The sequence below is a fragment of the Dermacentor variabilis genome, chromosome 11, assembly GCF_050947875.1.
Source record: "Dermacentor variabilis isolate Ectoservices chromosome 11, ASM5094787v1, whole genome shotgun sequence".
NCBI classification, from domain to species: domain Eukaryota; kingdom Metazoa; phylum Arthropoda; class Arachnida; order Ixodida; family Ixodidae; genus Dermacentor; species Dermacentor variabilis.
Window position 1 is genome coordinate 32,474,799 of NC_134578.1, and position 72,089 is coordinate 32,546,887.

Sequence of the window (72,089 nt, forward strand, 5' to 3'; positions counted from 1 at the left end):
GTATGCATTTACATATATATTAGGCAAATTACTCTTGAAAAAAGAAAAGCTTATTTCGGCGTTTCGAAGCAAAGGCAACAGTTTGACGTAATAGTTCTGCCGAAACCGGCAAGGGGGAGAGAAGTAATTAATGAAGGGTTGTTTTTTAATGAAGGGAGTAGTTTGTTGGCTTTGTGGCGAATGAACGTGCTTTTCGAATTCATAAGTTTTTGTGCATGCTTTGAGCTTGCTCCTGTTCTTCATTTGCGGATTTTTTTAGTATTTAAATAGTAATTGGGTGGTTTTATTTTTTTGTTTCTCGTATTTCGTGTGCGCGGGTGTGTTTCGTGTACATTTGGTTTTGCAGGATGGTTAGAGCGTCCTTTCGCGCCACGTGCTTCAACATGTGCAGCCGGGTGGGACGTTGAGTGTTTGTAGCCTTTAAGTGGTAGCTTGGAGGTGGCAAGAGTCCAGAGACTGGTAGCTATTAGTGTTTTACTGCGTGTTTGGGTAGGAAAGTGAGCGTGGCCGCGTGGTGTAGTGCGTGCGAGAAGGTGTCATACGTGGGTCTCCGCGGCAGTGACTGATTTTGAAACAGTGGTGAGAGTTGTTTTGCGCCATTTTGAGGATTTGGATCCTGTGCGTATCGGTTTTTGCTAAAAGGCACGTGCTCTGCATTATTATGTTATTATAGTATTTGCATTAGAAAAAGCTGGGCAATACATTGCAAGAAAGCCGGGAAAGAAGGCAGTGCGCGGGGGGTCCCTCAAGGCAGATGAAGGGACGGATGAGAAGGGAGAGGGAACCGAGTCTATCGGCACACACTGTGATGTCGGTGCTAGGCTGGAGAAAATGGAAGCTTATAAGGAAGAGCTTTTTAAACAGGCTGAAGTGCTCAAAAATGAGCTAAATCGAGAGCGTGATGCACGGAAGGTAGTGGAAAAAAGACGAAGCAGCCGAGTCAAAGGTGAAAAGGGCCACCTTTGTGAACGGGAATCGTCGTGACAATAGAACGCAGTCCGCGGACGTGACAGGAGAGGGAGTGCCAGCATAGTACGTAGAATGCATGCAATGTGGTGAGGGGTTAGCTGGAAAGAGCGGAACCTACCTTGAGGCTGCCACGCGGAAAAAGCAGGAGCGCATGGGTCAGTGCCCCTTGTCAAGTCTGAACCATGCTGAAATAGACAAAAGGAAGCAGGGAGAGGTAGGGAAGAGTGAAATGGTGATTATCGCCGGCGATTCAAACCTGGCTGGCTGCTCACAAGCAATTGTGGAGAGGATGAAAGGCGATAAAAGAGTAGCGGTAGGGGCATGTCCAGGGCGAAAGCTGGGTTCTGTCATGGAGCAATAAAAAAAAACAGCGGAAAACACCCACGTGCGCAACCTTGTCATAGTAGCAGGTGGGCTAAATGACGTCCTAAGCAGGCAAGGGACAGGACTAGCCCAGCGCTTGGCGAAGGGGTGGGAGACATTCGCGAGCTGTCCCCTCAGGCGCAGAGCGTGGTGTGCACGGTGCCGGAGGTGCCTGTACGTGACAGCCACATACAAAGGGCCGTAGTGGCTGCTAATGAGGCGATATGGAAAATGAGCTGAGAGGGAGGCTTCGAGGTTGTCGAGCAGGGAAGTCAGAAGGTGTGGTGGTTTTCAACGAGACGGGATCCACTTTAATTACAGGCTTGCACGATAAGCGGGCTGGCCACTTGCTGGTCACGCTGCTGCTTCTTTAGGGGGCCCACGGGCGCTCAGGACGCCAGAGTAGGTAGTAATGAAGAATGTCCCCTAAGGGAACCTCAGTATATAATGGCTCCAAATAACAGAAAATGGCGGAAAGCAAGAAAAAGAGCTTTCCATGCAATTGGCTACATAAACATGCAGGGTGGCAGAAGAAAGGAAAAGTAGGCCGAGATTGAGGAGCAGTTAAAAAGAGAACAAATAGGGGTGCGCGCGCTAACAGAAACGCACCTTAGAGACTCGGAAAAGCCGCCAGTGATTGAAAATTATGTTTGGGAAGGGTGGAACAGAACAAAGTCGGAAAGAAAGGGAGGGGGACTCGGAATGCTGATCCATAAAGGAGCCAAATGAAAAACAGTAAATTCAATATTTCAAGAGTATCTTTGGCTATCAGGTACAATTATGGGAAAAAAACTTGGCTGCGCGTTACGTATTTGTGAACCAGAAATAATTGCACAGAGAAAAATAAAGAGTTTGTGGAACGCATAAGCGTTGATATTAAGGGTTCCGGGAATGGTGCTGAAATCATCCTATTAGGTGACATGAATGCCCACATACAGGATTTAGATGGCAATAGCGACAACAACGGGAAGTCAACGATAGACTTTTGTGAGCATTATAACCTCGTTATCGTGAATACAGCGCCTAAGTGTGAAGGGCAGATCACATGGGAAGTGGGAAACCGGCAATCAACCATTGATTACTGTCTGATGACAGAAGGAATTCATGATAAGTTGAGAGAAATTGTCATTGATGAGGAAGGGTATAGCAGCACAGGCAGTGACCATAAACGCATGATATTGAAAATGGGATATGTATTTGGGAAAGAGAGTAAGGATGCAAAATGGCCACACCGTATTTGAACGCTGAACAAATAGCAAATATAGTCACTAGAGTCGAGGAAGAACTTGGCAAATGGCCAAATAAAGAGTAGGAATATAGTGAGCTTCTAAGTGTAATAACGACAGAAATACGGAAAGACAAACAACATATTCGTTGGAAAGGAAAAAAGAAACCGAAAGGCTGGTGGAACAGGGAGATACGAGAAGCGATCGCCGAACGACAGAAAGCATCGCGAGAGCACAGGCAGGCAAAGAAGGCGCAGTTGTTGCAGGATGAAGTAACCAGTAAATAGGAAATATACCGGGAGAAAAAGTCTATGGTTCAAATACTAGTGCAAGCAAAATTAAAAGGTGAAAGTGAACGCTGGTTGTCAGAAATACGTGAAAGAAAGAATGCCACACGTAGAATATTTTGTAACCACATAAAATTATTAGGCAGCAAATCAATCACAATACAACAACATATCCTAGACGAAGATGCAAACAGACTGGAAGGAGAAGGGGCCATAAATTACACCCAAAAAATAACAGCCGAATCTTTCCAAGGCAATGCTGAGGTTGTACTTGAAGAAAATAAGAATGAAAGTGAACCAGATGGAAAGGGAGCTGGTGCTGACAAATTACAACTGGAAGAATGCTGAAGAGAAAAATCCTAACAGCGCAGCCACAGGGCTAGACGAGGTTCCCGTTAGGCTGAATAAAGAGCTAGGACCAAAAAGTAAGGGAGCTCTGGTGAAAGCAGCAGAAGAAATTTTAAAGGGTAGACGAATACCAGACAGTTGGCGACAAAGGAGAATGAATTTAGTTCATAAAGGTAAGGGGAAGAAAGTTAGAATTCGCTCGTATAGATCGTTGACCACTACATCTGCAATATACAGGCTGGCAATGCAGGCAATCAAATTAAAGCTTCAAGCATGAGCACAGAATATTGGCATTTTGGGAGAACTTCAAGATTTCTTCAGGATAGGTAAGCGTTTAGATGATAACTTATTTGTTCTAACTGCATTGAAATATCAAAACTAGAAAGCAGACCGTTATATGTGGCCTTTTTAGATATTACTGGTGCCTATGACAACGTAGACCGCCACATATTGTGAGATATTCTGGAAGGGGAAGGCTTAGGCGACGATTGGCTACGGCTTTTGAGAGAGATTTACATAGAAAATACCTTTTGCATTGAATGGGAACGAATGAGGAGCGAGGAGGAAGTTCATATCCACAAGGGACTGAGGCAGGGATGCCCTTTATCCCCACTGCTGTTTATGATGTACATGGTGAGGATAGAAAGGGTTCTACAAGGAAGTTATATAGGCTTTAATCTCTCATACAGAAAGACGGGTGCCGTAGTAGAGCAGCAGCTTCCATATTTATTTTATTCGGACGACATTGTGCTGCTAGCTAACAAGCAAAGTGATTTGCAACGTCTGGCTAATATCTGTGGACAGGAAGGCAACAATTTAGGTATAAAGTTTAGTGTTAGAAAATCAGGTGTTATGGTATTCAATGAAAACAGTGAACAGACAGTGGTGATACAGGTCCAGGAAATACCTCGGGTAAGAGAATTTAAATACCTTGGTATATGGATAAATGAGGGCAATAGATGTATGGAAACAGGAAAAAACAACAACAGTGAAGCGGAACAGAAATGCAGCCACAATGAAGCACAGAGCGCCATGGGGATACAATAGGTACGAGGTCCTCCGAGGTATGTGGAAAGGTGTAACGGTTCCAGGACTTGCTTTTGGAAATGCGGTTTTTTGTTTTAAATCAGGGGTACAACCAGGACTCGATGGGAGCAAAAGGTGAGTGGGACGCCTCGCTTTGGGCGCTCACGGGAAGACTACAAATGAAGCTGTGCAGGGCCATATGGGCTGGACTAGTTTTGAAGAGAGGGAAGCTGGCAGTAAAATTGAGTATGAAGAACGATTGAGGAATATGGAAGAATTGAATTGGCTGGGAGAGTGTTGAGGTACCGGCACAGGAAAAACGCTGATTCACAGTGAAGCAAAAGATCTTGGAAGCTTACCAGCATGTATGCGGCCTGTATGGTGGGCAACACAGCAACAACGAACGTCAAGCAGAAAGTCAGAGAGGCTGAAATAATCTCATTGGTGGTGCCAAGAAACCTGCCATCAGTAACTACTTAAGACAAAAAAAACGAAATCAGGAAAGAAACAATTTATGATAACTCAAAGGGAGGCTCATTAATTTTCGAAGCGAGACATAAGAAGGAAGAAGCGTGTGCTTGATGTGGTAAAGCTAGGGAAACTATGCAGCATGTTTTATTACAATGTGAAGACGTCTGCCCAGCGGTCGATTTAGGCACAGGTTCGCAATAGGGATTAGTAAAAGGCGATTGAAGAATCGGTGGAAGAAAAGTAGAGAAACGACAAAAAACGGAGACGTATAAAAGCACAGTTCGCCATAGGGGATCAGAAAATTTGGTTGTGGGAGTTCATAGTTGTTTTCTTTTCTTGTTTAACCTAGGTAGGACATTAGGCACTATAATAACAAGAGCTTGGTGGCGCAACCCACCACCCCTTTACAAAGGGGACACTCATAACGTCCGTCCGTCCGTCCGTCCGTCCGTCCATCCATCCATCCATCCATCCATCCGTCCATCCGTCCGTCCGTCCATCCGCCCGTCCGTCCGTCCGTCCGTCCGTCCGTCCGTCCGTCTGTCCGTCCGTCCGTCCGTCCGTCTGTCCACCCATCCGTCCGTCCGTCCGTCCGTCCATCCGTCCATCCGTCCACCCATCCATCCATCCATCCGTCCGTCCGTCCGTCCGTCCGTCCGTCCGTCCGTCCGTCCGTCCATCCATCCATCCATCCATCCATCCATCCATCCATCCATCCCCCCGCAGGGGCGTCTGCGTCAGCAGGCGTTTGGTGTGTTGCGACACCACGTACCCGAGCACACGAGGGTTGGACCCTCCCGCGTGTAGCCGTGCGCGGCTTAGCCGTGTCTGGGGAAAGGGGGATCCTGGGGGTTGAGCTGATGCTGGGTGTTTGGACCTTTAAGGCCCCCCGGCGGAGGCAACACACCCCTTTGGCCTCTGCTTCGCATAGACGGCACCCCCGGACTGACCCACCCGGGGGAAATCGGTAGTTGCCTTTTCCTGTCTCTCTCTCCCTACAATCTTCGTCTTTTCCTTACTTTCCACCTTTCCTGTCTCCTTCTCATTTCTTTATTACTTCCGACCTTCCTGGCAGCAAGGGTTAACCTTGTGTGAGTAGCGAACCTTGGTTATATAATATTTGGTTATAGCGGTAGCGTACAGCTGGCGGTTGTAGGCCCTGTTTTACAGGCCGTGCAGCGTCCCCTTTTTGGGCTCCATGGTGGGTGGCTGGCGCTACTGCCGAAAAATACACTCCCACTTATGGCTAGTTCTTTCCCTCCACTATCTGATCGCTCCCTGAAAAGGGGGTGCACCGAAGAAATCTTTGAATTTTTTGGACGTCAAAAAGAAGCTTTCCCGCGATTCCTTGTAATCCATTCTGAAAAACAAGGAAAACAAGCATGAACAATCTCACCTTTTGTTGTGTCAAAAACTCTAACTCAGGCATTTGGACTAGGATATAAAGCATCAAACATGGCTAGCGGTGATCTCCTTTTGGAGCTCCGCGACAAAAAACAACACGAGAAACTGCCTAACCTTCTATCATTTGGAGATGTCCCAGTCACAGTTACCCCGCACCGCACGACGAACACCACCCGTGGTGTAGTTTCGGATGATGACCTGATGGAACTTACGGACGCTGAACTATTAGAAGGCTGGAGCGATCAAAACGTAATCAATGTTAAGAGAATTCTGCTAAGGCGCGATGGAAAAGAGATCAAAACAAAACATCTAATTCTCACGTTTGGTTCAACTGTGTTCCCTGAGAGTATTGAGACAGGATATGTGAAGCTCCGGGTCAGACCATATGTCCCAAACCCTCTGAGATGTTTTAAATGCCAGCGATTTGGTCACAGCTCATCGAACTGCCGCGGCCGCCAAACCTGTGCAAAATGCAGTGGTCATGAGCACTCCGCTGAATCGTGTGAAAACACTCTCCACTGTGTGAACTGTGATGGGGAGCACGCCGCGTACTCGCGGTCGTGCCCATCTTGGAAAAAAGAGAAAGAGATTGTAACGATCAAAGTAAAAGAAAACATAAGTTTCAAAGAAGCACGCAGGCGGGTATCCTTCCCGCCAAAGCACATCTTTGCCGATGTGGCGCGTCAGGGGGCAGCGCCACAACGAGGCGCTGCCCCCTGACGTCGTTTCCGAATACAACAGACGTCGGGCCCAAAAAGTTGTGTAAGTGGCGCTGAGTCGAGCCACTTCGCGCGATGGCCTCGACATCAGGTCTGCTCACGACGATGTCAGGTTTTGCCGCGCCGCCGTAATGCCAGAGCTGCTCTTCCCGTATTTCATAGGCTTAAACAACATCCTCTTAGATAGTCATGCAACGTTGCTTTGCACGGCTCTTTCAGCTTCATCGATTTGCCATCTCTTGCTATCCGCTACGCCACACATGTATAACTCTGCATTGTTATATTTATGTTGAAACACTACTTGTATTTTCTGCACTTTTTTTCCCTAGTTTCTGATCCAGTGAATTTTCTACGATGTTTTGGCATATTCATGGATTTTCTTTATGCAAATATTTGCCTGTTGTTTGGATTGTTTTTGTGTTTCTGGTAGTTTTTGAATTTCCTGTAAGTTGATTTTCTTCTCTGCTTTTTGTATGGAATTGGTGCCACTGTACGCCATGATATGGTGCACGGACCCAGTCAAGCCTTTTCAGGCTTTTTCTCGGTGCTCTAAACATCTCACAGATATTGAATAAAGCTAAATTCAATTGAATCGGCTCTCACAACGTGCTTGCTCTGGCTGCACACAAGCCTGACGTCATGCCCGATTGCATTTTTCATTATCATTTATTCATTTTTGTTGTATGTTAATGAGGGACAGTGCGCGTAGCCGGTGTCGTAGATAAAGGGAGCGGTGCGGAAAAGACAACTTAACATCCAGAGCGAATGGGTGGTCGCATGAAGCCGATCACAAAGAAGTGATGCGCGTGATATCTGACGCGCCGTCAAAACAAAATATAGGTCTGGTCTCGCTATGTCTCCTCCGTGTTCTTTGTGCAGTGCACCTGAAATTATCGAACATTATTTTCTCTCGTGCCGCCGCTTTATAAGACAAAGAAAACTATACTCATTTAGCAAACTTGGTCTATCGCTAACCTCGCCAAGCATTCTTTCTTTCGGGGCTACTTCACTGGGATCCAGCCACTGGGATGATTTTATTGCAGTTTACAATTTTATTAGAGAGTCAAAAAGAGTACTTTGCTGAATTTCTAAAATTGTCCATAGTTTCTATTATTTCATTTCTTTACGTTAACTTATTTTATCAAAATTCTTAACAATATTTGCATTACACTTCTAAACTACAGTTCTATCGTCCCACGCTCCACTATTCATATCTAGTTTCTCTCTACTTCTAACCATACGGAAAACTGCCTGCTTCTTGGCCGATGCACCATAGTGATTACGCGCCACTGTTGAGGACGCAAGACAAGGCAAGACGAAGAAGAAAGGAACCATTGAGGGACGTACACGATGGTTGACGCAGAAGAAAATGATGGAACAAGAGATGAGGTAGGGACCTTAGAACGGCATGGTGGTGTTCGGACGCAAGTGGGCGCCGAAGGAGTCAGCGTCCGCCGGGAGCGGGAGTGAGCCGTCGGGCCGTGGGCCCGAACTTCCAGACTCCAACCGGCAGAACCTGGACGTCCTAGCCTCCGGAGCTAGGACAAGGTCGCACCGCGTGACTGTAGTGAGCTGTCGGGCCACGGGCTCGAGCTTCCAGATTGTCACATGCAGAACCAGGACTGCCTAACCTCCTGAGCCAGTACAAGGTCCCATCGCGTAACAACTTGGAGGTCGCTCAAGGAGCGACCAGTGCCTTTCGTCGACGACGGCTCGGCGCTCTTCACGTATGCGCCGAGGTGCCAGAACTGTTGTTGAGCCGCACGCCGTTCTCAGTCTACTGTCATTGTGTATTCGGACACACCTATCAACTATAGGATTAGAATAGCAGTGACTTTGATTAATGAGAACTGCGTTTGTTATAAGCAGCGTAGAGTGCTCTTTATACTTTTGTTTTTTGTATCTTTGTTTATGTGTGGTTTCTTTCCGATTTCAGTATGTAAATATACATTCTTTCACTTCTGAAATCAAACAGTCACATCCTTCATTTGAGTAGAAAACATGGAGAGCCATATTATTTTAACTCGCTTTCCATAAACGATCCATGACAATTTTGTCTACTTTCCTTATACAATAATGCAAAAGATCCAGGGCAAAAGGTGCTTCCTTGTAGCTGACTGGGTCGGAGGAATGCGAGTGTTATTACTCTCTTTCTGCGAGACCTGGCGTCGTCCACATGACGTCATCGGCTACAAGTCTCTCGTGTCAGCAAACAGAAATGCGCGCGGGGCCTTGGGTGGAGCAATATACGAAACAGGAAACGAGTGCCTGCTATGCAAACTCTTAGGAACACCGGACATAGACTTTGCCGATGTGTGCACAGAGTGTAACTCCGAGCGTACTTTGCTTGACTCACTGTACGTGTCGCCATGTGGTCAGCATGGAAGCATGGAGGACTTATTGGCACATACCTTCGCTCCCTAACACGATCTGCCCTTAATTTTTACGGTCTATTTCAACGTAAACACGACGGATGCCCCCAATTCCTGGCTCACACAGTGTGTGCAAGAAGACATCAGCATGGAATCTGTGTCAAACACACAATTATTGTTGCGACTTTGTATTTACAGACCTGAAAATAGCTTTGCTGGCCTGTTACATGTTCTTCTCGACCAAATTTTGTGCCCATATAAGCACACCTGAGTGGGTTTCAATAAACGTATGTAAATACACACAGGACTTTCAATATTTTTACTACTTGCCGTTAACCGTGTTCAATATGCTTACGGCGGTCTCCTATGGATACGCTCCTCCAGCTTGCACTGTGGGTGTCCTGCGTGTGCCGCGCAGGCTTGTGGCATTTCTATGATAACTATGAAAGCTACAGCGCGCAGATCGAAACGTGCGGCCTCCAAAGCCTAAGCACCGTTACGATAATCTTATAATAAGTATGCTCTATCCTCCCGGGTAGCTCAGCGACTATGGCGTTCCGCTGCTGAACTCGATGTCACGGGTTCGACTCGGGCAGCCGCGGCCACATCGCAATGGGGACAAGATGCAATAGCGCTCGTTTCAGTTTTAAGTTTTAAGCGCACGTTCAAGAACCGCAGGTGATCAAAATTAATCTGCAGGCCAGCACTTACCGCGCGATTCATTATTAGTTTATCAGTTTGGCAGGTGGAAGTCGAGAATTGATGACTTCAATATGTTATATTCACTTTTGTAACGCTGTTTCACCAGACTTGGCTTGCGTAAATAGATTTTTTGACAGCTATAGGAACTAGGTTACGGTTGTAATATTTTACCAAACCAGAGGGGGACAGCTCTAAATCTAGCATTCGTACTACCCGCAGCCCAAAGCCCCGTCCCTCGCTCCACTTGCAGAGAATATAAAATCCAGCCATAATTAATTCTTCGGTAAAAACAGACGTTTGCGCGAGATGGTGAGCCATATTTGAAACAGAACAGCGCGGTTTTGACGGGGATAAGGAGGGAGACATGACACGGACGAGCGCTGACTTGCAACTGAAGTTTATTGCTAGGAATGAAGAATATATAACAGCTGCAACCAACAGGAGAAAAAAAACGTAGAACATAGCTTCCCTCATTATCTATTACGTCCAAAGAACTGATATTTTTAGAGGGGTGGATATGATGATTACAGTTATCTCCCTTGTTCAGTGCGGCATGTATGATTGACTGTGAATATACGTATGTTGTTTAGTTTTCTCCTGTTGGTTGGAGCTGTTATATATTCTTCGTTCCAAGAAATAAACTTCAGTTGCAAGTCAGCGCTTGTCCGTGTTGTGCCTCCCTCCTTGTCACCGTCAAAACCATGCTGTTCTGTTTCAAATAATTTTTCGGGCTTTCTTTTTCAATGTGTATTGGATTGGCGTCTCGTTGTACCTAAGCGAGCGCTTTGCTTGAGCACAATGATACCTTTCCAGAGAAATGCCGGTTGCCAGCTTTCTAAACATTATTCTTCTTGCGTCATTCAGTCGGTGTATGTTCTGTGCTCTAAAACGCATTGGCGTAGCCAGGGGGGCGGGTCGGCCCCCTCCCCCGAAACATTTTCACGAAAACCCATCCTTACCCATTTCCCAAGGAAGAGAAAGTTTCAGGAGGTGGACTCCGAAAGAGCGGCATAGATGAAAGGGAAAGCTTGATTGTCAAAGCGAGGAGAGAGCTATTGGCGATCCATGGGAGCCATGGTTGCCCTGGGAGCGATCCCCTCTCCCATGCACAGAACATTGCTTATGGCGCGCCTCTACCTCATTCCCTATCGCGTTAACCATAACTGCTGAGGGGGAATTAGCGCTAAACATGGGACACACAGATTGAGATGGGACCAGCGCGTGCATCAAACTTGGGAGCATTGTTGCTCCCCACCAGGCCTTCCTATCGTTGGAGAGCTTCTCATTTCTGATACCTGACTGAATCCTCGACTAGCCTGCGCGGAAGAAAAGTATTCCGAAAATATTGCGTCTTGCTTGTCTAGGAACCGGACAAGTAACCTCCGCCCCGTTTCTTTACTCTTTTCTTTTCCCCTTGTCTCTAACTTTGATTATGTTAACAACCATGAGAAGAGCTTGCTTTTAGTCTAGATTGCAAACGCTGTTAAGAATGAAAGCAGAGCAAGAAAAAAAAAAGAAAACGTATACGGATCCCACGTACTATGGGAACCAATGTAAGCGAAGTTTTCTGTGCTGTTTGCTTTGACTGAAGGTAATTAGCGCTGAAATTGACGGCGAATGGTTAGTCAAACACGAGAGTGGTGAGTTGATTTACAACGTCACCTTGTGTGCGTCACTGCTGTTTGCGTAGTACACAGAATACACAGGGAGAGGTGGTTGCTTGAAGCATTGTTTCGTGCCATATTTTATAACCTTTGAGGCGTTTGAGCATATTAATTGCCTCACATGGCCCATCGAATTGTGCCAGAAGTAATGAAATAATTGAATTATGGTGCTGTACGTGCCAAATCCACAATCGGATCAGAAGGCACGGCATTCTGGCGGGCTCCGGATTAATTTTGACACCATGGTCTTCTTTTATTTATTTTTTAATTTTTTTATTTCACGTACTTTCAAGGCCCGAAGGCGTTAACGAAAGGAGCGGAGTCAAAACAAGAAGTAATGCAGTAAAAATACAAAACAAAAATTCTAACAGAAGCATTCTGAACAGCGGTTGGTAGAGTCAGTGATGAGTGCGACTGATGCGGGAAGGCGATTCCAGTCCGTGCTTGTCCTGGGGATGAATGAGTCACTGTACCGGTTTGTACGGCACAATGGCACCCCGATTTTAAGTCTGTAATCAGTGCGGGCCGAAATATAAGACGGAGGGGCAAGAAGAATTTCTTTTAAAAGGGGTTTCAAGTGAAAAACTTTGTTAAGAAAACTTGGCATAGGACCGCGCAGGATGTATGCACTGAAAGATAAGTAGGGCAGCTAAGCTTCATCAGATATTTCGATAATATAGCATGAGCAACGGAAGAATTATATGCCGAACCGTACATTACAACGAGCAGCCACACAACCTTCACGGGAAGTAGTGATGAACAGCATACAAAGGATCCTTCTATATATAACTAGCCATGAAGCGATGATATGCCCTGGGGGAAAGCAGCGTGATAATGTGGAATAATAGTTCACCTAATCAAAGATGGATGATATATGGTTGAAAAGCTTGTGGCCCTTTATACGCAATGCCTCATGAGTTCAAGTGTACTAGAGAGATGAAAAATGACATAATTACAATTATCCATAAGAAGAAAGATGTTAAAGAATTAAAGAATAGCAGGCCCATTACCTCGCCTTCAGAGACGGGAGCATTTGCGGGGTGAGGAAAGATCAGGTAAGCTAAGAGTTCGTTTCATTGAAGAGATACTTGCATAGCGACAATAATTGGATAAGACAAAGCGTGCACCGCGGTTTTGAATACTTTCAAGAACAGAAACTAATGAAGACTGAGTCGGATCCCAAATAGCTGAAGCATACTCTAATTCGGAGTGTACTAAAGTTTTGTAAAGAGTTAGCTTCAGGGAAGAAGGGGCAGAGCTAAAATTACGGCGCAAGTAACCAAGCATCCGGTTAGCGTTTTTAGTAACATAGTTAATATGCGAGTGCCAAGAAAGGTTATTTGATATGTGAAAGCCGAGATACTTGTAAGAGGTAACTGACGTCTCAGGTGCACCATTAATAAAGTACGTGTGCGTGGCAGTGTTACGAGAAATACGCATGGCCTTGCAAATATTTGAATTTAGTTGCATGCACCAATTAGAACACCACTCAATTACGCTGTTAAGGTCGTCCTGCAGCTCTTGGGAATCTGAAGGATTAGTAAATTTACGGTAAAGGACACATCCATCCGCGAAAATATTTATGGAAGAGGAAAGAACGCAGTTCGGAAGATCGTTAATACAGATTAGAAATAGAAGTGGACCCAGGACTGAGCTTTGAGGAGCACCTGCTGGTACATTATAAAAGCGAGAATTACAGTTATTAGCGTTTACAAACTGCATCCTGTTAAAAAGAAAATGTTTTATCCACTCGAGTACACTTACGTCCAAGTTAAGTCAGCTTAAGAAGAAGTAAATCATGGGTCAGAGAGTCAAAGGCTTTGATAAAATCAAGAAATACGCAGTCAATGTCGGTGTCTAGATCGGAAATTGCAAAGAGACCGTTAGTAAATGATAAGAGCTGTGTTTCACAGGAAAAGAACTTACGGAAATCATGTTGACAGGGGTTGAAAAAGTAGTTTGATTCTAATAACTCGGCCAAATGCGAAAATATTATATGCTCGAGAATTTTACATGTAATGCTTGTTAGTGAGATAGGCCTGCAATTGTTGGGTAAGTGTGTGTTACCTGATTTATGAACTGGAATCCCCTTTCCCACGCACCAGACGCGTGGATGAACAAACAGACTGCTGTAATGACTGAATGAATATGTGTGACAAAATAACAGCAGAAAATACATTAGTACACTTCAAAATTTTTGAATTCAGGCAGTCTGGGCCGGCAGAGGAAGACGTTTTTTGATTGTTAATTAGGAAGCTAACACCAACCCAGTCGACAGAGATTGAATCCATGGGCGAAAAACCAGAATTGGATACAAGCGGTAATCTATGTGGCATTGCGCTAAAATGGGAAGAAAACACATCATTAAATACATTACAGCATTCTTCAAGAGGAACAGGTTCATCATTGGTGTATGTTAATTGGATTATTTTGCTTGGAGTACCGTTAACCATGCTCCAGAATTTACGAGGATCAGTTTGCAAAATAGACGTAAGTGTAACAGCATAAAAATGCTGTTTCGCACTAGCGGCGGCTGCGTTGTAGTAATTTTCAGTGCAGTAGTAAGCGGACCAAGTAACCTCTCTGCGTGAGGCTGCTGCGCGACGAAACAACCGTTTTTTTTGTTACGTAGTCGTTTCAAAAAGGGGTTAAATCAAGGCAACCCTGGCTTGCAAGCGACTCTTCTTTGCAGTACGAAACGTTCGATTACTGACAACAATTTATTTTTGAAAATGCACCAGTTTTGTTCAACACAGGGCTGATTTACCGTGTCGATAAATCTAAATGCATTAGTCTTCGTTTCATTTCGGTCCGGTCGAAATGCGGCTTCCGTGGTCGGTATCAAACCCACGAACTCGAGCAATGCCATAGCCACAAAGCTAGCGCGGCGGGTACAGAAGTCTTGGTTTCACATGTGACTGCTTCTGTAGTGTCGCCTAGACCCTATGGTGTGCTTTATAGCCGCTCTATTTTTGCACGCCCTGCGTAAGTTGTCCGCTTGACAAATTTACACAGTGCTTATTTTTCAGAAATAGCAGAAACTAACCGTACCATCCCTTGAACTTCAAGTTATCCCGTTTCGCCGCAACCACTGTAGTGTCATCACGACATCTTTCCCCTGTCCTCCCTGCTTGTATGAACATTGCGAGCAAAGAGCGGCAAGGTTGTTCAATCGATTCACGAGTGCATTGGTTCTAGCCATGCTCTGCATGCTCTCCCCCTTCTCTCTACCAATCTATCTAGCTTCCCTCTGTACATGCACGTTAGTAGAAAGGTAAGCGCTGCAATTTCTGCAGTGCTTTAACCGGGGTCACCGATAATTGCAGCTTTCAAGAGGCTAATGCGGCGACACCCAGGGAGCTTCAGTGGGCAATGCGCACATTCGACGTGGTGAAAAAGTAAAAATAAGCTTGTCGCGGCACCTTTCCTCGCTGCTGCGCTCCTGTCGTGTAAACAAACGCTCTGAACCACACCGATGCGGTGTTTCAGATAGCAGCAGCAGTTACAAAGTCTAAGGAAGAGGCCAAGAAACGTTCGCCTTAAGAAGGGGAAGATAGAAATAATTACATAACGCTGATCTGTGCATGGCAAATTATATCATGGATGTGGGTGCTTGGCCAGGGAATCCAAGAAACCGCCACCACAAACAGGTGGTAGGACATGCATATGAAAGGCTTGGAAGTCCACGCAGAAACAAAAAATGTATAAATGTTAGGGGCCGCCGCGCCGTTCAATAACCCAGTGAACAGTGCGACAGTGACTAAAGGAAAACCATTTAAAGGAGGGGAGCGAGGATAGAAGGAGAGATGATGATGATGTGTGGTGTTTTGTGGCGCAAGGGCCAGGTTTGGCCAAAGAGCGCCATGACAGGTGGTAGTGCTAACGATGTATTATGGAAGATGTGACTTGGCTGTAAAGTGGCCTAAAAATAGTCGCTGTAAATGCGTAAAATCTATGTACTATAAAATTATGGCGATGACTAATGACGAATTCTATGGACATTAAAATCCATCGTAGAAAAATGATGCAAAATAAAATTATATAGGATGGTAAAATTACTTGGAGCACTGCTGCCTCGCCAGAGCCTTTGAAACACAAGGGCCTAGAGGCATGTGCTATACTAAAGAGCTATCGCAGCGGCATCCTCTGAAGAGAGGACCCACTACGAACATGTGGGGCTAAAAACATGCAAGACAACATCTTTCAGAAAACTTAGGACTGCGTTGGTGTCAAATAAAGGTTCTGGGCCGAGTAGCATTACGGGATGTAGGGGGATGTGCTGCCGGTATGCTAGGGAAAAATGTTTCCTTGGCCTTGGCCGGTAGCCTAGCTTAGGCTCACCTACCCCGTCGTAACACTTCTGCTTGCTGCAGATAGCTCATCGTAACTAAACGTCTCCGCTATTTTCTGAATGGATGGGTGTCGGAAGACACGACACTTTGACATCTCTCGCAGCTGCTGGCCCTTATTTTACTGCGAATTACGGATGCCGTAATTTTCGCAAAGGCTTCTAAACAAGAAGCAGCCCCACCTCAGACTGTTTGCGTCGCGTGATGACTAAAATATTATGATCACAAGTTACTTCCAAACACGTTTTCAAACAAGTCGGACAGCGGGTCACTGAAAGTGAGTGGCACTTGCGTTGTTGAAGGATGGTGGACAGATTGTTCTGGAGAAACTGGCCACCCTGTATACGCAATGCCTCATAACCTCGAGCGTACCGGAATCTTGGAAGAACGCTAACATAATCCTAATCCATAAGAAAGGGGACGCCAAAGATTTGAAAAATTATAGACCGATCAGCTTACTGTCCGTTGCCTACAAACTATTTACTAAGGTAACCGCAAATAGAATCAGGAGCACCTTAGACTTCTGTCAAGCAAAGGACCAGGCAGGATTCCGTAAAGGCTACTCAACAATAGATCATATTCACACTATCATTCAAGTGATAGAGAAATGTGCGGAATATAACCAACCCTTATATATAGCTTTCATTGATTACGAGAAAGCGTTTGATTCTGTCGAAACCACAGCAGTCATAGAGGCATTACGGAATCAGGGTGTAGACGAGCCGTATGTAAAAATACTGAAAGATATCCATAGCGGCGCCACAGCCACCGTAGTCCTCCATAAAGCAAGCAACAAAATCCCAATAAAGAAAGGCGTCAGGTGGGGAGATACGATATCTCCAATGCTATTCACAGCGTGTTTACAGGAGGTATTCAGAGACCTGGATTGGGAAGAATTGGGGATAAAAGTTAATGGAGAATACCTTAGTAACTTGCGATTCGCTGATGATATTGCCTTGCATAGTAACTCAGGGGACCAATTGCAATGCATGCTCACTGACCTGGAGAGGCAAAGCAGAAGAGTGGGTCTAAAAATTAATTTGCAGAAAACTAAAGTAATGCTTAACAGTCTCGGAAGAGAACAGCAATTTACAATAGGCAGCGAGGCACTGGATGTCGTAAGGGAATACATCTACTTAGGGCAGGTAGTGACGGTGGATCCGGATCATGAGACGGAAATAATCAGAAGAATAAGAATGGGCTGGGGTGCGTTTGGCAGGCATTCTCAGATCATGAACAGCAGGTTGCCATTATCCCTCAAGAGAAAAGTATATAATAGCTGTGTCTTACCAGTACTCACCTATGGGGCAGAAACCTGGAGGCTTACGAAAAGGGTTCTACTCAAATTGAGGACGACGCAACGAGCTATGGAAAGAAGAATGATAGGTGTAACGTTAAGGGATAAGAAAAGAGCAGATTGGGTGAGGGAACAAACGCGAGTTAATGACATATTAGTTGAAATCAAGAAAAGGAAATGGGCATGGGCAGGACATGTAATGAGGAGGGAAGATAACCGATGGTCATTAAGGGTTACGGACTGGATCCCAAGGGAAGGAAAGCGTAGCAGGGGGCGGCAGAAAGTTAGGTGGGCGGATGAGATTAAGAAGTTTGCAGGCATGGCATGGCCACAATTAGTACATGACCGGGGTTGTTGGAGAAGTATGGGAGAGGCCTTTGCCCTGCAGTGGGCGTAACCAGGCTGCTGCTGCTGCTGATGATGATGATGACTTGCGTCATATGATAGTATCGCAGTTCTATTTCTGAAATCTTGCTTTCTGTATTTTTAAATCTACAATAATATAGCATGCTCAGAAAGCCGAAAGCGCTATTTAGTGATAGGCGACATGTAAAATAGCGCCCGACGTTTTCGGTATGGAGCCGTAGCCGTTCCCCTCACTAAAACGTCTGGCTGGAAAACAACGGTTATCCCTAGTGTTACCGGGGCTGCCACAAGTGTGGCCTGAGAACAAGAAGACACACAAGAGGGTGTCTTGTTTTTGTTTGTTCGGAGTTAGCACTGTTCGTTTTTCCATGTCATGTGCCAGCTAGGTCATCGACAGGCGTTAGACAAATTCGTCAATTCGCCAACAAAATTTTAGTTTTTTAATATTGCCACGACAAACTTGGTGACATTCAAGTTGCGCGCCCTTTGCATTGGGCACTGTGCACGCCGTACAGTGGTGTTGTTCAGCAACAACAGGCAGCGATCTTCGTGGCACGGGCAGCCAGTTGGACCCGGCTCGCATGCGCCACGCGCACGAGGTGTCACGCGAGGAGAAAGAGGAAGACGGTTCGAGCCCAGTTCAAGACATACCACAGGTGGAATCTGTTAAATACCTCGGAATTATTTATAACGCCGCTCTCAACTGGCGCTCTCACATAGATCATTTGACTGGGAAAGGTAACCGTACAATTGGCATATTGCGTAGGCTGAGCAGTCGTCGAATAGGATTGAGAAGAGGTACACTCCTAAAGATATATCGTATGTACGTTCGCCCTGTATTAGAATTTGGTTGCGTGCTCTTCTCTGGAGCTCCAGCCTACATGTCCAGTCCTCTAATCCTCTTAGAAAGTGAAGCGTTACGTCTGTGTTTAGGTCTTCCTAAATTTGTTGCAAATTCTATTCTTTATCTAGAATACCGTGTTCCGCCACTTTCGTGCAGGTTCCGGCTTTTGACGGTGCAGACGTTCTTAAGGATTTACGAATCACCACTGCGTCATCCCCAAATAATCTTTATTTCGCAACCTGCATTGTTTTTCGGTGTCATCTGGCCGCGACTACATAATCCGCAAATTATATTCGTGCAAAAATTACTTGACTCTTTGGGCTTGCGCATATGCGATGTACTTCTTATTACCGACAGAGCTGTTGCCACGGATATTCAATTCGATGACGTCTTTCCTAGTAATGCAAAATTACTTCCACACCGTATTCTAGACGGTATCTTACAAGATCACCGGAAAAACCTTCAAACAAACGTTGTAATTGCTACATATGCTTCACAATGTGAAGAAAAGTCAGGTGTAGGAATATTTTCCCCGATTCTCGAGTGGACATTTTCTCTTCGGCTGCCAGATTTCATACCGATTTTTTTAGCCGAATTCATGGCCGTGGTGCTGGCATTACGCAAATTAGGACCATCAATTACATCAGCCGAGATAGTCACTGATTCTTTATCATTGTGCTCGTTCCTTACTGCTTCTAGTGATTCTCGCGTGATGAGGACATTTCAATCATTGGTACCTGATTACTTGAGAAGCGTGCGTTTGATTTGGGTGCCTGGCCATAAAGGACTGAACATTAATGAAATTGCAGACTCTCTAGCCAAGGCATCGATAAGTGGCCCGATTCTTCCTTGCTGCCCTTTGACTGCTTATGTTACTGCAGCTAGATTTCGTAGGAGTATCATTATACAGTCAGTATCAGGCCCCGCAATTACTAACTCTGTGGATTACGGACATCTCCTGCACCCTTGGAACAAAGATTTTTGCCGAACACGGAAAATTGAAGTGTCCATCACGAAGCTGCGCTGCCGTATACCTGCATTGAACTTCTGCCTCCACAGGTCTGGTCTGGTCCCCTCACTATTATGCTCATTCGGTGGCGAAGCGGAGACAATCGACCATTTCTTGTTATCTTGCAGACGTTTTTCTATTATAAGAAAAGGACTACTCGAAATCCCGCTTCGCTCTATTGGTCTAACTTTATCAGTGCCTGTGATCTTATCTTTTGGAGCCTCCATTGTTGGGTTCAGCCACAGAAATGTTTGCTTGGCGATCCAAAATTACCTAATTGAAACCAATCGATTTCCATGTTAGATTGATCGTTCTCCCTCCCAGCCATAGCTTTCTTTTATTTCTTATCTATTATTAATTATTATTGTTAATAATATTACTATTATCTTATACCCGGTTTTCATCTGATTATTTCCTTTTTTCTCCAAACACACAACGTTTATTTTTAAACTCACACGCCCAAATTGTTAACTCCCTTGTTATCATTATTATTTTAGGCACCTAATTAAACCGCCCGATTCTTGGCCAATCCCCCACTGTGGGTATGTGCCACGGCCACTCAGGACAACAACAACAACAACAACGACTGCCGCGGATTTCTTCGCGACCGCAGTGACTTTTACTTGAGGGACAAGTTCGTCTTTTCTAAATATTGTGGTTTTACTAACATCGTTACATTTCTAGTGGAGATGCGGGGTATGAGTCGAAGCCCCACGAACAAAAGTCAGCGTAGCCCCGACAACCCGCGTGTCCATCCCGTGGAACTGACACCTGTACACCAGCGGACCAGCCGCCCTCTTCGAGTTGACTCGCCCGAATTCGGCCCTCTTCTCTTCATGCCAAGAGAAACTCCCACAACGGACGCCGCCACAATGACTACGCAGGTAGCACCGGCACAGCTAGTCGTAAGCCAACATCGCAAGCCGCCAACAGTCCATGGGGACTCGTTCGTAGGCGTGGAAGATTGGTTGGAACTGTTCGAGAGAGTGGCGAGCTTTAATGAATGTAACCAAAGACAGTAGCTCCGTAACGTATACTTCGCTTTAGAAGACTTCGCAAAAACGTGGTATGAAAACTACGAACCCTCTTTGCCCTCTTGGGAGCAATTTCGACAACTGCTAGCAACGTACGCCAGCACGGATCGTAAAGAAAAGGCAGAAATCGCATTTCAAGACAGGAACCAGCTCACAAATGAGAACGTGGCGATGTACATCGAGGACATGTCCCGCCTGTTCAAGCGTGCTGATCCCACCATGAGTGAAGATAAGAAGCTGCGCCATCTCATGCGTGGAGTAAGGCAGGAACTCTTCGCAGTTCTCGTCCGCAACCCACCGCGCACGGTCGCCGAGTTCTGATGCGAAGCAACGACCATCGAAAAGACGCTGGAACAGCGGGCTCGGCAATACAACCGTGAGGCAAGCTGCACACTTGTCCATGTCTTCCCTGGAGGCTTGCCAAACGACCTGAAAGTCCTGCGGGAGCTTGTCCGGTCAGTGATCAGGGAAGACCTTAACAAGTTGCAGATACCTCAGGCTCCAACTGCACTATCTATCGTCGACGTTGTCCAGGACGAACTCATGAACGTCATACGGGATCCAGAGCGTGAGCCACAGCCGACGCGGCGCACCCCAACGTACGCCGACGTACTCAGGCAACCCGCAGTACACAGTAGTGGAGTAGTTGCGACAACCGTTCCCTGCCCGCCTACAGTACGCAGTGCACCTCGTCTACTGGAACCACTGGCTGCCTATCAGCCTTTAGCACGTAGTGCACCTCGATTTGTGGAACAAAGGCCCCGGAAAAGTGACGTCTGGCGTGACTACGAGCGCAGGCCTCTGTGTTTCCACTGCGGAGAAGCGGGTCACCTGTATAGGTTCTGCCCGTATCTTCAAGTTGTGTTAAGGGGCTTTCCCATAAGCGCACCATGCCCCCGAAACGGCGAACGGCCAGCGGAGATCGAAGAATACTTGTCGATGCGTCAAAGCCCCGTTACTCCTCGCCAACGTCAACCACGATCACCGTCGCCCATGCGCTACCGATCGCCTAGCCCACGCGCGTCTCCAAGATTGCCTAGGCACCGTTGACCAAGCCCACACCAGGAAAACTGAAGCAAGCGACCTTTGGAGGTGAGGCAGCTGATAACCAGAGTTACAAAGGTCCTCCAAGGCGATTCCAGTGTGTTGACGAGATAATTCCAGTCTACAGGTGCAGGAACGAAACGATTACGTCAGATTTGCGGTCTATAATAGACGGATGCGAGCTGAATGCCTTTGTCGACACCGGCGCTGATTATTCGGTAGTAAGCTTCAAGATGGCGAAGCACCTTAAAAAAGTTGTGACGAAGTGGACTGGTCCGCAGATACCCATGGCAGGCGGTCATCTTATTACGCCCCTTGGCCGATGCACCGCAAGACTTACGATAAAATACTTCACCTACGTTTCTGACCTTATTGTACTGCCAGAATGTTCACGGGAACTTATATTGGGAATGGATTTTCTGCAAGCTAACGGCGCCATAATTAACCTACGTAAGTCCAGTGTGTCTTTCTCGACGAAACAAGCTATACCTGTGGAAGAATCGGAGGAGCGACGTCTCGCTGCACTGTCCGTCGTTGATGATGACGTAACTGTACCGCCACGCTGCAGTATAATGGTTCTTGTGGAGAATGAAAGATTTTCCGACGGCGTAGGCATAGCGGATGGAAACATAGAGCTCATTTTCAACAAAGGCGTGGCTCAGGGCCTTGTTCAGTTAAGCTATGGCCGTGCAAATGTCGCTCTTACAAATTTCGGTAATGAATTCCAACACTTCGCACAAGGAACAGCTATTGCCTATTTCCACGAGTTCTGTGAAGCGACCGAATTATGCAGCCTAACTACGTCAACTGCCCTGCCAGGAACCTGCAGGGTCGACAGATCAATTACCGTCAACCCGAGACTCCCGGAAGCCCAAAAGAAACGGATATATGCCCTGATAAAGTATTTTTCTGACTGCTTCTCCACGTCCTCGAAGGTACGGCGCACGTCTGTTGCGAAGCACAGAATCATAACAGAGGACGCCACAAGACCGGTATGCCAGTACCCGTATCGAGTTTCACCAAAAGAAAGGGAGATCATCAAGAAGCAAGTAGAGGAGATGCTTTCAGATGACGTTATTCAGCCTTCCAGCAGTCCATGGGCGTCTCCAGTAGTGCTCGTTAAGAAAAAAGATAACACACTTCGATTCTGCGTCGACTACCGTAATCTGAACAGCGTAACCAAGCGGGATGTGTACCCCCTTCCGCGTATCGACGATACGTTAGATCGGCTCCGATGTGCAAAGTTTTTCTCCTCCCTGGATCTCAAGAGTGGATATTGGCAAATAGAGGTGGATGAACGGGACCGTGAAAAGACAGCATTCGTAACCCCTGATGGCCTCTACGAATTTAAAGCACTTCCATTCGGCCTCTGTTCCGCGCCCGCCACGCTCCAGCGAATGATGGACTCTGTGCTTGCAGGATTGAAATGGCAGTCATGCTTAGTGTATTTGTATGATGTGGTCGTATTGTCCACCACATTTGACCAACATCTAGATCGCCTGCGACTAGTATTAGAAGCTATTCGCGCAGCAGACTTGACAATTAAGCCGGAAAAATGTCAATTCGGCTTCGATGAACTTCGGTTTCTCGGACACGTCATCAGTGCTGAAGGCGTTCGGCCAGATCTTGAAATGACAGCAGCTGTTGCGAGGTTCCCGACACCCACAGGCAAAAAGTCAGTGCGACGTTTCTTGCGTTTATGCGCATACTACAGAAGATTTGTGGAAAACTTTTCAAACATTGCTGAGCTCCTTACAATATTGACAAGAGATCAACCTTTCATGTGGAAAAGCGAACAACAAGACGCCTTTGACGAGTTAAGGAAACCCCTGCAAGCTTCTCCTATCCTTGCCCATTTTGATGAGACAGCCGACACTGATGTTCATACCGATGCGAGTAACGTCGGCCTCGGTGCCATACTAGTGCAGGCGAATAACGGGCAGGAGAAAGTAATTGCTTATGCCAGCCGTAATCACTCGAAAGCAGAGGCAAACTACTCCGCAAGCGAGAAAGAGTGCCTTGCAGTCATTTGGGCAATATGGAAATTTCGGCCCTACCTTTATGGTAGACCATTCAGAGCAGTCAGTGATCACCATTCGCTTTGCTGGCTGTCGAATCTCAAGGATCAATCCGGATGACTAGCAAGATGGAGCCTTAGGATTCAAGAGTATGACATTACTGTCGTATACCGATCCGGGAGCAAACACAGCGATTTCGACTGCTTGTCTCGCACACCCGTCGAGACAACTGTGTCAGAAGAAGAGGATTTCCCGTTCCTTGGCATTGTTGACGCGTCGAAAATTGCTCAACAACAACGAGATGACCCGGCATTGCTTCCCCTTATACAGCGCCTGGAGGGACTCGACGTTCAACTTTCGCGTGTTTTCTCTAGAGGGCTATGCTCGTTCTGTCTGCGAGGAAGTGTCCTCTAGAAGAGAAACTTCGAGAACAGCGAGACAAAGTTTTTACTTGTCGTACCCACATCTATGCGAGAAGAAATTTTGCATGCATGCATGGCACGATGAGCCGACGTCTGGGCACATGGGCGTGAGCCGTACGGTCGCCAGGATTCGTCTGAAATACTATTGGCCCAAGTTATTAGCATCAGTGCAGCACTATGTCAAGGCTTGTCGCGAGTGTCAAAGGCGCAAGACTCTATCCGTAAAACCGGCCGGCCTTCTCCAGCCAATAGAGCAACCAAAAGCCCCATTCCAACAAGTCGGTATGGACCTCCTTGGACCCTTCCCAACATCATCTTTAGGCAAAAAGTGGATAGTTCTGGCCACGGACTATCTGACCCGTTACGCGGAAACTGATTCCCTGTACAATGCAACGGCTGTCGAAGTTACAAAATTCTTTGTCCACAATATCGTGCTCAGGCATGGCGCTCCCACACTTGTTATTACCGATCGTGGAACGGCTTTTACTGCGGACCTAATGAAATGCTTGTTGCAAATGACACATACTGTTCATAGGAAAACTATGGCGTACCACCCTCAGACAAACGGTCTAACTGAACGCCTCAACAGAACACTGACCGACATGCTTTCGATGTATGTCGACGTTGAACATAGGCTGTGGGTCGAAATTTTGCCGTACATCACATTCGCATATAATACGGCCGTTCAGGAAACAACACGAGTCACCCCGTTTGAACTTGTATTCGGCCGTGTAGTAACCACAGCTTTGGATGCTATGTTGCCGTTAGATGAAGAAAACCATAACTCATCTGACCTAGATGATTTCTTGCAACGAGCCGAGGAGGCACGACAGATGGCAAGGTACCGAATACGCCGCCAACAACGCATCGACTCCAGCTGGTACAACCAGCGCCGTAGTGAAGCTCATTACCAGCCCGGTGACAAGGTGTGGGTATGGACCCCAGTGCGACGCCGTGGACTGTCTGAAAAGCTTCTGTGCTGATACTTCGGCCCTTACGAAATACTTCGTCGCATAAGCGACGTCACTTACGAAGTGAAATCCACTGGACACGAGAGCCCAAGACGGCGCAACTCCACGGAAGTTGTGCATGTTGTCCGCATGCACAGGAGAGGTCATGAACAAAAAAAAGTGAGAGCCCCCAGGAACCCCTACTTCCTCTCACGCATCGAGCCAATGCGGTAAGGAGGGGGATAATGCCACGACAAACTTGGTGACATTCAAGTTGCGCGCCCTTTGCATTGGGCACTGCGCACGCCGTACAGTGGTGTTTGTTCAGCAACAACAGGCAGCGATGTTCGTGGCACGGGCAGCCAGTTGGACCCGGCTCGCATGCGCCATGCGCACGAGGTGTCACGCGAGGAGAAAGAGGAAGACGGTTCGAGCCCAGTTTGAGAACGCGACTGCCGCGGATTTCTTCACGACCGCAGTGACTTTTACTTGTGGGCAGAAGTTCGCCTTTAATAAATATTGTGGTTTTACTAACATCGTTACAATATCATCATTTCTAAAGATAGCATAGGAATGATAGCATAATTTGAAGCTAAGTGTCTGCATGCCCTACGAGTCAATAGCTTTTGTCAAGCAAAGTGTTGTTTAGGCAGACGAAAAAAACTCAAAGTTGGCGCCGCCGGAAAAAACTGCGATGATAATTGAGGGGGTCGTAATGTGGCTCGCACGAATTTTTTTGGCTGGGACTTTACAAACAAGGCACGTTTCTGAATTCTGACATGCTTTTGCGGAAGGTAGCTGTGTTACATATTTAAGTAAAACATCAATATGCATCGCTTAATCACCTCATAGGTTAGGATGCGCATAGGTGTCGAACTGAAGGCAGACCTAATGGGTTCATATACTTTCCGAGTGCCAAGTAATGAGATAAATTTTTTGACATGAAGGGCAGCGGTAATTTGGGCGGCATGTTTCTTTGAGAGAGAGAGAAAAAAATATTTTATTGATTCTATCAAGGGTTTTAGCGGTGAGCCGTCTTCCGCTTGCTGCCTGGCTCTTCAGCACGGGTGTGCCCCTATTCCAGGGCTCCATTGAGCCTGGCCACTTCGCACGCGTGCTGCACCATTGCCCTTTGGGCGGTGAGCTCGCTGCTGGTGAGCAGGCCCTCCCATTGCTCCGCACTCGGGTGTTTATGTTTATGGAATGTGTAGTTATGCTTACATTCCCATGGTATGTGGTAAAGAGTTGGTATTTCTCCGCACCATGGGCAGGAGTTTCTGTATTTTGTCGGGTACATTTTACTTAGTATGTGTAGATTATAGAAAGTTCCTGTTTGTAACCTTCTCCAGTCGGCTGCTTCCTGTTGTGTAAGTAGTGTGTGTGGCGGAGGATATTTGATTCTCTGCCCTCTATGGTAGTTTAACATTTCCGCACACGTCGGCTCCACCGTTGTAGGGTTCTCGAGAGGCTCTATCTGTTCAGCTCGGTATGTGATCTCGCGAACTAGACTGTCTGCTCTCACGTTCCCTTCTATCCCGGTATGGGCCGGTAACGAGAAAATTTTGTGTTTCACTCTATTTCCGAGGGTTCCTGCTCCGAGGAGGATTCGCAGGGCCTCTTTACAGACTCTCCCCTGCATGTAATGCCTGCATGCAGCTTTGGAGTCTGTTAATATGGTTAGTGATCTGTTACTTCGGTAGCCTTCGGTCGCTGCAAGCGCTATGGCGACCTCTTCCCCCTCCGCTACCGTGCAATTCCTTATGGTTGCGCAGCTGATTGTCTCTCCCATGTAGTCTACTACAGCCGTAGCTACTCTGTGTGTTCTAGTGTGCTTGTCCCACGGGTATAGCCCTGCATCCGTGTACACCGTGTTTTCCTGTGTTGCCAGGTGGCCTTCCACGTAATCTGCCGTTGCCTGCCTTCTGGCTGCGTGTAGGTTCGGATCCATGTTGCGTGGAATTGGACTTATTCTGAGGGTTTGTCTGACGTTGTCTGGGATGTCTGCCTCTCGGTCTATTGCCCCTTTCGTATCGTATCCTGGTCTGTTTAGGAGCATTCTTCCTGTAGCCGACTGCCTAAGTCTCGCTATTTGTGTGTTTAGTTGCGCTTCTACCAGCTCGCTGAACGTGTTGTGTATTCCTAGCTGCAGTAGCTTGTCGTTTGAAGTATTCCGCGGTAGGTGTAGTGCCGTTTTGTACCCCTTCCTTAGTATTGTTTCTGCTTGTTGTCTTTCTAGCTTGTTCATCAAGTGGTAAGGTAGCGAGTATGTGACTCTGCTGACCACTAAACTTTTAACCAACTTGATCGTGTGTGCCTCTTTCATGCCATGTCTTCTATTTGAAACTCTCGTAATCATCCTGCTTACTTGACCTTTGAAAAATTATCTCGACTGCTCTCGAGACCATTCTCCGAGTCGAAGATAGTCGGACCGTGATCACATCTTTCATTGGCACAAAACGGTGACTCCAGAACTATTACCGTATTTAAACTACACTGGCTTGAGAGCCCGCTTGTAGTGTCCCTGTGCGTCCTCCCATGTGCACTCGGTGCTCCCTCTCTCCCGTTTTTACTCTTTCTATTCTCCCTTTCCCTTACCACCAGTGTGGGGTAGCAAACCGGACGCTCGTCTTGTTGACCTCCCAGCCTTTCCTCTCTCTCTCTCTCGTTGTTGCCGCTTCCAGGGCTCTGATCAACAACAACTCTCGGTGGGAGCTACATTTCCTCGCATCGAGTAACTCGCCAAGGAACTTCATTAGCAGTGGCAGAAGGCGTAGTTTAAGGGAAGCATGCGGCAAGTTTGTAGTAATTATTTCTTCTCGTTCGTTACAATTATCAGTCATCATTTCTGACTCCAACTACAATTGGAAGCATAAAGATGGATGAACAGAAACTGTCATAATAAATATAATTCACGGAATCATTGTGCACGAAACCGTGAAGAAAAGCTTCAGAACAAAAGCTTGATAAAACCTGGAATTCACCTGTACTGTTAAGAGAGAGAGAGACAAGTTTATTCGACAGAGTGGGGAGCTAGTTCATGGGCTTCTGAGGAATGCCAGAAGGCCGGCAGGCGTTGCGTCACGGTGGCCTATTCGTCTCGCACCACGGCTCAAGCTTGCACGTCCAGGCGAGAGCTAAGGCGCTCTTCCTCACACGACAAAGGAGAGAGGAGCAAGGGGATTGGAGGGAGGGGTTTCTTCTCGCAGTCCTGGAGGATGTGACTTAGCGAGAGAAATATTGCCCGCTCCGAACACCGCAGAAATGGGAGGACCGATGCTAGTGGGAACAGCGACGCAGTAAGGTGACACTTCTCACCTGCAGGCGGGATGACTTTATTTTCATCACCACAAAAATCAAGATTTCGACCTATGCAGGTGTGAAAACACCTGAATAGGTCGAAATCCTGATTTACTCCTTGTGAAAGACAAGGGTGAGAGTGCGGAAATTTGTAGTGGTGCCTGAAAACTTTTCCACATCAATTATCGAATTGAAAGCTTGCTCTAAAGCTGTGAATGATCATATTCCATGAATTTTCTCTACCTAGGATGCCATTGTCACGCTATCCAGAAGAAATACGGAGGCATATTGAGAAGTGCGGTCTGGAGTTGGTAAGTGCAAACATATCTAAAGTTGCAGGATAGTGGGTAACTTGGCTAGCTGGCACAGATTCATCGTTGTGTGGAAGTGGAAATACACACAACGAAGAAGATCGAGACACAAGGAACACGACTGGAACTGTATTTTATTCACACGAGGAATCAATACGTGAAAAAGATACATGAAAACAGGAAACAAAAGGCGAAGTAAAAATTACACTAAAACAATATTATCCATGAATGAAATTTCACATTCTAACAGAGACATCGAAGGTGAACTCACAAAAGTGTCATTGTTTCTTTTTCTGATAAAGAAAGTTTCAGCGATCCTTTCGCAATCTATCTTTATTCAGCTATCACCTATTTATTATCTTGACCTATCTTTATGCAATTTTGCGCAATGAGCAGACAAGTGGAAACCTGGTGCAGCCTCTAGCGCGTTGTGGTACTCGCACAGGCGATGCTGGTTGCGTCCGTTGTGTATGTTTGGGTTTCCAAACAACCATGGAACTAAAGCTTCATATTCAACATATGCGCAGAACAAGCTAGCTTTATCCAACTGGTCATTGCACTGCTTTTCCCGCAGCTTCAATAAATATGTATGCGAGCGGAACCACCAGAGTGCACCGATAGCTGATAAAGCTTCGAAAGCTGATTTTGTAACACTGTTGGGAATGTGTAACAAATGATTAAGAAAGTACATTTTTTTCTTAGCCCGACTAGTTTGAGTGTACGTTTACTATAGCTGAATGCGCTGCGTCTTGTTACACACTTGTATGCTTGCGTATAACGTTGAATTTTCCAAAGAATATCTTAAGAAGCGTGAACCCTTCCTTCACGAAATATATGATCGGTCAATCCTTCTTCAGCATGTTTGTGTATTAGAGCCACATGTTTGAATCTGGTGATACTAGTCAATCGTCAAATTAATGTTCACTGTTAACTGCGATACTTTTGCATATATGTACGTACATTAAGACTTCTGCATTAGTCACCGTATAAATCAAGTCATCATATGGCCGCCTGCTATGGTCTCGAAGTGACTGGCAAGATTGAATATAAGAAAATTAATAAATGTATCTAGTAATTTTATTTATTGCATTGTTCATTCAGAAGCTTCACAGGCTCCAGAAGGAGTATTAAGTCAGAGGGATATACAAAATATTCAAAGAAAACAGCGCGCAATACCAGGGAGGTATAGAGCAAGATACACACTCTACAAGCGCGGTGTGTTGTTTGCTCTTTCCATCGTCATTTTTGTACGCTGCTTTATTTCATCATGGCGCATTACCACCTCGCCCAAGTCCCAGTTTTATACAAAATATATGTACAAGTGCAAGCGCTATAGAATTAGAAGTAACAAGAGCGCGTGTTAAGGCATACATAAATAAAACAAGGTGACTTCACATAATATGTTTGCGAGTGAAGAACCAACCAATAGAACAGATGCAAGCTACCATCTCGTAACAGGGTACATCTCCGAACACGGTGTAGGTATGCAAAAGCTAGGGAGAAGCTGTAATTTAAAACAGCAACGAAAACAAATGCCCATTAAGAAATGGCGGTAACTTCAGTGCAAATTTTGTTGCGTGATGAACGTTGACGACGTCATCAACAGGACTATTATATAGTCCAAGTGCTAGTGACGAGGCCGATGAATTGAAAGCGTCGGTGCGTCCGGAAATGCGCATGAAGCTGCGGTTATTGTGCGAGTGGCGAGGTGTTCATAGCATTTGGGACAGAGCGAAAGGGTAGTTTGGTGCTGACAGGATGGTATAACATGAGAAGAGCAGATCAAACAGATCTTTCGCGTAAATCTAAGGAAGGTAGCGACAGTGATGATTTAATGTTGGTTATACTCGAATGCCGGCTCTAGTCTCTGCAAACGAAACGCGCAAGTGTGGCTGAGATTATGTGGTTCGCGGGCGCATAAGTCCGCTGGTTGGTTGCGTTCACCGGAACTAGACTCCAATGCAGTATTCAGAGGGCGGTTTGTTTGTGGAGAAGGGCGCGGTTGTATGAAAGCGTCATAACTAAAAGTAAGAATCAAAAAAAGAAAGAACACTGTAGTGGACGCGATTTACGTTACGTACATCGCATAGAAGTTGCTCGTGACAAGATGGCAGTGTGTTTAGAGTGAGTGCAATTATTTGCCGACGTTCTCGCGAAAACAGCGTCGGCAGAAAAAAAGGAGACGTGGATGACATCGATAAAGGTAAACAACCAACATGACACATGCCCTCAACAAAGAATGCGCCGATATTAAGGATGTTGGTGGAAAACAACTTCGAAAGAATCAAGAACGTCGATGCCATCAGCGGAGTCACCGCAAAGACGTCACGTAGGTTACAAAGTATCGCACGCGACTCACAGTCGCCAAGGCCCCTGAATGGTAGCACTTGAAATGCCCAAGGAAAATTAAACCGCCGAAATGTCGTAGGCGGCGCAGTGCACTTCGCTCGTGAGATCAGTTGTAATAGAAGTTTGGCTTCAGAGTTGATTCATCCTCCGATCGGGCTTTCAAATAGAATTATCGAGGTGGAAAAGCGAGAATTGTTTAACACAGCAACTGCCTGCTCACGTGCCGGCTAAATATTGATTTACACGAAAACTGATCTTAAAAAAAAAATGTGTCCGGAGACTTCACATTTGAAATTCATCTCAAATACTACGTTGCATTCACCTCTGGCAGATGTAGGCGATGGTCTATTGTACGATGGACAACAAATGGGACTACTTTAGGTAAGCCTTGGGAAGTCGTCACGTCGATAACAACGCCACCACACCTTGATGACGCACAAAATAAATGAATATAAACTTGATCTAGCAATATACTATGAATCAATTATATTCAAGTAGTACAATTGCGCAACTGATTAAAAGAAACGATCAGCATAGATCTTTGGCTAAACAGCGGTGAACAATAGCTTCAATATCACTATACATATTAACTAAATAAATAGAGCCTACTTAGACAGGAAGAGCCTGACAGCGCAATAGTTGAACACAAACGTAGGTAATTCCACAACATGCATTTCTGTGTCATGCAGAAGGAAAATCGTGCATAGCAAACACAAGAATAAGTCAAATTATTTGTCTATTCCGCGCCGATCTTTCTTTGCTTTCAGACAGCAAAAATTATCTTCTGAATAATGTGAGCAATATTTTTGTCAGATTTCAACTTTAATTTATTACATTTTATTGTGACCACACCTCTCCTTCGTAGCAAATTTCCCTATAATCATTGCCTTCTTATCCCGTTCTCCAGAGTGGCTGAAGACATTTGCTTAAGTAAAAAGCAGCCAAACGAAATTAAACTGACACATTTCTCTGTTGCAGAATGCTGTTGTCTCCGTAACTGACAGCCGAAGGAATCACTGACGTCCGCTGTTTATGTTTGTTTCAGTGCAATAACCCTTACACGGGCAGCGGATGCAAGCCTGGATGTCAATGTACGCCTATACCCGGTTACCGCATATGGGGCTTCTGCAGGATTAAAGGCAGTCCAATACCGAAAGGACTGTACGATCAATACCTACATCTAATTTTGCCAAATCTAAGGTCGCGAAGCCGCAGCGTATGACTTCTTTTATTTGTATAATGCCGCCATAAAAATGTTTATTTTTTAAGTGGCTGTGACGTTGATTTACCATTTTCCAGCCACTGTAATAGCAATTATATGTTTCAAAAGCGGACGTTGCAAAGTTTAGGCCAAGTGAATCGTAGGCAAATTTCTGTATAAAAAAATAGGTTTAGACTACATATGGTGCCAACTTAGCCCGCTTTAGGCTTGAGACGATAGTTGTTATTTGGTTTCTATAGCTATATGTGGGAACGGAACAGGTATGAATATGAAAGGTCTGTTAAGAAGTTTGTGCTACCCGAGAAAATTCACATTAAATGGCATGAGCTATCGTATGCAAGATTTTTGGCTGACGTGTCGAATGAAACCACTTAAAAATGCGTAAGAGTGAGAGATAGGGTACATGGGAACTGCCTCAAGAATAAAAAAAAAAAACGGTTTCAGCGGTCTGTGTTGAGAAGACTGCATGTTCTTATAGCGCTGAGCAGTATATACGAATCAGAATTAGCGCGAGCAGTTCAGCGGCTAAATGGCTACCATACACAGCATTATGCACCACACCGAACGAATAGTTCCGATGATTGCTTCGGCAATGCGTATGGCGACGTTGGCGCGTCTCTATTACAAGGCATGACATAGTGCAAGTACTCCACAAGCGGGCATTTCGCTCACGAATAGAATATTACGTGAACCACGGACAGAAGGCTATTTACAATGTATACTTACATATACAGTGCAGGTGCGACCAAAATGGCGATTAGCAGGGATTGGCACGAGCTGCTCTTCGCTGTGTCCTTCACCACAGCCAGTCACAGGCGATCTCCATATCATATCTTTCCATATCATGACACCATGCGCCAAAAGCATTCGCTCCTGTGCATTTTCTACACATCGGCGGTTCATGAAGTGTCATAGGGCTGTAACCTTGCTAAATAAGCAACGTCGCTTGGTGCTTTCAATGTCGCGTGACGTCATTCACGTCACGCGACATTATATATAATGGAAGGCTACAGGGAGGTATGTTAAAGAGCCTTTTTTTGTTTTTACCACAGTCCACATTTAAGAGTAGCGTTAGTGACGACGCAAGTCTTAGACAGGCTTGCGTCTAAGGCTTGCGTCTAAGGCGTCGCAATGGTGGTAAATAAGTCGCTACTTGTTCTCGATAGGTACTTGTTTGACCTGCAGCTGTCGCACCTGCTTTTTTAGGAGTACCGAGGGCTTCCTGGGTCGGCCATCGCGGTGCTATAAGTCCATTGTCCGAGCCCCCATTGTGGGATGACCAAATGACGAAAATCACAAGGCAGAGTGCCAACATAAACAACCATATTCTGGTTTATTCTGTCACCTATGGGTGCTGAAAATTGGTTAAATGAACTAAGTTGTTAGATTTCGGCCACGGCACGAGAAAGCTTACATTGTAGTTTCAGGGCAGTCTAGCCGGCGCTGTAACTGCCGGATTAGTCGCTCACCAGAAATTCCTTGAAAAGAACTGCTTCTAACAATGAGAAATGAACGTACCAGGTGTCACAATTTTACGTCTGCAGCAGGTGCGCAGGATTGACTATGGACGCGCCCTGTGACAAACAGTGTCCGTGAAAAGGCGCTCAGGACCGGCTTGAAGACTACGAACCGATGGCTTATGAACGACCCGTTTTATAAACCCTGCAGTGCATTAGCGAAACAACGGAACACCCAGCCAGCGTTCCAACGAGGGCCGTGGGCTGGATGAGATTTTCAACGAAGACTCCGCACAATTCTAACGGCCCTCCCAGTGGAAGTCCTGATAATAAATTCAATTATGCAGTTGACTTCCCGAAGGAACAGACGCGCTTTGCTAGGCATGCCATGGGGGGGGGAGGTTCTAAAATAATTTCGACCAGCTGGTGTTCCTTAACGTGCACTTGTACCTAGGTAAGCGGCTGTCTGTATTAGCACTTCTTGTGTAATGCCGCATTCACGGCTGTGATGCAAACCGTCGACCTTGTTTTCAGGTGCAAAGTGCTGTTGCAACTTTGAGGTGGTCCTGTAGCGCTCGTCACCCGTTTCGTGACAGAGTGTTCACTCTCATCCGTAGCGAAGATTCCGAGTCAGGCGTCGGTGAGAATAACAAAAGGGGCTTTTTACACCATATACACGTCATTATACAGGACAAGATCGGATCGGCATGGGGGCCGAGAGCTAACAGCGAACGTGACTGTTCCCGCACGGCGACGTCCGGCAAGCCTCCAACGCGTAATACATCTCACTCCACTCGAGAGCGGCACTCGGCTCTCCCGGTGGTTTGGTGGATCCGGTTCTCCAGGGGGCAGCATTGTGGCTTATAAATACCCCAGAAACGATTGTCACTAAAGCGGCCAAATACAAAGCCAGCACTCGACGGTCGTCCGAGAGGTCCAACCAGCGACCACGCTGGCCACCCGCTTCAAGTTTGCCGCGTGCGGTGACCTCCAGGGGAAAGCAAATACGGCGCTGGGCTGTCTAGCCATTTGTTGCACGTTTGGACATGTCGCTCGCCGATGCTCCTCCACTGGACGCTGTTGCCTGGCGGCGCAGCATCTTGACTTGTCAAGAGAGCGTTAGGGCGCTCTGCCTTACGGCACAGCACCGGGTTTGTCTAAAGGGCGTTCGCCGGATAAATTCTGCATCTTGTAGATTCGGAATCCGGTCTGATTCTACGGGCACAACAGCATCCCCGCCGTCAGATAAGGCGCCGTGAAGACGAGCTGCCCCCACGTGGCTCGGATGCCATGCGCGCATGTTCATCAGGCTCGTCCAAGTTCACGTCCACTGTCTGGACGCCAGGTAACTTCACGTGCCCAGGTCCCACTCGCCGGCACAGGAGCTCTGCTCACAGCGTTGTCGCCAAGGCACCTCGGCCAGCTCCGCTCGGGTCGTTCCGATGCCCTTGCTTCTCGCCACTGGTCATGGTTGGTGGTTCTGCAGCTTGAAAAACCGACCGGCAAGAGGCAACACCCAGCACGAGCAAGTGCCCTCTGTCTCCCGTTAAGCACCAGACAAGGCCATAATCCAAATCCACCTGACTAAATTTCTAACCCCCTTTTTGGTGCCGCTGCAACAAGAGGCAGGTGTACGATCTGGTGCTGAAGGCTCAAACAACTATTTTCAAATTAACAACACACCAAAATATCAGGAACAATTATCAATCCGTAGTAATAACGAAAAATAGACTGGTTCCCTTGAAATCACTTGGGCCGAAAACATACTATTGAGGAAGCAAATCAGGTCATTCATTTTTCCCCGATCTCCCTGCGAAGATGTCAGGTCGTTGCGAAGCAGGAGAAGGTAAGTAACGAGTAGGTCACTGAAAGAAGCGAGGCCTAGAATACACGACTTAGAGCATCTGCGTTCGCGTTCAACCTTCTCTTCTTATAACGGACAGTGAGGCTGTGCTGCTGGAGGGTCATGCTCCATCTCGGCAAACGGCCGCTTTTAGACGACATGCTACTTAACCAAGTTAGAGGGCAATGGTCCGTTTCCTGCACAAACTTAGAAAGGGAGTCATAACAAGCCAGCTTCTGAACGGCCCACACAACGTAGATGCACTCTTTCTCAGACGTACTGTATGCTTCTTCTCTACAACTTAGTTTGCGACTTAAATACAAAATTGGTCGTTCATAACCACTAGCATCTTCCTGGCATGTCACCACTCCCATGCCGCGATCAATCGCGTCACATTGAATGGTGAAACTTTTCGAAAAACCTGGTGCCGTCAAACCAGCTTATGGATCAATGCCTGTTTCAGCTTTTCTAACGCATTTTCTTTCTTCGAGTCCCACGTCACCTTAACGGGCTCGGACTTCCGAAGCGCGTCGGTTAGCCGACTGGCAAGGTCAGAGTAGTCTCTCACATAGTGTTGGTAATACCCAGCTAAACCTAAAAGAGCCCTATATCCGTCATCGTGCTAGTCCGCGGATAGTTCACAATAGCGGCTACCTTGATGTTAGAAGGTCTACGCCTGCCGCGCCCCACCACATGGCCCAAGTAAGTCACTTCACCGCAACCTAGGTGACATTTAGCTGGTTTCACAGTAAGGCCTGTCTCTTTCAACCTGCTCAGCACGACTCGCAAGTGCTCCAGATGTGATTTTCAAGTGTCCGAAAATATGGCCACATCATCGAGGTACGGCAATGCGAACTCGCCTAAACCATGAAGCACTCTGTCCATCAGGCTACACAAACAATACGGCACGTTTTTGAGGCCGAAGCTCAACATGAGTGGGCAGAGTGTTCCAAGCGGGGAAACGACTGCGGCGCAGCGGTTAGCCCGTTCCGTAAGGGGAACTTGCCAGTAGCCTCGCACGAGGTCCAGGGTAGATATATAATTTGACTTCGACACCGTCTCTACCGTTTGGTCCAGGTTCGGTATCGGATATGTCTGATCTCGGGTTATCGCTTTAAGGCGCCGATAATTCACACATGGCCTCGGATCTTTTCCAGCAGCCTGGACTAGTATCAAGGTTGGTGTGTAGTCGCTCTGACTTGGTACTATAACCCCCAAGTCACGCATGCGCTAAATCTCCTCAGTCAGGATTTTTTTCTGCACGGGTGAACAACGGTACAGCTTACTGCGGATCCGTTGCTCAGATGTTAACTCGATGTCGTGCTCGTTGGTCCTTCCGGGGCAGTTCAAAAAAACCTCTCTAAACTCTGAAACGATTCCCTTTAAATCCTCCTTTTGGGCGGCCCTTAAACGCGCGTACAACGTCAGCTCTTCCAGCATTAGCTCTAAACCACATACCTTCATATCAGCTGTCGTCAGGATTTCGGCCCCTTCCTCATCGGCTAATGAACAGCTTTTCTGTCGCTCGCGAATCAGAGCTTCCCTTTCAACTGCAGCCAGCGCCTGCCAACTAGCGGAAACCGGAGCGAGTTTGGAGCCCGCGTTGCCTAATTGCGGCGTCGTGCCCATATCGCGGCTAGCACTGCATGTGTCACTCCCAGTCACTGCCAGGACCCGCTCGCCCATGCCAGCCTCCGAGCTCTGCCTCTCCCGTGCCTGCTCGCCACTCAAGTTACCTTGATCGGTCCGTGTGCCATACAGCTTTTCGCTCACCGACGCAAAGTCAAGTTCCTTCGACAGCTGGCGCTCTTTGGATCGCCTGAGGGCCATGTACGCCCCGTCGCCAAAGAATGATTTGCCCTGATCCTTCAGCAGCTGCTCCGAGCTGTTTGAGAAGTCGTAGGGAAAGTGCTCCGGGAGGGCGGCAGACACAGCGGCTTCTGTATTAAGTTTCCGAAACCCTCCTTCAGTGATAACCGTTGCGATCGGCAAAGAGACACGCTGCTGCACGGCCATTTGCCGTATCCAAGCGCATTCTCCAGTAAAATCCCTCGAGGAGATGATAGACGGCTGGACAACGTCCATAGTTGCTGCAGGGTCCCGAAGTGCTCTGCACTTCATGCCGTTTACCTTGATTTCCTGCATATGTGGCTCCAATAGTCGTATGTTTTTGTTAGTTTCGTGTATTGTTGCAAAAGCAATTTCGTCTGGGCAGTTTGCCGCGATGTGCCTTTGCTTTTTGCAATTTTAGCAGGTTAACGGCTTCCGTTTTTCAAAAGAACGCGTCGTATCGTTTCGCTGCTTGAGAACATCGTTAGCATTCTGAGATGCATTCTGTCCTTCCCGTACAGTTTCTTCGGTAAGGGACTCGCCTTTGCGAAACTCGCGACGCGTGATTTGGTTCCGTTCGTCAGGCTTCCCAGAAAACCCATCTTTCCTATCTGCTTTTTCTACGCGCTCTGCCTTGCTGTGGAAGCTGCGGCGGGTGTAATACTCTTCCAGTAACTCTGCTGCCTTGTTTAGCTTAACCTCCTTTAGCCTATCTTGTAGCCAGAGCCTGACATCCTCATCAATGCAACGGTAGAACTGCTCCAACGAAATGCATTCGACGATATTATCGCGGTTGTCGTAAACCTCTTCGCCCTTCAGCCATTCCACCAGGTCGGCTTTTAGACGAAAGGCGAAGTCAACATTCGACTCCCTGCCCTTTTTTGCATACCGGAACCTGTGCCGGAAAGCTTCGGGCGACAATTTATACTTCCGCAGTAGCGCTTCCTTAACATCACTGTAGCTCTAAACGCCTCTTTCGATAAGCAAGTTATTACTTAGTTATTACAGGAAGCAAGTTATTACAGGAAGCAAGGCTAACAGATTCTGTGCCCAGAGGGATCGCTCAATGCCATTCCGTTCGCACCCGTGCTCAAATTTCACGAGGTATTTGGCCATATCCTCTCCGACGACAAAGGGTGGAAGTTGATCGCGTATTCTTGGACCGTTAGAAGTGAGACTAGGCGCCGGCGAGCTTTTCGGGGTCTCAAACTTTCATTTTAAGCTCGTGCTCACGACGTTCCTTCTCTTTCCTTTCCTCCTTTTCCTCCTCGCGACGTTCCTTTTCTGCCTGCCGCTCCCGACGTTCACTGATATCCGCCCAGGCCTAGGTTCGGCTTCCTCAGCCGTTACGTCCCCAGTCCTCATGACCTCAAGGATCGCATTCTTTCTTTTAGAGCGCAGCTCTTTGGCGTCCGTTCCTGGGTTTCGCGTCGTCGTCGTCGTCGGCGTCGTCGTCGGCGTCGTCGTCGGCCTCGTAACCAGCTCCGCCCCCCTTTCATCCCCCCAGCGCTAGCAGCGACCGACTGATACCGCTGGATGCCGCTGACGCCGCTAGAGAGTCAAGATAACGTGACTGCATAGAACACCGTCGCCGCCATGCAGAAAGAGGAGGAAAGGGTCCCCCCCCCTGTTCTTGTGTGGCGGATAGCTGGGGTTGACTCACTATCGCCGTCAGCGGCATCAGTCAGTCGCTGCTATCTCTTCCCTCCTCCCTTTATCGTGTTGTCCGCTTGCTGCGCGCGCTTCTACCCCCATCGTTTGCCGCTGGTTGTACACGCCGCCCACCTCCGCTTCCGCTTACTGCTGGTTGCTCTCGACGGCGGCGATGAGCCTCCGCTTCGGCGGCGCGAACTGCAGGGTCTTCTCGGCGGCGGCGATGAGCTTCTGCTTCAGCCTCGCTTACTGCTGGTTGCTCTCGACGGCGGCGATGAGCCTCCGCTTCGGCGGCGCGAACGGCAGGGTCTTCTCGGCGGCGGCGCTTAGCCTCTGCTTCCCCCACGGCTGTGACAACCTCGCGAGGCACTTGTATAGATCTCGTCTTTGAGAATCAAGCATTGGTGTACCAAGTCGAACATATATCAGTCTATTTCTCCGACCACAAAGCTTCCTTCATGACTGTCAAGAACTGTTAGTGGAGTCTTTGTTAAAGGAATACGTGTGAAAAATAAAAAAAAATTATGTGATAGCGCATACATGTGTTGCTCGATTTCTTTGCCTCAATCTATCCAAAAGGTGAAACAGCTTATTTGCTGCGCTCAAATTTCGCATTAGGAAGTAACGTAATCGTCGGTAATTTTTTTGTTGAGCCCAACTCGAACCCCAGCTCCTCACAAATTTGGAGTTCTTTGACCTTGTACTTCTCCATCGTTCGCACTGTCCTCCTGCTGTTCACCGTTTATGAATATACCTGCGGTACGCTACTATAACGCTACTAGTAAGACATCCGCATGTATTTCACACACTGCCCTGTTTACCCCCTGAGCATCACCTGGTTTTCAAAACACTCTCACTAGGCTTGAAACCCACAAGGTTAACCCAATGCAACACCAAATCCTTCCCTAAGCTACTATAACCTGTGTTAGAGAAAGTCTGGTGTTTGAGGTAAACTTCAGGCACTCACCGCGCCGAGGTAGCCGATGTCGGTCAATCCCGTAGCTGCCATCCACTGTTGTGACTTTGAGGTGGTCCCGTACGCTCCTCACCCGTTTCGTGACAGAGCGTTGCCTGCTCTCTAGTCGGTAGCGAAGATTCCGAGTCAGGCGTCGGTGAGAATAACAAAAGGGGCTTTTTACACCATATACACGTCATTATACAGGACAAGATCGGATCGGCACGGGGGCCGAGAGCTCACAGCAAACGCGACTGTTCCCACACGGCGACGTCCGGCGAGACTCCAACGCGTAACACATCTCACTCCACTCGAGAGCGGCACTCGGCTCACGGTGGTTCGGTGGATACGGTTCTCCAGGGGGCAGCATTGGGGCTTATAAATACCCGAGAAACGATTGTCACTCAAATGACCCAATACAAAGCCAGCACTCGACTGTCGTCTGAGAGGTCCAACCAGTGACTGCGCTGGCCACCCGCTTCAAGTTTGTCGCGCGCGGTGACCTCCAGGGGAAAGGAAATACGGCGCCGGGCTGTCTAGCCGTTTGTTGCACGTTTGTTGCAACAAACGGCTAGAGGAGCAGCCCGTTTGTTGCACGGGCTGCTCCTCCACCGGACGCCATTGCTCGGCGGTGCAGCATCTTGACTTGTCAAGGAAGTGTTAGGGCGCTGTGTCTTGCGGTGCAGCACCGGGTTTGTCGAAAGTTCGTTCGCCGGATAAATTCTGCATCTTGTAGATTCGGAATCCGGGCTGGTTGTACGGGCACAACAGTACCATAGCCACGGCGCTACTGAAGGGGTGTCGCCGTGTTACTGCGAACCTTTTGTTTCGATTGAACTGCTGCAGTATCTGTATGATACGCTCTTGGATGATTTAGATTTTACGCTTCATCGTCGCCGACAGGGACGTACATCAGACATACAAATCATCACAGACGTCGCCTGATCGTATGTGTTGATTACAGAGAGCGAGCCAGGCCAAAATAAACCACCTTGAAAAAGGATGCTGACGAGTGTGTACCGAGACAACGATGGCGTGCACAAATGGGACATACGATGTTAATAACCATACGTTTTCTTTTTTTCATTAGCGCCGAGGTTATTGATTCTACCGTAAAGTACCCCCTAACTTGTGTCGTCGATGGTGACGCAGATAAGCAAGCACGCGAAACCCTTTCTGCCTGGCACGAGCTCGTCTGCGAACACGGAAGCCATTACGCTGAAAGATTAGACACATGAATTTTCGAACGCTTTCGAAGAAGTAAGTATTCGGGTCATAATGTTTGTAGACAAGTCCTCCACATGCGCGGAACAAAGCTTGTTTGGTGCCTGTGCTTCATCGTTTGCGATCATCCATTAAATGTTCGGAATGCAAGATACAGTAGTGCAGATGCTAGGATCCTAGATATCCCGGGGGGACTAGATTTCTGGTCTTGTAGCCGGCATCTTGAAGTAGAAGTAGATATCTATTACCTGGGCTACACAGAGCTGACAAGGTTATTGAGAAGAAAGTCTTCCGAGAAATCAACAGAGCTCTAAGCTATGTTTTTCTGTCCGTCCGTTTCGTTCCTTACACGGACGTCGTCGTCGGTTTATGTTCGTGTTCAAGCTCGGCAGCTCTGAAAATAACACGCGGCGAATATTGAGGGTCTTACAATAACAGTGCTCAATCTAGCCCGTCTGTTTCGTGCATAAGTCGGTTTTAGAAAGCTTGGCTTGGAGCTCGTATATTGAAGCGTACTTTAAGTACGGTGGTAGGTATATTACAAAATCACAAAGCTGCTCCAAGAGTAATCATGATTCGAAACATGTTCAACTGAATATTGAAATAATGCTCCCCATGTGGGTTTATAGTTTACTCTTCCTTCATGTTCGAGTAATGGAATTCTTTATTTGAATAGAATATTTGACGTAAAAGAGCTCCGTAAAACAAGAGAATATTGAATTCTTTATTTTGTCTAAACAACGGGATATGCAATATTTGTGTGAAGCCCGTCAGTTGATTAAAAGAGGCTCATTTATGTTATTCGACATGAGTGTGTAATACACCCGAGAATTGGACGCCAGAACAACTGATGAGGTTGTAAGTGAGTAAAAACTGGTTTCAGTTATGCGTGGCACTGTAAAAATAAGTTAAGGGAAGAGCATTTCCCCAGAAGCGCGTACGATGTTTTATTTCTTAGAAATAGAAACAGTGCGGCGCCACACGCTGTTTTGAAGTAATTCAAGGAAATTCATACTCCTCAAATGATGCATCGAAACATGAAATTCCTGGCTAATTTCCCTAAAAAACCAAGGCATTCTTATTGAGTGACACGTGATTGTGAGTGAGTGAGATAACTTTTATGGAATCCGGCGATTGGGAGGCCCGGGCCCGTGGCCACCTAGATGGCTACTCCGGGCTCTGGTTTCCCTACGGCCTCCATGGCGCGCAGGACTGCCCAAAGTACCCGCCGTGGTTGCTCAGTGGCTATGGTGTTAGGCTGCTGAGCACGAGGTCGTGGGATCGAATCCAGGCCACGGTGGCCGCATTTCGATGGAGGCGAAATGCGAAAACACCCGTGTACTTAGATTTAGGTGCACGTTATAGAACCCCAGGTGGTCTAAATTTCCGGAGTCCTCCACTACGGCGTGCCTCATAATCAGAAAGTGGTTTTGGCACGTAAAACCCCATAATTAAATTAAACTGCCCAAAGATTGTTTTCGAGTTCTCACCTGGGGAGCGTGGCCAACCACCCCGCCCGCAGATTTTCTGGGGAGATTGCAATTTTATCTCATCATATTTTGAATCCTTACATGATGTGTTGAAGGGAGGCTCCAGCAGACTTGCATAGCTTGCATATATAGCTCTTGTATATCTACGTTGGGGAGTTTTGCTTCTTTCACTCTGATGATGTGCCACGCCTCAGGAGAGGTAGCATAAATTAGCATGAGTTCTAATGGTCGCCTGAGAATCACTAAATATGTCTAAGGCAATGCTAGTGCAATGGCTACCTCATCTGCTGTCTGGGAATGTTTGGTATTAACTGACACGCTTGTAAGGGGTTTCTGTGTGTCATTTTCGACAACTGTCACGTAGCTATTGCTGTGTGGGCATTCAGCCGCTTATGCGAAGGTTGCTCTGTCGTCTGACCTTTAGCTTTCGACCGTTTTCCCTGCCCTACTCATGCGTCTGCCCTCGTTGTAACCAGAATGCATGCTCTTGGTTATATTTGGTACTAGGAGTTTACTACGAAATTTCCTCGTTAACTTTCTCTTATCCCCGTGTATATTGTGTTAATTCATTCCTAGCTTGCGTAGTATGTGCCATACCATTTTGGTATTGGTTAGTCGTTCCTCTCGAAATGTTCCTCTTAAAACAAAAGTAAGCGAAATCATCACAGGAATAAGCAACAGCATTTGACTATCCTTATGATTATTAAGAGGGCACATATCAAGAATTTAACACATTCACAGGAAGAGTAATCTTCTTTGTAGTATTTATATATGAAATGCTTATCGTTTTGCACGGCATTGCACTATCTTCGGGATCGGCCCACGTACGGGGAGTGACTACACTTGCTTCACCTGCCTCGAGGGACGGGCCGCCATTGCACTATCTTCCGGATCGACGCACGTATGGGGATTGCTTACGCTTGCTTCACCTACGCCGTGGGTCAACCTGGCATTGTATTATCTTCGGGATCGGCATAAGTATGGAGACTCCCTGACGGCTGCTTCACCTACGCCGCGGGTCGACCTGGCATTGGACTATCTTCGGGATCGGCATAAGTATGGGGAGTGCTAAATTAATGGCTGCTTCACCTGCGCCGCGTGTCGGCCCAGCATTGTACTATAATCTGGATCGGCATAAGTATGGGGAGTGCTTAACGCCTGCTTCACCTAGCCGCGGGTAGGCCCGGCATTGCACTATCCTCGGTATCGACCCACGCATGGGCTGTGCTTACGCTTGTTTCACCTACGCGGCGGGTCGGCCCGGCATTGCACTATCTTCGGGATCGGCATAAGCATGGGGAGTTCTTAACCTACGCCCCGGGTCAGCGCGGCATTGCACTATCTACGGGATCGGCCCACGTATGGGGAGGGCTTAACGCTTGCTTCACCTACGCCTCGAGTCGGCCCTGCATTGCACTATTTTCGGGGTCGGCCGAAGTAGGGGAGTGCTTAACGCCTGCTTCACCACCACCGAGGGTGAAGCTGGTATCGCACTATCTCCGGGTATCGGCCCACTTATGGGGAGTTTCTTGCTTACTACACGAAACTTTGCTTGGAGGGGAGACAGCTTCGCTGTAAAAATAAAATTAAACACTAACAAAACATCTAGGCTGTAGTGCGTACGCAGTATTAAATGGAAGTTGTAGAAATTATTGCGGAAAGATATACATGTGTAGATGCCTTCCACCGTACGTACCGCGCAAGGCTGGTGCGGTGCGATAGTGGTAAACGGAAAAGACGTAGGGTCGAGCATTCATAGTGCAGTCATAAATTCACAAAAATTGATTTTTCTGCATAATTACAAACACTTTTATTTCTGTATCTGCAAGTTATATCTATTTGCTAGTTATTTTAGAGGTTATTATAGAGTTTATAGAGGCGATTACGGAGGTTATATGCTTGTGCGTTAGGGTGAAGGCTGGAGCTGCTGCTGCTGGTTGGGAATAATTATTCCTAAGACTTGCAGCTGCTGCTGTAGCTGTGGCAGATCTTATTGAGGAGCAACGAGTGCTTTCTTGTCGGAAATGGTGGGGAGATTTACCACTAAAAGGAAACCAGATTCACAAACGTATGTACAACTGTTTGCATGGAGAAAAGCTAGCGGTAATCACGCTGATCGGTCAAAGGCCACAACTCCGGTATAATGTCTAGTGAAGATGTGGCCTTTGAATTAAATTATGGAATTTTACGTGCCAAAACCACTTTCTCATTATGAGGCACGCCGTAGTGGAGGACTCCGGAAATTTTGACAACCTAGGGTTCTTTAACGTACACTTAAATCTAAGTAGACGGGTGTTTTTCGCATTTCGCCTCCATCGAAATGCGGCTGCCGAGGCCGGGATTCAATCCCGCGACCTCGTGCTCAGCAGCCCAACCCCATAGCCACTGAGGTGGCCTTTTAATAACTCAATAATTATTTGAATAAAATTTATTATTGTGTTACTGCTGCCAGTGTGTTTATATAGTATATTCTTCAGGCTGTTCGAATAATAAACTTTTTGAATTGAATATAAGATTCGACGTAAACGACCGCGGTATATAGATCCGAATATCGAAACTTCTTTTTCTAAACAACGTGAAATACGATATTAGCGCGAAGCCTGTTTGTTGATAAAATCAGGCTTATGTTATTTGACATGAGTGTGTGGCAATTGGACGTCCGAACTACTGATGAAGTTGTAACTGAGTAAAAACTGCCTCCAGTTATCTGGAGCCCTATAACAATAAATATAGGGAACACCATTTCACCAGATGCGCATGTCATGTTGTATTTGTCAGAAATCGAAACACTGTGACGCCACACGCTGTTTTGAAGTTATGCAAGGAAGTTCAGACTCACCAACGATTGCACCGAAGCAAAAAATTCCTGCTCTTAACAGAACAATATGTAGACAAGAGACGAGACAAGAAGACACCACAAGCGCTTGTGGTGTCTTCTTGTCTCGTCTCTTGTCTACATTTTGCGCTGTTTAGCAGGATGGAAAACCAACAAGCCCGAGCTACTATTCTAACAAATTCCTGTTTAATTTGCTCAGAAACTAGGCATTCCTATTGAAAAACTGGAAATTGATGATCTGACGTTATCTTCCTAATAATTTCGTTAACGTACATGTATTAAATGCATAGCAACCATAGCTATTTCATAGCGGCATCCTTCAGAACGCTGTATTTTAATGTTCTCTCTCTGTGGAGGCTCAATATTCCAACGTAAAAAATTCTTCACAGCATCGTATAGTGCATGGCTTAATCGTGTATGAATCGACGAGGGGAGACTATTCAATCCTTGTTCGAAATCAAGAACATTCGCACAGGCGAAATATATTTGGCTCGATTGCTCCAGAGATGCTACGCATGTAGACGGGAGCGAGACCAAGAACATAAAATTGATCGGCCTGGACCTCTCTCAGTCCTAAAAGTGCTCGGCCAATCTCACTGGGCTGTAGCACAACGAAAAGAATTGACCACAGTTATCTCTGCCGCACTGACCGTGTACTGACCACAGCGAATATTAAATGTCATACTGATATGTCTTACTCTTTTTAGACGTTCTTTATTTTAGATGTCTACAATGCTTCAAGTCGGTTCTACAAGGAATGTTTCTTTGTTTCGTACCTCAGTAAACCTTGCACGATTTATTCTAAGAGTCACCAAGGAGGCTCGATTGGCTGTAGGTATCCAGCTGGGCTGGATGGTGGTGTCCTACGTGGCTTATAGTCTCGACATGCCTGGACGTAATGGGAAACGTCACGGGTTTTGGCGCTGCAAATATTTCCGCGTCTAAGCAAGCTTACAAGAGAAGCTAAGGTGTCCCGCACTTGGGTCATCATGAAGAGCACTGCACACAGCACGTCTTGGCGCTTTGTAGAAGGCGCAACGAGATGGCGGCTTGCTGGGCGTGGGGAGAAATTGTTTCAGAGGATGGTGTTCTGTCACGAAAACGACATTACTCCACGAAACTCCCTCGGGACAAAGTGAGTCTTGCTCTAAAAATAAGCGACAAGGCTCTTTAGCTCCGCATCCGCTATTTGCTTTTTGATGAAGTCATTTGCGCGTATTCTCTCCTCGAACGTGTCATCGTCGTGTTCGTCTTGCGGTGGCGGATCGATGGGAATGCGAGACAGGCAGTCGTAATCGTAATGTTTGTGTCCGGACTTCATAGTGTTTCCGTCGAATTATTGCAGTTTGAGGCTTCGCCGTGCAAGGTGGACGGGCGGATACACTAAGTTGGCCAGCCAATGCATTGTGTGGTCGTCGCTCACCATTTCGAAGGGTCTGCCATGTAAGTGAGGGCTAAATTTTGCAATAGCTAAAATAATAGTAAGTAACCCTTTTGTGTCGTAGAACATACCGCTTTTGGTTTCGATAGCGGCATGCTAGCGTAAGCAATGACCCTTTCTAGTACGCCTTTTCTCTGAACAAGCACTAATTACCATCTCTACGCTGCTTGCCACAGTATGGCTTTGGTATTAGGGTCTTTGTCGAAGTGTTCAAGCACCGGTGGCGACCGGAAAGAATAATTTCAGTTCTTTAAATGTTTTACCAGCAGCATTTCCCACTGAAAGGAGTGCTTACGCACTTTTACTGTGAAGTTCTTGATGACTAGGGCTCCGTATAATTTTCATGTATGCGAACAAAAACTATAATAATCAGGAATGGGTGGTGCCCCTGCTCTTGCATTTGTCGTCGTCCTCTTCCACAGCTGGCTCGTTGGCGCCCCTCGGCTTCAGCGTGCGAACGCGTTCGTGCCACTGCTCGTGTGTTCGTCACCGTTGTCTTCTTCTGCAGGTGCCCGCCGTGGTTGCTCAGTGGCTATGGTGTTGGGCTGCTGAGCACGAGGTCGCGGGATCGAATCCCGGCCACGGCGGCCGCATTTCGATGGGGGCGAAATGCGAAAACACCCGTGTGCTTAGATTTAGGTGCACGTTAAAGAACCCCAGGTGGTCAAAATTTCCGGAGTCCTCCACTACGGCGTGCCTCATAATCAGAAAGTGGTTTTGGCACGTAAAATCCCAAATATTATTATTATTATTATTCTGCAGGTGGCTCTGCTGCCGCTCATAATGCCGGGCTTCCCATACTGCCCCTCCCTCGGCGAGGGCGCTGACGGCACTGCCCCACTGCAAGCCGGAGTATTGTCTGAACCACTGTTGAAAGAGGTTACGGCGGAACGCGCTCTTCTGTTTCACGTCTCGTTCCCTCTCTACGCGACGCCAGTCGCGTGCCCCTCTCTGTGAGCGGTGTTTTTACCGCACTCTTCGAACTGCCAACTGGTGGAACGCGTTCGTCCACACGTGGACTGCTGTTTTCAACTTCGACTGAGGCTAGCGCTTAGCGTTACCTTCGGCCACAGCGATGGAGCTGGACGCGTCCGCCCCACGGTATCAACTGCGAAAGGAACACGGCGATCAGCTACGCGTTCATCGCAGCACGACCGCTCGGAGAGCGTTGCGTGCCCGCGGGCTCCTCGGCACATGGCTGCCACATGCGAGGAGACCCTTCAACGCCAGGAGCAGGCATGACGGCTTTGCGCGGCCGCCAACTGGCCCAAGCGTTCACGCGGATCCCTCGCTGCCGACGCGATTACGTGGGCGATGCCGCAGTCTGCTCAGGTAGTGTCGGCGACTTACGAGAACGGGGCACGAGAGACTCCAGCTGTGACCTAGTGCCCACCTGCACCGGAGGCAAACCGTGTCAACTCTCACAACGCGGCCGCGGACGCCGGTGTAGGCACTACCTCGCTGATACAGCCTGCAGCTGCGTCGCTTCTCGCACCGCGTGAGACGCCGAACACTCCCGTTCTTTTGCCGAACTCCGTAGCTTCCACCGCTATCGTGTGAGCTACGGTTGGTGCGTCCCCAGATGTGGAAGCCAGCGAGCTATCGTGCGTTCCACTCCCGGATTCGGACGAGGACAACGACGCGATGGGCGCCTCGACCTCGCGCAAGCGCTCGCGCACGAGCGGGTCCTGAAGCGATGACGAGGCTCAGCGAAAGCTAGCGGCGATAGGTTCTGACGAATCATTGCCCCATCTAGTTACGCCTGCCTACGAATATGCCGTGATGCCGGCGGCTGACTCTGTAGAACATGCCAACGACGGCACGGCCAATACAACGCAGAACCAGAGCAGCCCACGTGCCACGGAGCTCCGCGGTGAAAATGTATTCGCAAATGTGATCTCACGCAAGCAAGAACCCCGCCTGCTTGCATCGGCACGAGAAAGGATCGCCGCTGGTGTGGCTCCTGCTGCACACCTCTCGGTACCCGTTGCTGCAACGATGCCTGCTGCCGACACTGGTTCCCGCCTACCAGCTGTTTCTGCTGCTGCTGGGAGCACAGGGGCTGGCACGCCTGCACCCAGCGACGCTGGCATGGCCCTCTTCAAGCCGGCATCTTAGGTAGCTTCGTTTCGCCGAATATCTCGCGTCACCATCGCGCAAGCGCTCTCTGCGCTGCCTGGAGTCAAGGAGGTGCGGGGCAATACTAAAAAGAACATTGTGGCAGTTGACGCCGCAATACCCGCGTGGCTACCTTCCTGCTGGCTACGACCGAGCTCTCCGGTATCGCTGTCACTGCTGGTCTCCTTGCTTTCCACGGTGACTTCTCCGACGAGGCCCTGTTGGCCGCAGTGACCTCGGTCGTGCCGGTGAATACGGTCAAGCGGAGCAGTCGCACTCTAACTTTGTGCTTCGCCGCTCGGAGGCCCCTGCCCGTGTTCTCCTTTTCCTGTTGCCTTTGTGTGAAGCTATGTGTGCCTCCACCAAGACGCAAGCCTCTTCTATCACTTCGGGGGCCCATGCACTGGAGACGGCGGCGCGCCCCAGCAATGGAGCTGTGGCCACCGGCTCCGCCAAAAACACCTCGGCGAAAGGAACCCGGCGTGGTAAAGAGAAGCTGGGGTGCATGCCGGCCCCCCTAAAGGCAGCAGGCGCACCCCCTGCCGCAACTGTCATGGCGCCGTCCAGCCACACTTCTCAGCAGCACTCGGAGGCCACCAGCCTAAGGCCCCTTCGGCGGGCTGTTGCTGACCTGCTGCCAGCCGACAACAAGTTGCTCTCAATCTGCCTTCAGGCCAGTAGGCAGCCTCCTCAGCAGAGCCACCATGGCTAACGCCCCAGCTGGGAACGCCCGCCGCAGGCCGAGCGTGCTTCAGTGGAAAGCTCGCTCGTTGCGGCGGCGACAAGCAGACCTCTCCTTGCACCTCCTGCATAGCAACTACGACGTACTTGCTTTGCAAGAGTTATACGCAGCTGCAGATGATTTACGTCTACCTTGCTATGTGGACTACAGCAGCCGCACTTCGTTCACGCTGCGACCCTACACGGCGACTCAATGTTGCAAGAAAGAACATCCACAGGGACTTCCCCGCTGTGCGGTATACATGCGGGCGGGCGTGCTGCAAGCTGAGGTCGACGTGGCGGACCTGACGGGAGGACCACTCGAATGATGTGCTGTTGGTGTGCGTCTTTGAGGCATTGACATCACCATGGCCCGCGTGTATATTCCAGCGTGCCGGCCCTGGCATCCCACGTTCCTGCTGCAGCTAGCCCGACGTTTGGGCGAGACTTCGTCCTCTGCGGAGACATCAGTCCCCACCACGCCATGTGGAGCAGTCGCTGCTGCAGCGGGCATGGTAGCAGCGTTGTGGGCGTTGTTAACAAGCTGGGCTTTAAGGTTCTCCACACCAAGGCTCCCACTTTCGTTCGCCGCACAGCCCTCGCCGTCAGCACAACAATTAATGTGAGCTTGTCGACTGAGGGCTGCCGATACACTTACACACCGCAGCCGGACACCTGGGGGCCCGATCACTTACCTATCATGCTAGCCCCGTTTAGGGGAAAGAGCGCTAGGACGCTGGCGTGCGCCACTGTCGATTGGAGTGCCTTCCGTAAGCTGTGACAGCACGACACGAGTACCGGGGACTTCCAGCAGCTTGGGGCGGACAGCGGCCGAGCAGCCAGTCTGGTCCACTGCTCAGGAGGGCCAATCAGCTCCAGACATTCACCATCTCCAGCTACAAGCTGCCAGGCACAGGGCTGAACGTAGAGCATGGCGAACCAATCTGGTGGAGCACTGGATGGAACACTGTCGCATCGAAGCCGCCTGCAGATGACAGTCCCAGCAACGCAAACGCCAAAGCAGGCAGGGCATCTGTGCCACCATCAACAGAGCGCCGGATGGAGCCTGTGCCTGGCGGCTACTCAGGACCTTGCTGATAGGACCTCGTGTGCAGGCCACGTGCTCTTAGCAGCTATTTCCGTGGGCATCTCCGCATCTTCTCTGGTGGAGTTTCTGTCTGACCTGTTTACCGCTCGGCTCCTGGTACAGCGGGTTCTGCCTCCGCCAGCTACTGGGCCTCGGCGTCGCCCCCCACTTTTCATCCCCCGGAATGGGTGATCGATCAGACTGATACTCTGCTGCGAGCCCATCTGGGTGCTTAAGCTGACGGCCGCCCTAGGACAAAGCAAGCGACGGAGCGCTCCAGGAGCCAATAGAATTACGCTCCAGATGCTTCGGAACCTGCAAGATGCAGTGCAAGATCATCTCCTGGAGTACTTCAACACCATGTGGAGAACTCGGACTCTCCCGGACAGCTTGTTCGCCGCGGTGGTGGCGTCAATCCTTAAGCCACGGAAACCTGCAGCCCCACCCTCCTCTTACAGGCCAGTGTCTCTCACCTCCGCCGTCTGTTAGGCGGTGGAGATGATTGTCCTGGCACGCATGGAATGGATTGCCAGTAGGTTCACTACTTCCCGGAGCAGTAAACCAGCTTCCGGCGCCACCGCTGCACTGCTGACGTCCTGGTCACACTGGAGGATGCAAAGAATAGCGGTGACGTGGGCCTTCTCGTGCTCCTTGACGTGCATAGCACCTTTGACAGCCTGCCGCACGTGGTCATGAAGGCCTTAGATATGCGCGGTATCACTGGCAGCCCCTGGCGCTTTGTCTATGCCTTCTTGGCGTGAAGAACGTTACCAGTACAAGTTTCTTCATTCAGTTTCCATTCCGCTTCATGTATGGGCAGCCTGCGCCGCCTCTATTAGGAGACAGTTCCCCACCTACCTGTGGCAGTGGCTCTTCCTCCTCCTCATCACAGACTTCCCGGACATGCATCTCTCTCTCAACGGGATAACAAAGCGGAGTGCATCGGCCATAGCCCTGCAGCAGGCGGCAGCCTGCAAACTCCAGGAGCAGTTGGAAGGACACCTCCTGGTGTTCACGGATGGTTCAGTCCTCCTGAGCGGGTCGGCAGCAGTGGCGTGCACAGACCCAGCTCTCGCCTGTCACAGACAGTGCCGGCTCCCGTTTACAGCGAGTTCTACTGCATCTGAGCTCGTGGGGCTGCACATGGCTGCCAACCTTCTTCCTGATCGGCCTTCCCAGCAGCCGGTGGCGGTGGTGTGCGACTTTAAGCCAGTGGTATTCTGTTAAAGTCCACCTAGTGGACGGTCCATTTCAACCGCTGCCGATTGGATGCAGCCGCACGAGAGAGGAGACGAGAGGCCCTAGCCTATCAGCAGCGGTCGAATGAACAGTCCACTAGGTGGGCTCTTACAGAAACCCCCCACCCAGTACTCCAGGCCCTCGTCAACCCACGGCGGGCAGCACTTACAGGAGCGCTGCTGCTTGCCTTGTTAACGGCTCTAGCCACCACTGGAATCTCAATACCATTCCACTGGCTGCCCTCACATGTCGGAGTAACCGGCAACGAGGAGGTGGATGCCTATGCCAAAGCTACCCACCATGATGTAGTCTCGGTCACCAGAGTGGTAGCTGCTTCGTACTACACAAGATATCGGCTACGGTGCCTGCTCTCCTCCATTCACCCGGACAAGAAAGTAGCAAGTGGCAGGGCCCCGAAGCCGCTTCCAGAGAATGGTCGCTCCAGAAGAGACCGTTCCATGCTCCTGCACTTGCGGACTGGCTGCACCTGGACTGCGGCCCGGCTGTACGCCAAGGGCCGCGACACGTCATCTGCCTGCAAGAGGTGCTGGGACCCCAAGACTCTGGAACACCTTCTCTGTGCCACCCATCCTTGGCGTACGAACGCTCCATAGTGATCAGCACTTGCAGACGCCAAGGCATTCAAGCGGCCACAGAGACTGGCATGCAGTTCCCGCGGACCCCTGCCGCGGACCTGCCGCGAACCCACCGGGAAGGTGGGTCCGTGGCAGGAGTTTGGCCTCCTGCAGTTTTTAATTCCACTGGAATAGACACCCTGTGAGCGCGCACTACAAGGCTGGTGGCTTTGCTAAGGAGTGCCACCTATCGCGAATAATAATAATAATAATAATAATATTTGGGGTTTTACGTGCCAAAACCACTTTCTGATTATGAGGCACGCCGTAGTGGAGGACTCCGGAAATTTTCACCACCTGGGGTTCTTTAACGTGCACCTAAATTAAGCACACGGGTGTTTTCGCATTTCGCCCCAATCGAAATGCGGCCGCCGTGGCCGGGATTCGATCCCGCGACCTCGTGCTCAGCAGCCCAACACCATAGCCACTGAGCAACCACGGCGGGTCTATCGCGAATAGGGGTCTATGAGACCACATCCGTAATTTTTTCCCTATCATTTTTGACTTCCCACTCCCTCTACCCTGACGACGCTTCGTTGTGCTCCCTCATTGGTTGGAGAATCAAGCGTCTTTCCTTTGTTTAGATCACTCTCATCACTGCTAGTCGGTGTGGTGATATCGGTTTCAAATACTTTGCCTTAATATATCGCAAAATAAGAAACAAAAATTCGTGTAACGAATGCGTATAATGAAGGTTGAACAGAAATGAAGGCGAATAGAAAAAATGAGTGTGTTTGTGTACCGCGATGACAACCCATAAAGACACTCCATATGCCCAAAGCTTTGTTCAAAAGTCGGTGTCACCTCTTTGTCGTGTGCTACACAGCTTCGCTGGTCATCCATTTTCACAGAGAGGAATGGTTCTTGATTTTCGTCGCAGTCGAGAAATGCACTTGAAGGTAAAATAGACTATTTGAGATATAATTTGGCGCAAAATGTGCTTCATTGCGTTTAGCAGCAGCGGCGTCATTGGGAATGAAATGTCGTGTATGATCCCTTTCTTGCGGCTCCCGCTCCTTTTTCACAATCTTGCGCAGCGATGGCGCATCATTTGCTTCCCGCACGACAGGGCTCGATGTGTGCGCACTCCTGCTCATGTGATCCTGTCTGGCCTTCCTACGTGGTTTGGACTGACTTTGCCTTGCACCAGCTTGACCGATGGATAGTAGCCACATACGACTTGCACATTCTGATGAGCGATTTCCCCACCGATTTCCCCATAATTTTTATATTACCCTGTGTTACCTGAAAAATCTTTCCAGCTTGCAAAATCACACCAGGCAACCACAAAAGCAAAAATGCCCATAGAACCTTTGTGTAAATTAAACAAATGTCTGTTTAGGCATCTTTTTTGGTTGAGTTTGTTGTGCTGTTCTTTAACGATCACACTCACTGGGTTCCAACCAGTTTCTGGGAAAAATAATTTGATTACAAGGATGGTACTTAAATTTTCAGCCAGAATTAACGCCGCTTTTTTGTTTTCGTATCACTCAATATAAAGAGCAGGCCTTGAGTGGGATAAAAAATGACATGAATGAATGTAGAGATATTTTTCAACACGTCCATGTTCAAATTAGATGTATTGTTTTCCGCCAGTTCCCACCAGACTTCTGCAAGTTGTTGCTTTTTGCTTCAAGATCGACATAGGCAGCGCAGGTACGCCACAGGGCTCGGTATTATCACCGACGCCATTTAATCTGGCGCTAACCGGGCTGCCCGCCAGGCTACAAGTAATCGAGGGATTGAACCATACCTTATACGCAGATGGCTACACCCTATAGGTGAGACATGGAAGTGACGGCCAAATAGAACAAACGCGCCAAACAGCGGTCGAAGCTGTCGAACGATATATAGAAGGGACAGAGCTAACCTGCTCGGCAGAGAAATTGCCATTGTTGCTGTATAGACTAACTCGCAGAGGTCGCAAACCAGGCAACTATAGAGACTCTCTCACTTATACAAAGGAGATACAGTTAAAGACAGCCGATGTGATACCCATTCCAATGGTCAAGGGGATCAGTGTATTTGGGCTACTCATTGAACCAAGGGCAACAGCGGAGAAACCCTCAGACGACTGCAGGGAACTGTAGCGCAAATCACGAGGCTACTCAAAAGGATAGCCAACAAACACAGCGGGATGAGAGAGGAAAACACTATCAAGTTAATACAGGTCTTCGTCACAAGCAGAATAGTATACGTGGCACCGTATTTGAAATGCCAGGTCGCGGAAAAGATAAAACAAGAATGCCTCTTGTAATACGAGGATTACTGCGCTATAGGCACGCGGAAGATAGTAGTGCAAGTAGACAAGATGCGCGCAGATATGCCTACACTTATGTTGTCCGTGTGCTTATAGCCCACTAACCACCGCATGGCAACATGAACTTCCACCAACTAGCCCAACTTGCCGCTCTACTAGAATGCCTCAATGGGAAAACATACGAACTAGACATAGGGCTACCGATCAGCACCATCACGGACACGTTACTACAATTAGACCTACACAACACGACAGACGAGCTCATTGAAGCGCAATATGTACCACACAATACGAACGCCTCTCTAAGTCTAGAGCCGGCAGACACATCCTAGAGAGGCTACCCATAAGCTACCACAGACAGCACGATGTCAAGGTGGCCATCCCATGAGCGACGAGGCAAACAATAGTAATACCCCCCATACCAAAGAACATGCACCCAGAACACAATAAGGACCGATGAGAGAACAGAGTGAAGGAGATACACAAGAAATTCGGCTGTGACAAGGACGCAGTCTCCGTAGACGCGGCTCGATGCAATCACAGAAGGTGGTTTACGGCAGTCGTAATCGATAATGAGAAACACTGTAAGACGTGCGCGAGGATACGCACCGCAACTAACGATACAGCGGAAGAAGTGGCCATAGCGTTCGCATTAGCTTAGATTAATGCAACCGTGATAGCGACTCTCAGGCGGTAGTGAGAAACTTTGCCAACAGCCGAATCTCCCCGGAGGCACTATGGATTCTTCTTGCAGGAGGTCAAGAGTGCAAAATAAAGATATACGTAACATGGACACCCGCTGACGCCCTCGCAGAGGACAGCAGCAATGAGGCGGCAAACGACGCGGCTCGAGGGCTTATGGACCGAGGCGCGGTGGCAAGTGACGTCCCGGCACTCTCCGGACGTGAAGGCGAGGTAGATGAGTGGGAGGACAGAATGACCAGATATAATGACATCGCAAAACACTATAGCTTACAGAGGGACATATTCCCGCGACCTCGCTCAAAATTGACAAAAGGCGGTCTGTCGCGTCGCGGCAGTTACAAACTAGAACGTATCCGAATGATGTGCTCTCACACATCATATTGTCACATACGAGTTTGTGCCGCTGTGTAGAACATGATGTTGGCAGGTGAAGAGAAGATTGAAGTGTCTCGAAGATCGATTGATAGTATTACCCTGGTCATTGAGCTACATTGACCCTTGTAAGTGTACCTATTGTGATTACAGATACTTTCTCTCCGTAACAATATGTCTGGATATATATATCAAACGAATAAGTGCAATAACTGTGAATACAGAGCCACTGTGGAGCATATATTTTGTTAATGTCGAGGGATAGATAACAATAACGGGAACGCGGCCTCAAGCAGCAGCCTTCGCACGCGCTGGGAGGCCGCACTGCTTAGCCCCGCCCTCGAGGATCACCTCTGGGCCGTTCAGAGGGCCGAGGATGCCGCCAGGACCCAGGAACGCTTGGCCGTTACCTAGGCGGGTTCCTTGGCCATCCCTACCGACTAGCAGGGCACACAATAAAGTTATTTCCTCCTCTTAAAGTGAAGGCTTCGTGACACGTGGCAACTATATATTTGTCTCATGTAGTGCTGCTGGTGTTTATAAGCTGCTGCTTTCATGTGGTAATGTGTAGATGGCTAGCAGGGCTGAGGTATCCTTCTTGATAACTTCTCAGAAGGTGTACCATCTACCAAGACATTGCAGTTCTTGTGGTTGTGTACTGGATTTAACAAAAATGGGTGAGTGTTCACCTCGGCTGTGGGAGGTTGTGGGTTCAAAGCAATGCTACAGCCGGAACCCACCTGTTATCCGCCAATAGCTTGTCCCCCTATCGGTTAACTACTCGCTGCCCGCCATTCGGCTTTCTTCAGGGGGTGAATCGCTCTGCGAAAGGAGACCGCGCGAAGCAAATGCCGTGGAAACCTGTGGGCACAAGCAAACACAGATAAAAGGAGGTTTTACACCGCTCGTATGGCGAAAATTTCCCATGGGGCATCCAAGGTGCACCCGTTGAGATTGGGATGCCTTGTAGTCGCGGGAAAACACCCCTTTCCTACCGTTGAGGTCCCATAATTGCCGTGGACCAAGTTGGGAGCGTGCTTGTACCTATTTTACCCGTTGGTTGCCGCCCCCCCTCCCCCCCCCACAGTTGCGGCGGATGCTTTTCAAGAATCCCGTCGGTGGATGGACAAGAGGCACCCGTAGACCATGCCTCTCACATTAAATGTCTATTGGCCCTTTTTTTGAGATGTGAACCCCAGAAGAAGCTGAGCACCAAGCCATGGGACATGTCTCGCCTCGTACAACCACAGACGGCTATGTTGAAGAGCATCCGCCGCAGCTATAGGAGGCAAGTGTTGCCGTCGGGTAAGTACCGGTAAAATAAGGAAAGGCGTGCTCCTGGCCTAGTGCTAGGCCATTATGGGACCTCAATGCTTATAGAGGGGTGGTTGATTCCAATCCGAAGGCACCGCCACCTCAATAGCCCCTCGTGAACCCAAACCTCCTGTTTTGGGCTCACGAGTGTTTCGACGGGAATTTTGGGCACAGGCTTCCTTCCCATGCGTATCACCCCGGAGAAATACGAGCGCCAGATCAGGGTACATTTGAACAAGTGGGTGCCCAGCTGGGCAGTGAATCGAAACCAGAACAACCTGGAGCTGAAGCGGGCGCTCTACAACTCGCCAACAGATTGCGCCCGCTTCGGGAAGTGGGCGTAATCCACTGAGTTTTATCAGTAAAAAATCACGCATTATGCACACCCTTTAAAGTTAATATTTAGAAATTTAATTAGTACTATGTAATTATATTCGGTAGATGCATCTGGTTCTTTGCTTCAGGTTTAGTGACAGTTGTCCCTCTGACGTAAAGGCAACTTTAGTTGACGCAACTTTGATTCGTCATATAACAGGATTTTTCCATATTTCTTTTTCGAACTGAATCTTCAGCCTCTTCTTACGTAAAGACCTAATGCAATCTATGTGTGGGCCGCGCAATGCCCTTGTTGAAGATTGCATAGATTGCCCGCGCGTGAGTATATATGTTTGAAGTATGAACACACTGAATCCGAAACTCCCAAAATTAAATGGTTTGATACCGAATAAAGATGCCGTGATTACCGCTCGGCGGATATGACGTGGAACCCAGAATAACGTCCTGCAATACGCAGCTCCCACGGCTCGCTGAAGATCGCGCAGGCCATGTGCTGCAATTCGCTTCACATCTGCTCCCCACCAGGTACGCGTATCTTGTGCCTATCCTCCATTTCACAAGTCATTTGCAGCGCTGCCAAAGCTTCGAGGCGTACACAAGCGCAATATCCTTGAGCGGTGGAATATAGCTCCAGGAGTAACTGTCTGATTATAGGAAGTATATCAGAGTTTAGTTTTTTTTACTTAGAACATGCTCCGTTACAGCGATACGTAAAATGTTAAGACGTTTGCCGATGCACGTCGTAAACCACGAAACCAGCAGCCACTCAACCGACGCCGTTACGCGGATCGGCACATCGGCAAAGGCATTCCTGTTCGACCTTCATAATCCTGTTCGGCCTTCCTATTGGCTGAGGAATCCTGTAGCTTCTACAGTGCTGCAGATTACTTGTGAGATGAAGTACAAGTGCTATATAAAGGATGTCAATAGGAAAATTGCAGCTTTGCGAGGACTACTTTAACAGTACGCTGATAAGCAATTTAGTCGAAGTGAAATGTCCTTGCAGTTAGTCCTGAACTACATGACGTGTTCGCCTGCCCAATGAAGTGCGAGTACTGTTTAAAAAAAAGAAAAAGAAAAATGACGATATTTGCTTCGTGCACTAGAACAGCAGCACAATGTAAATGGAGGAGCCAGAAGACGACACGTGTTCTTTCTCTTCTTTTCTCTCTTACGCGTATTTGGCTCTGGTTGTACTATAATATTTGAGGAATTAGCCAAATTGTGTAGCTTGCGCACCGTAGACCTAACTGAATGCACCAAGGCTGCTCCCGAGCCATCACCGCATCTCAACACTATAGTGCCCAGTAGACGACACGCTTTTCCAATTACCTGTACATTTGCTCTTTACCATTCGATACATCAAATACATTACAAGCATGATCATTAGATCTCTCTCTCTCTCTCTCTCTCTCTCTCTCTCTCTATATATATATATATATATATATATATATATATATATATATATATATATTGTGAGACGAGGTTTAGGCAGCCAGTCTCTTCTTTATTCTCCCGAGTGAGAGCCCCACCACCAGGGTCCAAAACGGTGATGGTGAGTATGTACAGGTGAGAATATGAAACGTATGAATAATGCTCACACTAATTTCCCCGCACGCGCAAGCGGCCAGCCAGGCCGCGACTTAGCCAGGAGGGGAACGCCGAACGAATCGTTTTAGGCGCGAAACGTGAACGATCTCCGAACCACGACAACGATGGTCGGAAGAAACGTCTACGGGAGTAACGCGATAGTTCACGGGGGATGTTTGTTCGTTAATAATATAGGGTCCAAGAAAGCGGGATTCAAACTTCTCGCACAAACCGGGTGTACGAATGGGCGTCCAAAGGAGCACTTCCTCTCCAGGACGAAAGGAGACGTCGCGACGAGAGATGTCGTAACGTTGCTTGCGATCTAGCTGACTGACTTCTGTGTTGAAGCGAGCACGTTGACGGCATTCCTCAAGTCTCGAGACGAAGTGTTCGGGTATACTGGCCGAGGTGTTAGTTGGGGCATTGAAGAAAGCGGCGTCGATGGTGAATGTGGGGGAACGGCCGTAAACTAGGTAGAAAGGTGAGTATCCCGTACTTCGTTGGATAGCGGTGTTGTGAGCAAAAGTCACGAAAGGTAAAAGTTTGTCCCAGTTGTCGTGGTTTGGCCCGATATACATGGATATCATATCTATTAGTGTGCGATGAAATCGCTTGGTTAAACCATTTGTTTGTGGGTGATATGCGGATGTTGTCTTATGAACTGTGCCACAAGCTCCGAGTACTTCTGCTAGCATTGTTGACATGAAAGTCTTGCCGCGGTCGCCTAACAGTACACGAGGTGCACCATGGCGCAGCACAATGGCATCTAGAAAGAAGGTGGGAACGTCGGAGGCCGAACTAGAGCGTAGAGGAGCGGTCTCTGCGTAACGTGTGAGCTGGTCAACAGCTGTCACGACCCATCGATGACCCGCTGGCGTTATGGGCAGAGGGCCGAGTAGGTCTATCCCAACGATGGCAAACGGTGTCGCGGGACATGGAATGGGCTGTAAAAGCCCAGCAGGAGGCGAAGTCGGTCGTTTCCGCCGTTGACACTGAACGCAAGAAGCGACGTACTTGGCCACAAAGGTAGACATGCCTGGCCAAAAGAAACGGCTCCTAACGCGGTGGTATGTTTTGTGGTATCCCAAATGGCCAGCAGATGGGTCGTCGTGCAAGGCTTCAAGGACTTGTGTGCGCATCGAACGTGGAAGAATAGGTACCCAGCGATGTCCGTCGGAGTTGTCTACGTAGCGGTACAGCACATCGTTGTCAAGCTTAAATAGTCGCAGTTGTCGACGTAATCTGGCATTTGGTGCAGATGTAGTTCCGCACAGGCGTTGGATGATGCTGTCGCAGTAGGGGTCAGAACGTTTACACGAGGCGAGGTGAGTGACGCGATTGGAAGATAACGTGTCAGTAACCGACAGAGGTAATAACGGTAATAACGGGAGTGACGACTTAGTCTCATCATCAAGTGGCGAGCAATGGGGAGGTGTACTCGAAGCTAATAGTGGCAGCGGGCAGTGAGAGAGAGCGTCGGCATCTTGATGCTTTTTCCCAGACTTGTAGACAACGTCAAAATCGTACTCTTGTAAGCGTACCACCCAGCGACCAAGTCGTCCGGACAAATTTTTGATTGACGACAACCAGCATAAGGCGTGGTGGTCGGTTATGACCGTGAAATGGCGTCCGTAAAGATATGGTCGAAATTTTTGGATTGCCCAAACTACTGCGAGACATTCCTGTTCTGTGATCGAGTAATTCTTTTCGGCAGGTGTTAGTGCGCGACTGGCATAGGCAACAACTCTCTCTCGTGAGGTGGTATCACGCTGTAAAAGTACAGCACCGATCCCATGGCCACTAGCGTCGGTGTGCAAGCAAGTTGGTGCGTTCTCATCGAAGTGACAGAGGACAGGGTCGGTGGGTAATGCCTGCTTGAGGGCTTGAAAAGAAAGTTCGCATTCATCTGTCCAAGGGAAAGCAGTGCCCGACGTGAGCAACTTGTGTAGCGGCGACGCCACGGTCGCAAAATGGCTGATGAAGCGGCGGAAGTAGGATGCCAGGCCCAAGAAACTTCTTAATTGCTTTTGATTTTCAGGGCGAGGGAAGCGAAGCACGGCAGCAACCTTTTCGGGATCCGGTCGAACGCCATCTTTGCTGATAAGATGGCCCAACACTTTGATGTTCTTTCTGGCAAAATGGCATTTCTTTGTGTTGAGTTGGAGTCCAGCGTTGGAAATTCATGTGAAAACTTCGTCCAAGCGCTCAAGGTGCTGACGAAAAGTTGTAGAAAAAATAACGATGTCATCTAAATAGCACAGACAGGTCTTCCACTTAAGGCCACGTAAAACTATGTCGATCATGCGTTCAAATGTTGCAGGGGCATTACATAAACCGAATGGCATGACGTTGAACTCGTAAAGTCCGTCTGGTGTTGCAAAGGCTGTCTTGTCTTTGTACGCTTCGTGCATGGGGATTTGCCAGTACCCGGATCGGAGGTCTAGACTAGAGAAATATTCTGCACCCTGGAGGGAGTCAATGGCATCGTCAATTCTTGGCATCGGATATACGTCTTTGCGCGTGATCTTATTAAGGGCTCGATAATCGACGCAGAATTGTACAGAGCCGTCTTTCTTACGAACCAGCACGACAGGAGACGACCAAGAACTGGAGGATGGCCGAATGATGTCTCTCTTGAGCATGTCATCAACGTTATCCGCAATGATTTTCCGTTCTGCGGAAGACACGCGATACGGGCGGCAGCGTACAACCGAACTGCCTTCAGTTTCGATGCGATGTACTGCGACGGAAGTGCGCCCCAGAAGCTTGGAGTGGACGTCAAATAAGGCTCTGTGTTTGTGCAGGAGTGACAGAAGGTCTTCTTTCTGCGCAGCGGTCAAATCGGGATTTATCGCGGCCGTTAAAGCAGCGGTAGCAGTGTGATAATCAGTTGTGGTAGACAAAGGTGGTGATTCGGTGTGAAGCGGTACCAGCGAAAGAGGTTCGGTGTCAGTAAAGCATGTCACAGTAGAGCCCTGGGAGAGCACAACTGGCGAAGGAGTAGGGTTATGAACAGCGACTAACGCTCTACCGTCCTGAAACCGTACTAGGCTAGGAGTAAGGCTAAGCCCACCAGAAATGCAGTAACCGCTCGGTGCAAGGAACACATCGCCATAAATAATAGTGTCGGAAGTCAGCGTCAGAATATGCTCATTACCCGCGGGAATGAAACAGTCGGTAGACGTGACAAAACGCAGGCTATGAGCATTGACAGCGGACGAAGATTCAGTGTCCGTCATATGAATAGTTCGCTGACGGCAAGAGATGAAAGCTGAGGCGGAGGACAGGAAGTCCCATCCCAATATCATCGCGTAAGTGCACGAAGATAGCACGACGAGCTGAATGTGGTGGAGGATGCCATCAATGAAAACGCGCACAGTGCAAACACTGGAGGGCTGAACAAGAACTGTATTAGCACAACGAAGGGGAGGGCCATTATACGGGGTCTTCACTTTTCGCAATCGAGAACACAAGTCAGCACTAATAACGGAAAGCGATGCACCTGTGTCAACCAAGGCTTCGATTCGGACACCTTCAACACACACCAAAAGTACATTTGACGGGCGCTCCGGAGGAGTTTCACGTTGTCCAAAAGATGCAGCTTTCCCTCCTGAAGCTGCACCATTTAGTTTTCCGGGCGGTGATCGGAGGACGAAGTAGCCGGTCGTAGAGGGGAAGAAGAGCGCCGCATCGGTGATGGAGAGCGACGACGCGGGAAACGCAATGAACCGGCAGTGTTGAAGTCCTGTGGAGATGGGGAACGTCGTGGATAATAATCGTAGTCAGAACGCCGACGTCGCGGTACAGGGCTAGAAAACTGATCCCTTCCAAAGCCGTCATAGCCACATTTTTCATCTTGCTGACGGCGTCGGCAAGACCTGGAAATGTGGCCACGGATGCCGCAGTAGTAACAAACCGGTCGAGGTGGCCTCCATGCGTTATAAGACGGAACAGGCGATGGCCTTGCAGTGATAGGATTCAGGGACATGTGCGGTGCAGGTGCCTGTTGTGGTGGCTGCTGGGAGGGTGGCGCTATAGAGGCAACCTGAGCGTACGTTGGCGTATGGATAGGGCGCGGGCTCGTGATTTGCGGGCAGATCACGGCAGCTATCTCTTCCCTCACGATATGGCGTAGGCCGCCACCAGGGGGCATCAGATGGACCTCAGGAGGGTTTGACGAAGCTTGGGCGTGCAGTTCCTCACGGATGATGGAGCGAATCAAAGCACGTAGCTCGCTGTCGTTGGACGCCTTGAAATCAGACGTGTCAGGGTGTAAGCGGAGCATATGAAGGTCATCGAGACGCTGACACGTACTGATGATGTCGGCGACGGTAGTGGGATTCAGCACTACAAGAGCATTGAATGCCGCAGTCCCAATGCCCTTGAGCAGGTGGCGTACATGGTCACTCTCTGCCATCGAGGTGTTCACGCGGCGGCAGAGGGCGAGGACGTCCTCTATGTACGAAGTGTAGGACTCGCCTGAGTGCTGTACACGCTCAGCAAGCTTCTTCTTAGCGATATCGGAGCGGACAGACGAGTTCGCGAAAATCTGGCGTAGATGGTGTTTAAAGATGCTCCAGTTGACCAAATCAAGCTCATGATTGGAAAGCCAAGTTTTCGCAACTCCGGTTAGGTAGAAGGCGACGTGAGCAAGTTTTGCTGATTCGTTCCAGTGGTTAGTCACTCACGCGCTCGTATAGCTCCAACCAGTCTTCAACGTCGTCGCCTGCAAGCCCAGCAAATAGCGGTGGATCCTTCTGAGGGGCGGTGACTGTCCAAGAAGGGGTTCCCGCAGGAGTAGGCAAGGTGGATGTCGTGGTATTGGTCTGCTGGTCTTGCGACATGGTTGAGTGCAGTTGTTAGAAGCGGCGACCCGAGCGGAGCTCCAGGGATGTAGCGTAGGTGAAGCTGGGGAGAGACCGGGAGCGAGAGGGCGAAGGAACCGGACAGCACACTCCACCACTTGTGAGACGAGGTTTAGGCACCCAGTCTCTTCTTTATTCTCCCGAGTGAGAGCCCCACCACCAGGGTCCAAAACGGTGATGATGAGTATGTACAGGTGAGAATATGAAGCGTATGAATAATGCTCACAATATATATATATATATATATATATATATATATATATATATATATATATATATATATATATATATATATATATGTACACGAGGGCGAATAATCAGAAAGTCGGTGCCCCTACTTCTTTGGCCAAATTACGAGTGTAACTGCGAAGTCAACATATTCATTCCCAGCGGTGAATCTTTCTTGGACCGGCATGGCCTGATTTGCCGGTATCTCCGCGGCAGGACGCTGCTGTCAGTTGTTGAAAATGGCGGTTGTGCTTCACACGTTCACGACGTACGAACGTCCATCGAAATCCACAGGGGAATGCAGTGCACGTACGGGGAAACGTGTCTCATGTTGAGAAGTGCGACGCGGTGGTGTTGCTAGTTCGCAAAAGGCCGTGAAGACTTACATGACAATGCGCGTTCGGGGAGACTGAATTCTGCCACAGGGGCATGCCAAATTTGTTGCTGCGACAGGACAAACGTCTGAACTGGTGCGGGGAGTATGTGGAAATGTAGTGTAAGGTACGTAGAATAGTACGTATATTTGTAATTATCTGCATGTACCTTATTTTGGATAACAAAACTTAGGGGCAGCGACTTTCTGATTCGCCCTCGTATACACAGCGAAATATACGCCCACGAATGGGTACTCGCTATTGTTTTTCTTGATAACAGTGGCGGGTTCGGCAATACGTTCCCAGTGCACAAGAGCTTCCGTTGTGCCAAACCAAATGGATGACTTACGATAACATAGTTGCTTAAGCTTCCATGAATGAAAATGCTAAATCATATTTCTCTCAAATGAGGCAAAATATGTCGCGCTGATAATTAACGGTATATGCGCTTGTTGCTATGCAGTATTTTGAATGGTTGCTACAGTGCGTTGATTAGAAGAAATGCATCCTATCGCCAGCGCCAGAAGGGGTTCCGCAAGAATTTACCCGGACATTTTTCCTTCTTCACAACCCTTAAAACACTACATTTCTGTTCCCGCTCGATCGTTTAAACACCCTTTCGTCTTAGGATGACGAAATTTTTGCCGTAACTTTTTGGCTTTTTATACTTTTTCACCGCGACAATGCTGGAATCAGCTGGGAGCTGGTGCTGGCACTAACGATGCTTCTTTCGTTGGTGTCAACGTTTCAGGAAGAGTAATTCAATGAAGTGACTGGCGCACTGCCACCTTTTCCTTTTAATAAGGGCTATTCTCCGGTAATCTTCTTAAGTGTATGCAAAATTGGAAGAAACGCGCCGATGCCAGTGCAGCATAAAAGCGCGAAGTTCGGCTTAAGTGATAGCGCCGTTAACTCACTTACGAAGAAAGACGTTAACCAATGAACAGTCCGGGTCACAGCTATGGGTGAGAAAAACAAAAGTGTAAAGATGATGTAAAATACCATATTGTTGATGGTAAAATACCATAAGAAGCAAACGTGAGCTCTATCGTAGGATAACGTTAATCTAGGACAGAAAGAAAAGTTAGTCCCGAATTTGCAGCCCAGCCTTTGCTAATCCTATTCAAAAACCCGGTTTACGGTCGCATAAGGAAAAAAATTGAAAAGTTCAAGCTTGGCTTTTTCTCTAAAGAGTACAACGCCATACAGTAAAAGGTATTACGATCCACCTTTTGAAGTGTAAGAGTGAACTTGAAGTTTGAGCTTCAAGATGATTCGCATAAGCGCGCTCACCATGCATACTTCAAAGGGGATACATTGTCAGCGGCAGAGAAAAATTGAAGCTGTGCTTGAACTTTTGTTCCGAATTAGAAATAAATACAGTAAAAGAAGAAGGGCTTAAAAGGGGCCAAACTTCAGATCCATCAAATCTGTTCCTTTTTTTGCTGTCTTTTTTTGTCGTCGTGTGCCATCTTAACATATTTTAGATTCACATTGTTTTTTTTTTCAAAGTTAATTAGTGATTCCATTTAAAGTTCCTTAAGCTGTCTTGAATTCTGACAAGTTCCGTTCTGCGAGTGCCTGCCACAATTCCTGACAATATAAACCCTAACACCAGCCACGAAGCCCGACCACCATTGTGGTCGTACTCCAATCAGGGACCCTCTTCCACTTTAGGTGAGGTTGACTTACGAAATCAGACAACTGCGCTGCCGGTCTATTCATAATCCGCCCGCTTGAATAATGCGTGAACAGGCACGAAATATAAAAAAGAGATTGCGAAGCGTTGTGTAGTGCACGTGAATTTATGGGCACGAAGAAATTTTACGATCACGTTTTACTTGTGTGAAGGTATCCACATCATGGCTCTAGTTATCATAAGCCTATTTCATGGTTATTGCTCTGTTTTTCGATTGAAATGTTCACCTCCTTGCAACCTTTTTCACTTGTTTGAATGCACAAACCTAGATGTTTTTCTTGAAGATGAAACCGTAAATTGCATTTTCCAAAGATCCCTGAGAAGTGATTAGCCTTTTATGCTTATTTAGCCTCCTTGTTCATTAACACAATGTTTGCAAAAGTCCTTGTCAGCTACTGTTATCTCCACAATGTTCCTCGCTTTCCTAGGAGTACTCCACTTATGTCGAAGCGTTTCCTGCCGTACCTGAACACTAAATGTGCAGCAGAAATATCAAGTGCAGACATTGTGTGATGTAAAATTTAGGATGACGTTTTTTTTACCCCTACACATTTTGTGCTTCTCTCCAATGTGCTTTGAACACCATGGTATATTGCAGCTGAAGCTTATCTTGCGGAAAGTAGATCTTTGCCGAGCACTTTTTATGCTTCTTTTTTCCTTATAGAAGAATTCGTTCAACGTAGACAATTTGCTATGAAACACGTCAGAAAGCGCTGTACGCAATACAAATACGATGGCAGCCTAGCATAAATATTATTGTCTGAAGCTTCGTTCGCCCTACTTTGTCCGAACACGATGAGAAAGCTCAATTTCAGCTTGCAGTTTCATTAAATAGATGCCTATCTGTGTTTCCGTATGTTTGCAAACTCAGTGACTGGCAGCATTAACTCCACTCACAAAATTAACTTAACATTAACTCCCTGTATTAAAATTAACATTAACTCCCTGTCCAAAAATTGTGGCATGTACTGCTTCATTCGCCATGAACATAAACGATGTAAGATTACTTGCCTGAAGTGTTTTTTTTTTGCGAGTTGAGGCCTCTCCGCCACCTGGCGATAGAGTAAAAGATATTTCTAGTCATGTTAGAGTACCGCACACACAAATACTGCCCCGAAAATGGCAACAAAGCGTCCAAAATCAGCGAGCGAGCAGCTCGACGAGCACCACCAGCCGCTACCGTAGCGGCCATATTGCTGCTCACGTAATAATGACGATATAAAATTTGGTTTCGCGAGCGCCATCTCTCGGTCGCATACTTTAGTTCACAACACTACCGCTACTCTTATTTCCGTTGCACTGCGGAAGGCACAGTTTTCCTTCTGTAAGTTTATATAGGTGTTCCATGGTAGCTGCTCGCGGCGTCTGTGGCATTGCATACCCACCGCATGTAGCTTGCTTTTCACGAGTGTAAGTTACGTTCAAATGCAACAGTTATGTTGCCTTTTCTATATACACATCCACAGCGCTAGACAACCTCCGACCACAGCATCGGCACGAACTTTACGCCAGCAAAATGATGCAGCCGTCTTGCATATTTTGGAGGTACTGCATTTTTATTGGAAGCGGAGAGTTACCTCTACAATTCTTTATGTCATTAATTGACACAGTTGCCGAGAGTGGCCGGAGGTTGTTCCAGAGAATGGGTGGTGTCTTTAATCAATATTTCATAGTTCTGATATAAGCGGGCGCTTGTGCAGGAGACGTTATACTGACCACGGCACTCCCTGACATTTATCTAATCAGTGAGAACGATCGTGCCCACAAATGAATTATTTTATTCTTAAGGCATCTATATGAATCGCTCCTAAGGTCATGCAATTGCGAAACCTGCATATATTCTCAATGATTTGTAGAGAAGCTGACACTGAACTTTGTTTCATGGCTTAAATTTATAACAAGGGCACGAACGGAGGCACGAATGGAGGGTAGCGCATGCGTTGTACTCTCCGTCCGTCTCAGTTTTTCGCGCTCCACTTGCACCATTAAATTTAAAACACATAAATTTATCAGCAACAATTTATTTATCCGTGAGTCCTTGGCGGATATAGCCTTAAGCTACGTGAAGCTTCCGCCTCTTAACTTTAACTTTTTCTTCACTTTCTGCTTGATTGAGCCCCTATAAAAGTAAAATTATCCTTGTGATAAAAAATCTAATAAGTTAGTTCTATGCAGCTCCCGGCAGCCACTTAGTGGCACGCTGCCACCTGCAGTGCGTAGGCTGCTTACAACCTTTCAATGCATGTGCATTGTGCTAAGCACATCACGACTGTCAGACAGCAGAGCCAAGCGTGAACTGACCACGACATGTACGCACGCTCTCCCACTTCTCTATCGGAAGTACCTTATATACATTAGCCTACTTGTGACAGTGCGAACCAAGTTTTTACAGTGACTATGAAGGCTACAGACAGAAAGCCTCCGAGACCCCATTCCTTGGATACCTAAGCTGGCACTTCCCGTGCAGTACTCTCTCTAGCTTGGTACACTGCAGGCATCCGTGCATACTGGAGTCTGTTTGAAGAACCCGCTTTGTTGTCATGTTGCCTGCAATATAGCACACCAGGCGGGCATCGCTGCGTTGCTCCCTGTAGTTAGCATACATTCCAGGGCCACTTCAGCTGCCTCGACGGGAACTGTAGCGTTGCACCTTCCTTTTGAGGCACAGTTTTTCTGCAGAACGTCCTCTACAACGGGTACACAACCAAATTCTCCTGCACAGTTCGTCAGCGCTTCCACTATAACCTGGAAATACTCGAAAAGATTAGACCTGTGGTGAAACTCGAATACTGGGACTCAAAGTGCAGGCGCATAAATTACAGCACCGCGAAGTGAAAAATTGAACCACAAGAAGGTCGATAATACGCACTCTTGACAAACTACTGCAGTAAGGAGACAAAGAAGTGCGGGAAAGAATGAGTGAGGAAGGGCTCGTACGTCTGGCTTCTAAGAGATGTCAAAATTGTTAAGCATAAAGACACGGTATACGTGCACGAGCAGTGCTAAAGAACCTAGATGGCAGTGCAGGTGCTTATAAGAACGGACTGAATTAAAGGAAAGGAGCAAGGCGAGACTGATGAAAAAAAAGAGAGGAAAAACAGACAAGACGTGAGGATATTTCATGACTATAGCAATCCATATATCTCTCGAAGCAAGCTTTCGACTATACTTCTCAGAAGAAAGCTGAATTCTGTGTAGCATCATGCGGTTGAGTACTGGCACACTGAGATAAGTGTTCCGCTTCTTTTGGGTTTTTGTCACGTCCTTCAATTTCTGCTTACGGCATCATAATGGCAACGTGTCCTGCATCGTACGATCGATTCGTTTCCCAGACTTTGCCATTGTTCCTTTCTTGCTAGTCAATGCTCCTCAGAGTACTTTCTTGCGCCAATGAAGTCTTTGTTTTGTTGTTATTATAAGGTTTGAAAATATTATCACTGTGAGAACAGAACAAATAAACAGCTGGCTGCCGACTGCCCACAAGAGAGTGTATAGTGTTTGCTCGCAAAGAAAGGTAGGTAAGCTTTGTCTCAGCGGAGAGATGTTTGCGAAAGACTTGTATTCGGCCATTTTTCTTTCTTTCGCGTGTTGTTCAGGTATAAAAAAAACGACAAGTACTCGCATAAAAGTGAGTAGACGCTTGCTTCATGAATATCTTTGCCTTATTAGTGCCAGCAAAATAAACTGTTGAAAGGAGGGGTGATCTTCAAAAGAAGCAAGAATAACACCATGCCAACGATGCCAGGAAATTACGCGGAAAGAGAAGATGAGACATGGAAAAGGGCGCACGACAGAAGGAAACGCCATTTATAGATTGAGCAGAACGGGTGTTTCACCAGCGTTAAAATGAATCCGCACGAGAACAAAATGATGCAAATAAAAGAGATAAAAGATAGGCGAACAGATGACAAGGTAAAGAAAGACATATCTACAACTACAAACTAAAATAAAATAAAAAAAGTTAAATATTTGCGAAAGGAAAACTGGCCACTCGGGAACTGTCATAGATTGCTATAGCATAATATGGAATCACCATTGGTGAAGCTCAGACTCTACTACTGAAACCAAGACTGCCATATTTTATGATGACAAGCAACTCAAAACAACACCATGTGCCCTATGACGATGTACCCAGTAAACTAACTCCAGCAACGTAAGCGCTCTCTGTTGTTGTACCGCTTTCTTTTATGCGCAAATTGCCCGATGACACGCCAGTTGGCGTCCAAACTCCTCCTTAGAAAGATGTCTCTGTCGTTGTACCACTTGTCTTTTTATTTCTCACATAATTTTCCCACCGACGCACTCGCTTGTGTTCCAACGCGTCTTCTTGAGAAGATTCTCCTTTATTGTTGACCCAATTATCCTGCTCGTCTTATCAGGGCCAGGCAGACCTGGGGCTGGCTGGCCCTGATACGACGAGCATGAGCGGTAGCGACAGCCATCGGCACCCTGAACTAGGAACATATGGAAATTACCTCACTTTAGTCAGGACTTCTTTAGTCAGGAGATTTGCCGCAAGCTAGATGTAAGAAAACGAACGAAATGGACTTTTTATTCAGACTCTTGCTGCAGGCTGATGTCTGATGCAGGTTCAAACTCTCTACAGCGCTTTAAAACACACACGAAGAATACATTATTGTTCACACCAAGAACATATGGAAAATTCCCCCAGGAATTTCAACAACCGAAGAAAAACAAGTTTTGATGGAAGGCAAGTTAAACTGCTCGGAGCAAATTGGACTCTTAGGTGGAACCACGAGTTGAGTGGGCAGCAAAGTAAAAGTCGGGTGGATTGGGCTTTATAGCTTAGTTCATGCTCCCTAGTATGTCTGGGAGCGTTTTACAGATTATGCAACCTCATTCGCTATGCATACTTTTAGTGCTTCATGCACAGACGTTATTAAATTATGAGTCTGCCCCAATGTTTTTACCCTCAGTAGCACATTTCAAAAAAGCTTAAAAAGGAAAACTGAGCAGACAGTTGCATAACGTCGATCGAACCCCGATCCTGAATTGACGACAGCTCTTGCGCATCTTAAAGAATCACAAAAATATACAATAGTATTATGTACCATATAGTGACTTCTAGAGTGTAGAACTAATGAACGCTCCCTATTCACACGGAAATGAATATAATTTATGATTGACTATTGAGTAAAAGAAAGACAGAACACACACACACACTCACAAAACCCGATAACGCCAGTGAATTCTGTGTCTATGAACTTATTTACTACGACAGCAGCAGGCCCCCACAGCAGGAAAGCGTCATTACCTCAAGAGCAACTTCGCAATGCACACAACATCATGGTCCTTCAACACGGTATTGCCTGCTACAGCCTCCAAAATACGTGCACGGACACCACAGCTTGCGACATAAGATCTCGCACAAATCAATAGTGCGGGGGAAAGTGCTTCCGGCTCCGAAGTGCCTATTTCCGTAACGGCGGGAGTACGATGGCCCATTCGATCGTGGGCACAGGTGTACTTCTTCCTATGACTAGGCCTAAGCGGAAGAAGTAGCGACCTGAATGCGACACGATAAAGACAATGACATGCCGAAAGCGTGACGAGCAAAGAATTGCCACTTCCATGCTTGCAACTGACGTACTCACAGGGAAACCAACCATAAGTGTCAATTATGCGTACCGTGTGACAACTCTGTTCCCATCTGTCATTGCTGAACTTTTGGCCCTACGAGACGCAATAAACTTGGTGACAGCTTCTTCCGCGTCATTGGCATCGGATATACTAA